General features: G+C 36.8%; 1 pseudogene; it reads left to right on the plus strand.

Moving 5' to 3' along the window:
• The first annotated feature begins 2195 nt into the window (after positions 1-2195).
• LOC149255183 (zinc finger protein STOP1 homolog) lies at positions 2196-51113 on the plus strand (annotated as a pseudogene).
• The last annotated feature ends 20976 nt before the right edge of the window (positions 51114-72089 follow it).

Below are 72089 nucleotides of genomic sequence, written 5' to 3' on the forward strand. Positions count from 1 at the left end.
CAAATTATTTTCTACTACATATGTGGACTTAACACACTAAAAACTTGAAGAGTTCACATCCTAAACCTGTGATTCCAACAAATTCCCATAAGATTATGTAAACTTAACCCAAAAATATACCAGAAGAAATCTCCAAAACATATCAAAAATAAACATGGATGAAAGTCAATACATCCCAATATCTTCAAACCGTGAACATGTAAGTTGTAAAATAGAAACATAAAATACAAATAGAAATAGGGATCATAATCTTAATGGAATTATAACATTGGTTATAGTCCATGAGCCATGAGATTTTGGTCCACCTTATATTGGTGCTCCATTTTTGGTTATGATCCTTTAGACATGAGAGTTTGGTCCAATTTAATTTGTGCTCCATTCTGTTTTAACTATGGATATATTATCAAATAAATTTATATCTCAATATACTTTTATCTATTAGAGTAAATTTTATCTTAAAGAAGTTTAAATAAGAAACGTTAAAAGCAATGATTTCATAAACTCTAAGTGTCTTTTGTGATTCCAACAAAATTAGGAAAAAAATAGCATTTAATATAATAATGATATATTTTGTAAAATAAATCAGAGTCTCATTCTAGATCTAAGAATTTTGTGATCCATAATGTAAAAGTATGTTTTTGTTATCATTCACCATTAGTTACTTTTTAACTGATAGGCTATGATGCATCTTTACTATTTATTTATTTTGATTCATGGATTTTTCACCTTGTCTTGAGGATGAACCACATTAGTTAGTTAGAAACTTCTACCAAATCCTAACTATATGATTAATCGTAAAGACTTAGTTCTATATAGCCTAATTATTATATTTATTTTATTTTTTGCAAACCAATTTTTAGATAATTTTTTAAAAAATCTATGAAAAGCTAATTAAAATAAATTTCATATTTTAAATATGAAATCTCTCACAAATTTGAAGAGTTGAATCTATTTATATAATAAAACATTTCATTTAATTAATTAGAAAATATTATGTCATTAAAATTTAGCGAAAAAAAATATAAAACAATTAATATATTAATAATCCTATTTATTTTATATTTTTACATATATTTATGTGAGCCGACGTAAGCTGCGACCTCTATTGACAACGTTTAACAATGAATCCTACTCCACTCCTAACATTTCATTCCATGTGGTTGTTGGAAATTCTACTCATAACAAAAAGATATAAATTAATGGAGGTTAACCTATTTTCGTTGTTTTAAGCAACAATTATCTATTAATTCGGACTGAAGTCGGCATGAAGCTCCACGCATTCGACGTTATGAATTGAAATTGGTTTTTGATAATACACCTATACTTTTTTAAAGTTTAGGATTTCAAGCGGTGAAATTAATAAATGCGTATAAGAGTGTTCGAGTCCAACCAGATAAGTCTGGATATGGTATAACTCCCGAGGGTACAATCATCAAACCTACAAAGCGTGATTAATTGTGCCCGTATGAAAAAATGAGCTCTTTTAATGTCTTTCTCAGACTTTCACTGGCCACTGGGCACGTAATCTGAGACAAAATCGACATTATTAACTGTACTTTGGAAATATAATATGCGTGAAAGGGCACTAAGCATCTCTCCGGAAAAATGAGATATTCGTTTGCCAAGCACCTGAGTGGGAAAATGAGCTGGGAAAATTAGTCCATTCAGATAGGTTTTTATTTAATAGGTGAAATTGTATTTTAAATGAAAAAATCGACTTAAGAGTGCAAATTTAAGAATTTTAAAGTATATTTTTTCAAATCTTTAATAAAATAAAGAATTTATAGAAAAAATTGAGATACAATTATGTTAAATATTAAGATATATAACATCGAATGCTTTTTATAATCAATAATATAATATACGTGGTTGGGTGCAAATTTCTTTAATATACTATAATGGATGTATCAAAATGATTTGATGCATTGTAACCAGTAATGAAACATCACTATCATAAATTATGACTACATATCATGTTGATAAAGTTATGACAAATTTATTGTGTAGGTGTAGGTTGACACATACACAACGTAATGTGATGGTCCAATAAAACCATACAATAATGAGTGACCTGACTCCACACTTGTCAATGGGGAAAACGCTGGTCAATTTCTTGGTATGCTCTCATTTTTTACCACGATCCGACAACAACGCAGGAATCTCTCAGATCTGATATAAAACGGAGCCGTTTATGAATGAAGGAAAATACGTTCGACGACTGTGTTCGTCTTTTGGAAATTGAAACAATGGACGCTGAGAGAGCTGGTCACCAGGGCTTCAAGACGGCCGGTTTCCTGTTCCATCCCGATTGCGTCTGCGAAGGGGGTTTCTTCGTCCAGGGTTCCAATCCCATTCGCTCCGCTGAATACCATCCCGGCGAAGGGTATCGACGGGGACAACTGCAAACATTGTCCGACCTTCATCAAGAACGGGCAGCCAGTAATGGGAGCGGCAGCCCTACGTATTTTGATTGGTCAGTAGCAGCCTCGGCTTCGGAGGGGAGCCACAAAACAGTAGTAATAATCTGGGTAGCTGGCCTAAAATGGAGGCTGGTCTATCCAGTGGGGCTCGGGCTGAAACTGTTTCTAATGTTCTCTTGTCGAATCTTTCAGTTCTTCAGCAGAAAGCTCAACAGCTAGAGGCATTCGTTCAGGAAGGTCGCCATGATCACCAAGGCTCGGTTTCAGGATTTATTTTGTCAATCTTGTATGAACTTATCGTTACCGCTGCATCTCTGTTGCTCTCGGTCCAGATATGAGAAAGTGCGAATCTGGCACCGGCAGATTTTCCACCACAGTCAGACCCCGGCGGCTCTCTTGTGATTCAAGCCGACAACGGGGCGCAGCCGCTAGGGTTAGGGTTTTGGAAACAAACACACCATAATGGAGCGAGCGTTGTAGCGTTTCGTGGTTTCCAGAAACCCTAACCCTAGCGGCGGCGCCCCGTTGTCGGACATCAGAGCGGCGGGAGAGGAAGAAGAAGCTATCACTGGTAACAGGAATCCCAAAATCATAGAGGTAAACGAGACTGATATTCTGACAGAGCACGCGCATTTCTGTGAGATGTGTGGGAAGTGTTTCAGGCGTGAGGCCAATGTTCGAATGCACATGCGAGCCCACGGAGACGAATATAAGACGAACCAGGTGCTGATGTCCAAGCCTCTCGCGGCTGCTTCTTCTTGTTCCCCGGCGGCAAGCAGGTATTCGTGTCCATCCGAGAGATGCAGGAAGAACAAGAATCACCGCAATTTCAAGCTCCTCAAATCGATAACTTCACTGAGGAACCATTACAAGCGTAGCCACTGCCCGAAGATATATACATGCCAGAAATGTGACAAGCAGTTCTCTATTGTGGGAGACCTCAAAACGTATGGAAAGCACTGCGGGCACAGCCTGTGGCATTGCTCCTGTGGCACTACGTTCACACGGAAAGACAAGCTCTTGAGCCACGTTGCATTGTGCCAAGGCCACAAGCCCCTCCTTCTTGACCATGAATTGGTCCTTCCTCCTGCGCCCAAACGAGACAAAGCGCCAGCAACGGCCGCCCAACGACGGCATGGTCTTCTGGCTACGGCAACAATACAAATCACACCGAATTCGCAGCAGCAGATTTAGCAGGTCTTTCTAACGATAAAATTCAGGGCTATGAGGATGTGATTCAGAAGAGCCATGGCCAAAACGAAGTGACTCTGGAGAGTCGATTAACGGACTCCGTCTTTTGGGTGAATTCTTAAGGGAAGTTTGTCGATTGTTGTAAATCATGTAGATGCAATTTTCTTCTGTTTTTGACTGTTTGTTTCTTATCATCTGAATGCAATTTTTTTTGGTTTTCAACTGTCTCTCATTTAAATATGCTCAAATGTATGTGGGGAAGACAGCTTCTCATTTGCCATAGAATGCGATCATGAGAAAGCAATCTGTTATTAGGAAATTAAACAATTGTGTCGTGGTCCTTTTTGATGCAATCAGTGAGCTCCCTGCCCATTCTTCACTGTGGAGCTACTCCATCCGTTTGTATTAGTCTTGTGGGACTTTTAATGGAGGAATTCATTGGCATATAGCCCATAAACTGTCGTCCCATTTGTGGATCGTCTCTTTTGAGATTGTAGCATATATGTACAGGCAAATAGATTAATCTGGTTACAGATACTGTATACATTCAATTTTCGGTAGATTAATCCATGTTTTAAACATATATGATATAGCCTATTTTTATGGTGGAATATAGTAATGATGTTAAGTCCCAAGATACGATTTATATTGACTTTATATTAGATTAAGCTGTTTTTAAAGCAAATTTACATATATGGATCAAAAGTAACCAGCACAATTTTGCTTTGTATGGATTTTTCCAAGAGCTAGAGTGGCATCAATAAATTTTTTTACAAAATCGAATTTAACAGGTATATGTTTTTTGTTATTATAATAAGAGAGGTTCCTTATCAAATGAATACCATTTTGACTATCAGAAAATACTTTCACCTTGTTGTGCATCCTTCCAAACTCACATAGTAAACCTTTTAACCAAATTGCCTCTTTGCAACCATGTGAGACTCCTATGTATTTTGCGTCAGTAGTGGATAAAGTAACTATGTTCTGAACATTTCACTTCCAACTAACACTTTGCTTGGAAGAGTAAAAACATATCCAGAAGTGGATCTCCTCTCATCCATGTCACGGAAAAATATGAATCAACATAACCACGGATTGAATCACCTACCTTTATAAGTCATACAGTAATAACTTGTGCCCTTAAGATACCGAAGCACCCATTTCACTGCTCCCTAATGCTCTTTACATAGATTTGCCATGTATGTACTCACAACACCAATTGCATGTGAAATATGTGGCCTTGTACTAACCATCACATACATTAGGCATCCTACTACATTAGCCTATGGTACACTAGACATATACTCCTTTTCTTCATCACTACTAGGAAACAAACATTAAGAAAGCTTGAAAAGGGAAGCTAAAAGGATTTGAACACGTTTCACATTATTCATGCTGAATCTCAGAGGTATTTTCTCCACATACTTTCGTTTTGATGACCATAACTTACCATTTTTCTTATCTCTGTGTATCTCCATTCCCAAGATTTATTTTTCTCCTCCAAGATTCTTCATTTCAAAAGTCCTAGTCAACTGAGCCTTTAACTTGTTTAACTCAACCATGCTTTTTCTTGCTACAGTCATATCATCAACATATAACACCAAAATGATGAATATGCTATTTTCTGAGGTTTGAAAGTAAAGACAATGATCATGCACACTTATCGTAAAATTGTAGTTCATCATGAGGGAATCAAACTTCTTGTACCATTGCATGGCAGACTACTTCAAGCCACACAATCACTTCTTGAGTTTTCAAACAAAAGTGTTGTTGTGATTTTGAATAAACCCTTCTCGTTGTTCCATATATATATCGTCATGTAAATCACCATGTAAGAATGTTGTTTTAACATCTAGCTTCTCTAACTCTAGATCAAGTAATGCAACTAATGCTAACACAACTCTAATTGAATCAAGTGTAAAAACTGGTGAAAAAATTTCATGGAAATCAATACCTTTCTTTTGAAAATATCCTTTTGCAACGAGTATTTCTTTGTACTTCTCAAGAATATCATCAACCGCTTTTTTCAATTTGTAAACCCACTTGCAACCAACAATTTTCCTATCCTTAGGAAGTTTCACCACATCCCATGTGTTATTTCTTTGTAAGGCATACACTTCCTCTTTCATTGATACTTTCAATTTATCACTGTCAAATACTTCCATTGATTCTTGATAACAACTAGGTTCTCCATCATTAGCAATAAAAGAAACAAGTGTAGTAAAACCATCATACCTTTTAGGAAAAGATCTCATTCATGTAGACCTTCGTAAAATTTGTTGTGGTATTTCCTTAGTTTCCTCAGAAATTTTTATATCCTAATCTACTTCAGTAAGAGTTTGTTCATGAACATCTTCATGATCCTACTCCCTTAAAAATGATTGAGTTTCCAATTGAACTTGATCAATCTCTCATACTTTTTCATGTTTCATTTCGCCATCTCCATCTGAATTCATGAGCGATGTTTCACCAAATAAGACATCTCTGTTAATCATGATTTTGTGGGTAGTAGGATCCCACAATCTATATCCCTTAACTCCATCACCATATCCAACAAAGGATAGTATTTTTTTTTTTTTGATCTAACTTAATACACTGATTCTTTGGAATAAGAGCATAGACATCGCAACCAAAAACTTTAAGATTTGAATAATCACAAGGTTGAACTATCCATACCGGTTCTAAGATCTTACAGTTAATTGCAGTTGATGGTGAAAAATTTACCAGATAGCACACTATAAGAACTGCTTCTTCCTACAATTCCTACTGCAACTTGGCATTATTATGCATACTCCTTGCTCTCTCCAGAATATTCCTATTCATGCTTTCAACAACACCATTTTATTGAGGAGTATAAATTGTGGTTTTATGTCTTTCAATCCAAGCTTCCATGCAATAATTTTCAAATTCCTTTGAAGTAAAATGAGTTAGATTGTGAGTTCTCAAACACTTAATTTATTTTCTAATGCTCTTTCCAACCAAATCTCTATACTTCTTAAAAGAATCAAATACATCATCTTTTCTTTTCAGTAACTAGATCCACACCTTTCTAGAGTAATCATCTATACATGTTACAAAATATGAAGATCCTCCAAAAGATACTTTAATAGATGGTCACAAAATATTTGAATGGATGTATTCAAGGATACCTTTACTAAAATGTTTCCCTACTTTGAATTTATATCAAGATTTCTTTCCATAATTGCAATGCTCACAAAAATTCAAATTCAGAGATTTCAACCATGGAAGTAACTTATGATCAACCAATACCTTCAACCCCTTTTCACTCATATGACCTAAACATTGATGCCATAAACTAGTAGAGTCACTTGCACCTTCACAAAACATAGCATATCTCTCGAGCTATGTGTTTAGGATAATATTTTTCTCCCATTTTGCTAATATATTTAGCATATTTATCATTGGGAGTTTTAGGAGAAACATTAGGCCTAGGTCTACCTTGTGGACTTATCCACTAATAACTCTTTATAATTTGGAAACAATTCTCTAATACTGAAGTGAACTTTCCCAAATATTCCTCATGTAATCCTTTATTACATTAATAAAAGAAAATTTAATTAAAAACTATGATAGTTCAAATCTTGGCTTCACTAGACAATACGTTCAACATTAGTTCAATAGTATAAAAGTAGTCATGTGATGAAAAGAGAAACAAAGGGGTGTCACAACAACCGTGGTACATTTTCCCTTGATTTTTGGTAATGTGAAAATATTGTGTATTATAAATGAGTATTTTTTTATGTAATGGCATGAAGAGTGGAACCACATAGTCATGAAATAAGAGGGAATAGAAAAGATAAACCAAGGTGGGGTTAGCCAACACCTTTCATTAATTTTATGGTGCAAATAATAAGAAAAGGAAGAGGAAGATTCCAAGAGGAACTAAATAGGAAACCTTGAGAAATTATAAACATATTTATATAGTAATGATGGGGTTGGATTTTCCTCTTGAGAAAGCACATGAAAGGTGTTGGAAAGACCTACAAAATGGAGGGAATGAAATTCATTAGGAAGATAATTTATGGCCATTTTTTCGGTGCGACACACACCCTAAACATATTTGCTAACTCTTGAATTTTGGAGCCTACTGTGGATCTTGTGATCACTCACTCCATAGTGACTTTTTTCTTAGTTAATGCTTTGCTAAGTCTTTGAGCTTGCTTCTTGATCATATGTTTCAAAGTCACCTCCTCGAACATGCTCAGTTTTCAACAAGTTCATGAGAACACTCTTTCACGCAAGCTTGTATAGGCATAGCACAATTGTGCATGATGATAAACCCATGTCGATATTTAGTGTGTTCTTTCATTCATAGTCTCGCACTTTTGGTTTTCAATGAGTTGTTGTTTCGGTGAGTTCTCTGAACTGTCGCTTTTGCGCACCTTCACTTTCACAAGTGTCACTTTCATGTTTTTGACTATTCCATTTACTTTATGTCATTCTAATTTTTGTCATTTTCATGTTATCTTGGCTTTAGCATGTGTTGTTTTCACATTCATTTTCATATCATAAGTATTGTTCGCACTTTTCTCTCTATATAGAAAATGTTGTCTTTTGGCATGGGAAGTGTCGCTTATCCTAAAAAGTGGATTTTTGGCTTGTTTCAAAGGATATATTTGGTGTCTATGAGGCCTTCTGGTCATTTAAATATGTTTGACACTCATTCCCAATGTTTTATGCAATGTCACACAAGTGTCATCAATGTTGTCACAAGTGTACCTTTAGTGTCATACTTGGGGAAAACCATCACAATGTCATCGCATTGAGGGATGTATGTTGTTCATGTTTTCTCAATAGTGATCAATGTTGTATCTTTATTTTTCTGTGTGTGACCATGCTTAAGTGAAATTTTCTAGACTTAGCCTCATCCAGAAAATTTCACTCCTGCACAACTTGACCTCACTCAACCTTCTTCAATTGCACATTACATGTTATTGATTATCAATCCCTAACCTTTCCTCTTGGAATTTTTCATTTCATAATCATAGAGGCCATATTTGACCCTTGAACTCCAGAACTACATAATTTTTTCCTCTGAGTAAGCCTTAACTGCACACTGCATAGTGTCAAGCCTCAACCTTCTAGTCTAGCACCTTGAATTGCACGACTCTACAATACTTGAGACTGTTCTCCCCCTCGAAATTTCTATTAGAAAAATTAAAGCCTCAAGACTCAACCTTGAGCCCTTAAACTCCTTAATTGTGCAATCTCTGAGCCTATTCTCTTGTCTGAGCTACGCATTGGACAACTTCAAGCCTCATGCTTGACCTCCTAAGTTACCCAACTGTACAATAACCTACCCAGGCCCTCAAAAATGCACACTGTGTAGTATCAAGCCTCAAGCCTCCATCTTGACCCATTGAGTGCCTTGACTGGGCATTCCCTCTCGTCAGGCCTTTAGAACCATGCATTGTGTAGTCTGAAGGCTCAAGCCTCCATCTTGAGTCCTTGCGTTCCTCAACTATGAAATCCCTTTACCATGGCCATCCTGAACTTTGCATTGCACAATATCGAGCCTCAGTCTTGGACCTTGACCTCTGAAATTGCACAGCCTCCGAGTAATTCACTCAATATTTCATGAGTTTCATCCCTACTAAGTGATTTCATGAATAATCTTAGGCTGGGGGTTTATCAAAATAATGTCATCTTGTCATGAATGGTTTTCAGTCACAAGTATTCTATTATGTCATCATAGGATGGTGATAAATTAGATGTACAAGGTGACCATGCTATAAGATTCTATGGTCACTGTAAAGACAAGTTGCTCCATCAACAAAAGAGAAAGGGACATCATTTTGCAATAACATCTGAAGACCAAGACCAGATTGGAGACTGCTTATCTTCAATTCATGAGGAGGAGGAAGAAGAAGAGCATGTTTGACCTTTCAAGGAGACAGAAAGGAAGAAACAACAAAGAGTGACCTGACACTTCCATGTCGTCATGCATTATATGTCACCAGTGTCATGTCATGTCATGTCATTAGTCATCATCTACAACATAATTTTATGGAATATGTAATTCAACATTGGAAAATGTATAATTGTAAAATTCGAAGTCCAAGAGTCATCCATGTAATATGAAAAGTCATGTAGGAAGTCAAAGTGTCATGGAGAAGCCCAACAGTCATGTGGGTATACCAAGAGTCACAAAGGAGGTGAATGGTCACCTCATTTGTTATATATATGCCCTCATTTTACAAGGAAATGAATTTCACATTGGTTTCTCCCATAAGACATGAAAGAGACAAAGTTAATACTTTTGAGGAGAAATTCATGGCTTCATTTCTCTATTATTGGAGCTAGTGCTGCTCATTGTATTCATGTATATTGGGACTTTTACTTAGAGATGTTTTCATGTCTATATTGTGAATATTTGTAAGATTGTTCTGTGAGTATTTATGGTTCATGCTTTCTTTCACCTATATTAAAGTATTTTAACTAAAGTATTATTAATTATCTAACTAAAAATGTGTTGTAAAGGTTGTAATAATCGCCACATCTATGTGGACTATTCTTCTTAATGTTAGGATGTTATATTTTCACTTTTGTGCACCTCTAATAGGGTGGTACTATTAAATTTCTCTTATAGGCTTACCTTTCCTCCCTCTAGAACATAAGAAGCTTGATACACATGCAACCGAATATTCACCAGGTACACTTAATTTATTTTTACAAAGGAACATACATGGTTCTCTCTCTTTCCAATAGCTAAACGCAAGCAAAATCTATAAGAATAGATGGAAATTGGGTCGATATTGTAGATGGGGCTCTAATTTCAAATGGTGTGAGGTCTAGTGGATGTATTTCCAACACTGTCGATTAATGGTGCTAGAAGGAGGGCCGAGATTACAAGCTGTGCTTTCTGAATTTATTTTGAATCTCTTATCATAAATGGCTCATCCTCAAATCATACTCTTGGGTTGTTTTTCCAACCTACCCCCTGGTAAAATTTTAATCCCTGATGAGCCTCTTTATCACTAGTCTCAATTCAAGTTTGATGGTGAGGATTGAACATCCATAAGTGAGAACATTTCTAATTTTCTTGAATTTTGTGAATATTATGAAATTAATGATGAAGCTTTTGTTTGTGTGGCTTTCTTCCTCACCCTTGAAAGTCTTGTCAATCGATGGTTTCATACCTTACCATCTGATTCCATCAATTCTTTTGATCATTTTGTGAATGAGCTTTATCAATACATTGATAGGTATGATTAGCAAGATGTTCTTAAAAGAATTAATTAGCTAAGAATGAAGCCTAATGAATTTGTTGAGGATTTCTCTCATCGATTATTCCATCTTTGTTATGAATTTCCCGAAGAAGACATTGATTAGGATTGATTTAGGAAAAAGTTTGTGCATTTATTTCACATCTCTTTTCATAGTAAATTTGAACCTCATGTTATTCATACTTCCCCAAATCTCGTAAATCATTAGACACCACTAATTTCAGAGAAAGAATATATGATTCCTTTTGTTCATTTTCCTCCACTCTTTTAGTTCTGATGTGTGTGTCTCCTTGCAATGATGTCAAAGTTGGTAAGTCTGAAAATTGAATTCCTAATCCATCTCTTCATCCTCCTCCCGCTTTTCATGATTCATATCTAATAAGAGAAACCACGGAATGGCTCATGGAGCCTAGGGTGAAGGCTAATCCTTCCATTCCTCAAGATGATATTGGCACTCTTAACATCAATATTAAATTTGTTCCATTGAATGTGTTACTTCTTCAAGGAACACCTGTAATCCCCTATCATCTACATGTCATAATTCTGTGTATCATGATCTGCTTGATCAATCTGCTCCACCAAGTAGTCCTTCATGCTCTCCTAATTTTTGAGTTGCTGGTTCAAATTGCGATCAGATACAAGGAAGTCACTGATTTTGTGAACATACTTTTGATATATATTCCTTTTTGAAATACCCCCATGTTAAGATGATGCACTTCCATTCTTGGATGATGTTCAATCTGCTAATATCGGTAGTGAATCAAATTCAATCAAATATTCAAATCAATCTGTAGCCCCAAGAAATATTCATTCTGATGAGGATGACTCCGACAATATGTATGATGATGGATGCCCATGTGCACCATTTAATCTTCTATTTCTCAAGAAGATTTCAATTTAGAACATTTTAATGTAAATAAAGAATATGATTCGATCAAAGGATATGTTCTTATCAAAACTTCCTCTTCATCTCACTATCCCTAGTGCTCAACTGTTTACAATTCATCTATTTGCAATGGAGATGTTTCAAGCTTTTGAATTTCTTCATCCAATGAGTTAACATCTAAATTGGCACAAAGTGGTTAGGATATCCATGATGAAAGAGAAAACAATAAAATCATCGAGTATCCTTTCAATCCCTCATCATCTCTTATTTTACATAAAGGAAATTCTTCAAATTTGCTTGCTCAACAAATTTCCTTGATTCATTCATCTTCAAATTTGCGATCAAAAGAATATTTCACCTTGAATAATATGGTTGTTGAAGTTGTAAAATCTGATGAAATGAGTGACATATATGGCTTCTATCCGGTTAGTAGTTGTCTTATTGAAATCAGAGGTAGTGGTTATCCTCGCATTGCACACAATCTGCTTCAATATTCAAAATGTGATTTTACAATCCTTGAAAGTTTCAGAAATTGTGAGGGAGTCAAGGCACTTTAATATCCGTTGATGGTTATGTCAGGATATCATGAGTCTCATAAGGCCCCCAAACTAAGTCATATCCTCTTTCGCTCAGGAAATATTTCTCTTTGCATGACTTCATTGAATGTAAATTGATTCTTTAAATATGTTCAGTATTATCGATGTAGTTTTCTAAGCCTTAAATATTTTATTTCTGATTGGATTTGTGAATGTTCCTTAGTTGATTCACCTTCATGAATATCTCTTATTTCACACTCAATTTTGGAATGTTTATTCTCTCATATAATCATGGAATGATGAAGTTGATCATTTGAAAAATCATCTTTGTTTGAAGCAATCGTGCCTATCAGATTCATTTTTTAATACTCATCTCTTGGTTTTATTACAAAGTTATATTGTGAGTATCTCCCTTCATCACACCTGAAATCCTCCTGAGTGATAAAGAATACACGAGTTATCTGCAAAATCAAATTCTTCTTCACTCATCATATCTTGATTGGTTTCATGTGTTTTCTATACTAGAATTCATTTTCACTTCTTTCGATTATTATGATGGTAGTGCAATATGTTGCTGGTTACGAGGAAATGAGTTTTCATATCTATCCTGTGAGGAAGATGATTGATTTTTTTAAGGAACTTGTAAATATTTTCAAACTGATGCATATTTGATATGGGAATATCATGCCATAAACTGCCCATTTGATCATAATATTAATTGTCAATCATTTTATCAGTTTCTCACCAGTGTACCCAATGACAGATATTTTAAATCCTTTGATATTCATGGTTTAACATTTCATCCTTCAAGTACTTGTCAAATAGTTGAGGCACTTCATCCTTCATTGATGGTCATGTCAGATCCTCATTGCCTTGACAAGTCATTTGAATATGACTAGATCAATTGTCTCTCACAATATTCACATCCTCACCCCGTGTTGCTAATTAAAAATTTATCTTTCCAAATATTTCAAGGCCTCGAGATGACTATTTTGTAGTTTATCATCCAATCGGTGAATGGTTGGAGAAATCCTACTTGGTAAGTGTTGAGTCTTGAAAATTTCATTCATTTCCATTACACTTTCACTATTATGTCCATTATATCACCTCCATTTCACTACTCTGTCACCACATTCATCCCACTTTCATTATCATTGGGCCACCTTTATGTTTTTCCAATATTTATTATTTCTAAGCCCTTTAAGTGAATTTGTGGTTAAACATTAGAAAATAATGTGCATATTCTTATACCTAACAAATGGGTTGAGGTTGTTGACATGTGTAGGTTGAAAGGAGGCTTCTAGAAGACACTTATGTGGCACTCTAAGGCCAAATTCGAATTTGAGTGGAAAGAATCATGGGATCATGAGGATATGTGTCACATCTCCTAATTGTATTGTAACTCTAAGAAGACATGTGTCTTATCAGTTCCTATTTTGATTAGGACTCTAGAGGTAGAGGGAGAGATTCATGGATTCTCATTAATGAGATGGCTCTCATATTTTTGTATAAATAGGAGATCTCTCTCCTTCATTTGTTAGTCCTCTTTAGCTTAGAGTTTGGAGTTCTTAAGTCTTTTTAGCTTTTGATGGCTTTTGAAAGCTTTGGAGAGCTTTGTTGTACTTTGTAATTTTGAAGAATTTGAATAAAGCTTTGATGTTCTCAACATGGAAGGAGATGTGAAGTAGATGTCATGGAGCACATTAGAATGTAAGGTAGAGTAGATTTCATTTTGTAAGTTTTCTTTGATTTCATTATGTCATTTGATTTCTTTCAAGTTCATAGATTAGATTTTTCATTCATGCAATTTTAATTCATGCAAGTGTGTTCAACCGGTTGATTGTAGGTTAGTAATGCACATAGCTTTTTAATGACTAATGACATGACGAAATCATCTTGTCCTTCTGCTGATTTATTTTTTTGAGTTCTAATTCCATCATTGTTATTTCAATCAGTTTTGTTTTGCTCATTTACTTTCCTGCAATTTAGATATCATATCGCTTAACTTGTTCATGATTGCTTCCCATAAGGTAGATTGAGCTGAAGGGTAAAGGATCAGAAGAGTTGAAGTAGTGTGATTAGTTTCCTTTATGCAATTTAATTTCTTGCAATTTAGATATCATATTGCTTAACTTGCTCATGATTGCTTCCCATAAGGTAGATTGAGCTGAAGGGTAAAGGATCAGAAGAGTTGAAGTAGTGTGATTAGTTTCCTTTATGCAATTTAATTTCTTACAATTTAGATATCATATTGCTTAACTTGTTCATGATTGCTTCCCATAAGGTAGATGGAGCTGAAGGGTAAAGGATCAGAAGAGTTGAAGTAGTGTGATGAATTAGTTGCTTTGCTTTCAGTCTTTGAGTTGCTTTAAGTTCAGTTTTTACTTTCTTTTTCATACAGCAACAATGATACTAGGTTTCATAGTCACTAGCTCATTGATTGGTTTTTGCATTCCATTTTGATTGAAGTAGCTGCATATTTACTCAAGTACTAATTCCACCAATAACATGTTTTGAGATCTTTTGAAGTGCTAAAGTTTTGAGAGTTACCATTAGTGACTTAGGCCTTATGCCTTGTCTTGAAATCTCTATCCATACTTGTCCTTTAAAAGTATTCTTAAGACCTTAGAATAGGATTTCCATTTGCATTAGACACTTTAGGAAACCAACAAAAACAAAACCCCAAAACAAAATAAAATCTATAAAACAACGAAGTAAGAAAAAGGTTAACTAAGCACATATGGTGCACCACACTTCATCAGTTTACGATACCCAGATTGATAATTTATGTAGAGCAATTTAAGACATTAAATTGACTAGACACTTTGGCGCCATTGCCGGGGAAGTGTAATTAGGAGACCTTATTTCTTACATCTAAAAGAAAAATTAACAATTCTTGAGTATTCTCTCCTCCTGCACTTTGTGTTATTTAAAGGATCAGAAAAAAGATTGTTATATATATATATATATATATATATATAATAATAATAATAATAATAACAATAATAATAATAATAATTCTTGAGTATGCTCTCCTCTTGCACTTTGTGTGATCTGGAGGATCAGAAAAAGAATTGTTATGTAAAAAAAAAAAAAGAGGAGACAAAATAAACTTCATCATTTCAATTGATTCAATAAAAAAAAATGAAAAAATGAAACTCAACTGCTTTGATAGGTTCAAATTGTCCAAAATTTTCTGGTTATGGTTTGTAGTGGTCTTCAAAACACTGTATCCTGTTTTAATAAGGTTTTGCAACTTAGTTGCGGAAACTGCCCTGATTCCGCAGCTGTTTCAAGGTTTAGCAGGTTACAGGCATCCAATGAAAAAACTGACCACATGGGCATCTCCAGAATTGTCTCGACATGGATCCTATCCTAGTCACACAGCTCAGATCGATGAAAAAACCAGCCTAAGACCTCAGTCAAAGTCATGTTTTTAGCATGTTTTTCTTTGAAGACTTTGTTGCCTGAAATTGAAAATCATTAATTCTTCTTATAAAAATTTACAATTTCAGAGAAAAAATAGAGAAGAAAAACAATCTATGGCTATCCTCAATCCTATCTTTCATTGTGGCCTCAATAAATAAATAAATAAACGAACAAAAAAAAAACAAAAAAATCTGCAAAATCCTTCTCTAGTTGTCTGCCTGGAGTATCATTAGCATTGTTACAGCTACTATTTGTTATCTCAATCATTCCTTCCATCCCTTAGTCCAGTTGGAGCATCCCTAGTGAGACCATACCTATATGAATATGCCTGCCAAACATTTGTGAGAAAATCAGTGGCCTTCCTTGCATACCAGTTAGTTTGTAGGTATTTATGGTGTAAGACTTTTGCAACAAAATTGTGAACGAAAGAAGACTCTAAAAGCCAAGCTACTTTTCATTTCCATGGTATTATTGATATACATCCAGAGACATGGAAGATCTTACAGCTACTACGTTAGAGGCAAATCTTCAATGACGTCTTCCTGAAAGTGAACAAAACAACTGTGAATATGTTGCAAAAGGAGTGAAACATATGTGACTTATGACTATCCCAATTTGAAGAATATTAGAGCGCTGATGGCAGGTCTTCAGGTTGCACTGAAGGAAGAGCAAGAAGGCGTATTTTTGCTGAAGAAATCAAAGAAGATACTAAATAATGGTTAAATTTGTTTGTGCTGTGATCGCATATAAAAAAAAATTCAAAATCAAATTCTACAGGCCGAATGCAGAACAGTAAAAAAAATGTTAAGTCAGGAAAAACACAAAACAACAGAAAAACGTCAAATTTCAAACGCTCGATTTGCCCAAACAGAGACGAATTTGGAAAAACTAAAACATGGATTTTTTTTCCAGGTGGGTCAATTAGATAACCTAGAAACCATTTGAAGAAATTTGTTGCGGTCTGGGAGAAATCCTTGGTTCTTTGGAGCCTCTTTTTTGCCGCCGCGTGAAGAAAAACGGAATTTGAGTTAATTAACTGATAGTTTGATGTGTGATTGAATTTGGTGTGCCTGAAGAAGGGGAATTCCAATTTGGTTCTGTGCTGGCACCTACTCCACCTCTACCACGTCTTCCACCCTTTGCCACCACGTCCTCTGCCCATATGCCACCTATTGCAATTCATTAAAACCCGTTAAACAACAGTTCCAATCCAAGACGGCTCTCCATTACGTGATCTGGTTGGGTACGACTCTTCACAGCATCACTCTATTTTTAATTAATGATTATGGTATTCAGAATCTTGTCTAGGATTACTGCCAGTTTTCTAATAACTAAGGACAAAATGGACAGTTGTTTTATAAACGTGTTTGCGTCCATTCTACAGCCACCCAATTTTAAAACTTTGTCAGATGCACTTTCTTCCCCTACCATTCTATTCACCTCACGACTTCATTTCCACCATTCTCACATAAACCTTCACCCCATTTTGTTCTCTATTCCGCCTCATTCCATGTACCTGTTCTCTGATATCCACTTATAGTTGCTGGTCTTCTTCATAAACCCTGACCATTTCTGCTAATCCAAATGAGTTTTAAAGAACAGAAGGAAGGATGAGAGGAGTGTTGAGAGCAAAAACTTGAGTTAAATTCAGTTACATCCTCCATATTTTTTTTTCCCTTTTCCATGCATACAACCACTCCATTTCACAGTATTTTCTACACTCTGTTTTCATTAGCTGCGGAATCCAACAACTTTCTGCAGCTGATTCAACTTTCCGCAGCTAGCTTAACTTTCTGCAGCTGGCTCAACTTTCCACAGCTGGTTCAACTTTCCACAGTTGGCTTAACTTTCCGTAGCTGTTTTGTTAAACTCTAGGTTGCAAGTGTCATCAAGCAAAACAAGCCACATGGGTAGCTGGGGGAATGTCAGTACATGGATGGTGTCCTATTCATTTGGTCAAATTTGATGAAAAAGACCCCGGTCAAAAGGATGTCAAACTGTGTGTTATCACTAAGTCGCCACACTGAGTCGCCACACTAAGTCGCTGCATGTCAAGAAAAAATAATAATTTTGAATCAATGAAATGAACAAGTTATTTTCTCACTTTTCTGAAGGTATTGATTAATTTTGGATTGATGATGAAAAATGAATGACTAACTTTTTGTTCAAGATTTTTAGCTACAGAAACTGTGCACATTCCGCAGCTAAAGTCCAATTCCGCAGCTATTCTCTAATTCCGCAGCCAGAAAAACCTCATTGTTCAAATCAGCCTATCTTTCTCATACAAAATCAGATTTTGATGATTTAAGTATCGTTGGAAAGATCTCAACAAGATCTACACAATGAGAAATCCATCATTAGAGTTTGAAATGGAAAATAATGAAATAAATTGCTGAAAAGAGGCAACATTCAACTTGGGCACCAATTCCAAAGTAGGTATAAATTCTTTTGATTTTTCCTTTGAGAACTTGTTTCATTAATACAAATTCTTTGTTTTTGTGTAAATATCATAACTAGAGAGATTGATGACCTCTCTCTTTTGATAATCTTACATTCCATTGTAGAAGAAATATTAGTTTTTCTTGCAGGTTCCAGGAGGAAGGACAAATGACTACAAGAGAATGGTGTCTCTCTAAGAGACCAATTTGTTTCATAAAAATATGATCAGTAACAAAGAGGAAATATGATGATGCAAAATCAGATCCAAACACTTGAAAAACTTTCAGATACTATTGTCTCCATCACATCCATACTTCATAATAAGCCATTCATCTCATTTTCCTCCATATTTTCCATTTACATTCACATACAATTTCCATCTCTTTTTGTCCATTCATAACCCACAAATAAAAGCAAGAGGCTCATTCATATGCTTTTTGCCCATTACCATTTATACTCTCCATTGCCATCTTCCATTTTCACCTTCCATTCCTTGTCATTTTCATTCCGCAAATAAGCCCTGCTTCAATGCAAATTATTGAGTCCATAGTCCTTTGAGTCTAAGTTCTTTGTAAAAAAACCTTGAGGCTTGCATGCCTTAATGGCAAGTCCTCATGCTGACAAACAATGGGAATACATTAATGTCCCTTGTTCGTCAGATCTTCTAGGTGACTCGACTTTGGAAAATTCATTCGTACCTAGCAAGATGTGTTTGGGCATCTTGACTCTCATTGTCATCAATGGTGAGAGTTCTCGTTTTGACTAGTGGCATCCATTAATGGCCACTAAGCCAACAATTTCCTACTATGTTCGACATAGAACATCTTTTCAAATAGTAGGAATTGTGCCAATGAGTTTTGAAGACATGAAGACTATTATTTTCACCATTTTGGAGCAGATTCAGCAAGTTTTAGTAGAAGCAATAAAAAGTCATCTTATCTCTCTATCCATGACTCCTCCTGTTCAGCCACTTGAAGAAGAATATGATCAGAAATTTTCAGCCACTACACATACAACTCATCCATTCCAAAGGGTAAGTGAAGGTATGACATTTTCTAACTTTTGACCATAAAATTCCATAAAAATCTACAATGATAATTGTTGGAAAAACATTTCTCTTCTTCATTTCATAAAATTGCCAATACCATCAGTTGGGGGGGGGGGAATACATTCATATTCATATCTTGCTATGTCCATATCATATTCAGGAGCTCACATACTTCCAACATATATTAATTATTACATTGCTATTATGAGCATACAATGGCTCTTGAAAAAGTGATTAAAGGATAAATTGGATACAAACAAAATCATGGTTGTCACACAAGAACCAACCATCATGCAATCCAATAAAGATATACTTTGCAACAATAATCAAAATATCATTATGCAAAGTTCAAAGATCAAAATAGAAGGCAACAAAAAAAAATGGTTGTAACACAAGAACCAACCATGTTGCAATTCAAGTGAAACACTTTGCAGAAATATGAAGTTATCAAATGATATCATGCAAAGTTAAGCCAAAGCTCAAGAATCAAAAGAGTTAATGTAATATATATTGCATGAGGACATGCAATAGTTTCAGTTGGGGGGTATGTTGAGTCTTGAAAATTTCATTCATTTCCATTACACTTTCACTATTATGTCCATTATATCACCTCCATTTCACTACTATGTCACCACATTCATCCCACTTTCATTATCATTGGACCACCTTTATGTTTTTCCAATATTTATTATTTCTAAACCTTTTAAGTGAATTTGTGGTTAAACATTAGAAAATAATGTGCATATGCTTATACCTAACAAATGGGTTGAGGTTGTTGACATGTGTAGGTTGAAAGGAGGCTTCTAGAAGACTCTTATGTGGAACTCTAAGGCCAAATTCGAATTTGAGTGGAAAGAATCATGGGATCATGAGGATATGTGTCACATCTCCTAATTGTATTGTAACTCTAAGAAGACATGTGTCTTATCAGTTCCTATTTTGATTAGGACTCTAGAGGTAGAGGGAGAGATTCATGGATTCTCATTAATGAGATGACTCTCATCTTTTTGTATAAATAGGAGATCTCTCTCCTTCATTTGTTAGTCCTCTTTAGCTTAGAGTTTGGAGTTCTTAAGTCTTTTTAGCTTGTGAGTTTGCAGTTCTTCCTTGATGGCTTTTGAAAGCTTTGGAGAGCTTTGTTGTACTTTGTAATTTTGAAGAATTTGAATAAAGCTTTGATGTTCTCAACATGGAAGGAGATGTGAAGTAGATGTCATGGAGCACATTAGAATGTAAGGTAGAGTAGATTTCATTTTGTAATTTTTCTTTGATTTCATTATGTCATTTGATTTCTTTCAAGTTGATAGATTAGATTTTTCATTCATGCAATTTTAATTCATGAAAGTGTGTTCAACCAGTTGATTGTAGGTTAGTAATGCACATAGCTTTTTAATGACTAATGACATGACGAAATCATCTTGTCCTTCTGTTGATTTAAAATTTTTGAGTTCTAATTCCATCATTGTTATTTCAATCAGTTTTGTTTTGCTCATTTACTTTCCTGCAATTTAGATATCATATTTCTTAACTTGTTCATGATTGCTTCCCATAAGGTAGATTGAGCTGAAGGGTAAAGGATCAGAAGAGTTGAAGTAGTGTGATTAGTTTCCTTTATGCAATTTAATTTCTTGCAATTTAGATATCATATTGCTTAACTCGTTCATGATTGCTTCCCATAAGGTAGATTGAGCTGAAGGGTAAAGGATCAGAAGAGTTGAAGTAGTGTGATTAGTTTCCTTTATGAAATTTAATTTCTTACAATTTAGATATCATATTGCTTAACTTGTTCATGATTGCTTCCCATAAGGTAGATTGAGCTGAAGGGTAAAGGATCAGAAGAGTTGAAGTAGTGTGATGAATTAGTTGCTTTGATTTTAGTCTTTGAGTTGCTTTAAGTTCAGTTTTTACTTTCTTTTTCATACATCAGCAAGGATACTGGGTTTCATAGTCACTAGCTCATTCATTGTTTGTTGCATTCCATTTTGATTGAAGTAGCTGCATATTTACTCAAGTACTAATTCCACCAATAACATGTTTTGAGATCTTTTGAAGTGCTAAAGTTTTGGAAATTACCATTAGGGACTTAGGCCTTAGGCCTTGTCTTGAAATCTCTATCCATACTTGTCCTTTAAAAGTATTCTTAAGACCTTAGAATAGGATTTCCATTTTCATTAGACACTTTAGGAAACCAACAAAAACAAAACCCCAAAACAAAATAAAATCTATAAAACAACGAAGTAAGAAAAAGGTTAACTAAGCACATATGGTGCACCACACTTCATCAGTTTATGATACCCGGATTGATAATTTATGTAGAGCAATTTAAGACGTTAAATTGACTAGACAGTAAGCTCCATCACAGATAACAAGTTTTGATCTTTCCTCACAATTTCCAAGAAGTACCATGCACATGGAGATGCATTTCTTAAGAAGTTTCAAAGGTTTGTTGAATCATTGTTTTCATCTAAAAGGTAAGAATGTGAACTGGTTATAAGTATTGGCTATGTCGTATCTTTCTTCTAACAGTAACAACCTTCTATTTTTTGTGAAATTTATTCAAGTTCTAATCTTTTCTATTGCAAATTGTTTTATCTTATTTTTAATCGATCATATATTTTTGATCTCAACCTTCTAGATGGTTAGGTTAGGAGTTGTTCTAGTTGCATATTAGTTTACCTACACATTCATCGTGCATTCATTCTCTCTAGTTTACCTTTTGTTATCTAATTTGGTTTCACATCATGTTTTAGTTTAGCGTCCTTCTATTCTTTTTTCTAGTTTTGTTTCCTTATTGTGTGTTTTCTTTTCTTTATTTCGTAAGATCTTGCATAAAGATGATCTATCATCTCTAAAGGAAATGTGGAAAAATAGAAAAGGAATTTTTGACACTACAACATTTGACTAACTCTTTATCCTTCTTCCTTGCCTTGGTTACAAATTTTGGTTGATGATGTTCAGATGGAAAATGTGATCAATCTGTAAGAAGAGTTTTGTGTCAATCCATGACACCTATGTCTATTCTAGAAACCTTATGCCCACACTCAGTTCCTTGTGTTTCAATTTTGTCTTGCTTATCTGTTTAGAAGAGAAGGAAATGGGGAAAACCGAAATGATCAAATCCAAATAATAGGTCTCTATATGCCTCTCTTAAGGAAAAAACTCTCAGACTATCAATAAATTGGGATCCCTCTTCCATCCATAAAATTAATAAGTGCATATGCATATTCCTATATAGATATATAAATAAGTGAGAAAAAAGAGAGAGGCTTCCTGCATAGAGAGGTGAAGTGAGCAACTGCATCGGGGTACTAACTAGGCCTGCTAGCAATAGAGAAATGTTTGTGTTCCTATAGTGACTCTGTCAGGGTAATGTTGAGGCTTGCTGGTAATGGAGTAACACCAGAGATGAAAAGATATACTTTGAAAATGTAAATCTCATGAGATATACTACCCTTTCTTATTCGAAACATTGCAATATTGTTGATCTTACGTTTATGTTTAATCGATCTAGAACAGAGGGGACCATGTTTTATCATGGGGTAAGTGGGGAAGCCAAGGTGATCTGAATGATCAATCAATACTCCTTGAAGAAATAGACCCTACATGGAAGCATTCACCAAGGAAAATAGGCTAGATTTCTACGAGTGTGTTGCCAAGAGTTGTCACTATGACAAAAAACCTCCAAAATTTTATTTACACTTGAATCCTGGAGCCTACTATGGATCTTGCAATTGGTCATTCTAGAGTCAGTTCTTGGTATGTCGATTCTTTGTTAATTATTTGTTATTGCGTCTGGATCATAAGTGTCGAAGTCACCTCCTCGCACATGCCGGGTTTTCAACAAATTCATGAGAACACTCTTTTATCCAAGCTTGTACATGCATAGCACAATCTATCAAGGTTGTTCTTGTGCGATGATCAACCCATGTCGACTGTCAATGTACTCTTTCATTGACAATCTCTCACTTTTGGTTGTGGTTGTGTTGTTGTTTTAGTGAGTTCTTTAAACTGTCACTTTTGCATGTCTTCACTTTTGTGAGTGTCAGTTTCATGTTTTCAACTATCACATTTTATTTATTTCATCCTAGTTGGTGTTGCTTTAATGTTATTTTGGCACTGGCATGTGTTTTTTTCACTATAGTTTCAAATCGCAAGTGTCGTTCACACTTTTCTCTTTATATAAAAAATGTTGTCTTCTTTCATGGGAAGTGTCACTTATCCTGCAAAATGAAGTTTGGGCTTCTTTCAAAGGGTAAGTTTGGTGTTGTTGAGTTCCTCTAGTAATGTAGGTATGTTTTAGACTCATTCCAAAAATTTTATGCATTGTCACACAAGTGTCGTCACTATCGTCGCAAAGTGGACCTTTAGTGTCGCACTTGAGGAAAGCTACCACAATTTCATCGCATTAAGGGAAGTATGTTTTTCATGTTTTATGAGTTCTCAATGTGATTTCCCTAATTTTTCTAAATGCACAATCATGCCCAGGTTTTTTCTTTTGCTCACTTTGGCTCACTGATTCCACACTTAGTGTCATCAAGAAAATTCTACTCATAGGAAACTTGACCTCACTCAGACTTCCTAAACAGTGCATTACGTAGAATTAACCCACAATCCATAACCTTCCCTGTTAGAAATACACATCGTGTAGTCATAGTGCAAAACATTGACCACATAACTTTACAACTACACAATTCCTACATCCCAGTCAGTGCTAACTTGACAATGTCAAGCCCCATGCTTCCATCCTGAAACTTTGAGTTACACAACTGCGCAATCCTTGAGACTGTTCTCCCTCTATAACTGCACATTAGGAACCTTCAAGCCTAAACCGTCAACCTTGAGACCTTTAACCCCTCAATTTCGTAATATCCCAACTTGTTCTACTGTCTAAACTACACATTGGGCAACATAAAGCCTCAAACGTGACCTCTTGAGTTCCCCAACTGTGCAATCACTTAGCTAAGGCCCTCATAACAACACACTCTATAGTATCAAGTCTCAAGCCTCCATCCTGAGTCCTTCAGTCCCTCAACTATGTAATCCATTTACCATATCCATCCTAAAATATGAATTGTGCAGTATCAAGCACTAGTCCTACACCTTGGCCTCTGGAACTACAAAATACCTGAGTGAGACACTCAATCAGCCATGAGTTCCATACCTACCAAGTGATTTCATTAAGCATCTTAAGCAAGGGGTTTATTGAACTAATGTCATCTCATCATGACTGGTTTGCAATCATAGGTATTCTACGATGTCATGATAGGATTGTGATCAAGGAGAAGGAGACCACACTAGAAGGTACTTTGTTTGCTCCGAAGACAAGTTGACCCATCAAGAGAAGACAAATGGACATAGTTTTGCAATGATATTTTAAGACCAAAACCACATTGGAGACTCCTTATCTTCAATTCATGAGGTGGAGGATGAAGAAGAGCATGTTCCACCTTTCAATAAGACATAAAGGAGGCAAAAACAAAGAGTGAATTGATACTGACATGTCATCATACAATAAGCGTCACTAGTGTCATGTCATATCATGCCAATAAAAATTGGAAAATGTATTGTAAAAGTGGAAGTCCAAGAGTACCCCATGTTATATGAAAATTCATGGTGGAAGTCAAAGAGTCATTGAGAAGTCGAACAGTCATGAGGGTAGTCAAAGAATCACAAGGGAGGAGAATGGTCATCTCGTTTTTTATATATACACCCTTGTTTTACATGGAAAGGACTTTCGCCTTGGTTTCTCCTATACGGCATCAGAGATACAGAGTTAGGACTTTTGGGGAGCAAGTTGTGGCTCCAATTCTCCACTATTGAAGCTAGTGATGCTCGTTATATTCATCTAAATTGGGACTTTTACTTAATAATTAAAGCTTGATGGCTGACACATTTTCATGCATGGATTGTGAATATTTATAATACTGTTATGTAAATATTTATGATTCATGTTTGCTTTCACATTTACTAAACTAGTTGAAATATTTCAGTTACTTTAGTGCTTATCTAATTGAAAATGTGTTGTAATGGTTGTAACAATCACCACATATATCTGGACAATTATGCTTGATGTTAGGCTCTTATATTTTCACTTTTGTGCATCTATAATAGGGTGGTAATATTACCTTTCTCTTATAGGCTCACCATTCCTCCCTCGATAATAAAAGAACGTTGATACACCTACAACTGAAAATTGACTAGGCACACTTACCTTCTCTTCAATAAGGCACATACACGCTTATCTCTCTTTCCAACAATTAAAGCCAATGAAAATATATAATAATACATGGAAACCAAGCTCACAGTTTGGATGGGGCTCCTATTGTAAATGATGTGAGTCATAATTGGGACTTCACATAGGGTACACTCCCTAGGTTGATGAATTTCCAACTCTATCCACAAATGGCACTAAAAGGAGGGCCTAGATGACAAGCTATTCATGGTGACTTTGTTGTGAATCTCTTCTCATAAATGGCTTATCCTTGAACCATAATCTCAGGGTTCTTTTCCAACCTATCCTCTGGTAAAATTTTAATCCCTGACGAGCCTCTTTATCACTAGTCTTAATTGAAGTTTGATGTCGAGGATGGAACATCCATAACTAAGCACATTTTTTTGTTCTTAAATTTACGAATATTACGAAATCAATGATGAATATTTTTCTTTTGTGTCCATCTTCCTCATCCTTGAAGTTTGTGTTAATCGATTGTGTCATACCTAATATCTTCTTCCATCCATTATTTTCATCATTTCCTATAGGATATTTATCAAGTCTTTGATACGTATGATTACCGAGATGTTATTAAAAGAATCAATCAACTAATAATTGAGCCTAATCAAACAATTGAGGGTTTATCTAATCGATTCCTTCACCTTTGTTATTAATTTCCTTAAGAAGGCATGGATTGGGATTTCTTTAACATAAAATTAGAGTTTTTGGCTCACATCTCTTTGCACGGTGAATTTGAATGTCGCAATGTTTCTACTCTCCTAACTCTTGTAAATCATGAGGCACCTTTAATTTCACAAGAGAAGTCTACGATTCCTTTTGTTCATTGTCCTCCTTCATTTTTAGTTCCAATGTGGGTGCCTCCTTGTAATGATGCAAAAGTTGGGAATTCTAAAAATTAAATTCCTAATCCATATCTTCATCCTCCTCCTTTTCATGATTCATTTATAACAGAAGAAACCCAAGAATGGCTCCTGGAGCTCTAATCCTTTCATTCCTCAAGATGATATTGGCACTCTTAACATAAATCTTGTACCTGGTTCCACTGGAAGTGTTATTTCTTCAAGGGACAATATGTAATCCTCTATCATCTACATCTCATGGGTTTTTGTATCATGATCTTCTTGATCAATCTTCTCCACCATATAGCTCTTCATGCTCTCCTAATTTTTGAGTTTCTATTTCAAATTGTAATCAGATACAACATAGTCACCTTACACTAGTAGAGGACAAGAAAAGTGAAGACAATTTTTATATCTCTTCCCTTGTTCAAATTCCTCCATGACAAGGTGATGCACTTCCATTCTTGGATGATTTGCAATCTGTTAATCTCGGTAGTGAATGAAATGAAATCAATTCTTCCAATCAATCAGTAGCCTTGGGAAACAATCATTCAGATGAGCATGAATCTATCTATATATATGATGATGGATGCCCAAATGTACCAAATAATCTCCGGGTTCCTCAAGAAGATTTTAATTTAGAATATTTCAACATAAATCTAGAATCAGATTCGGTCAAACAAGATGTTCTCATTGAAACTTTCTCTTGATCTCACGATCCCTTGTGCTCTCATGTTTGCAATGCATCTATTTGCAATGGAGATGCTTCATGCTTTTCAAGTTATTCATCTGATGAGTTAGCTTCACAATTGGCACGTAGTGCTAAGGATATACATGATAAAAGAGAAAACAATCAAATCATCGAGTATTATTTCAATACATCATCATCTCTTGTTTTTCATAAAGATAATTCTTAAAATAAGCTTTCTCATGATATTTTCCTGATTAATTCATCTTCGGATTTGTGATCAAAAGAATCATTCAAATTAAGTAATCTAGTTGTTGAAGTTGTAAAAATGATCAAAGCAATGATATAGATGGCTTTCATCTAGTTAGTAATGATCTTATTAAAATTAGTTGTAGTAGTTATCCTCAAATCGTGCACACTCTGGTTCAATCTAGAAAATGTTATTTTACAATCCTTGAAACTTGCAGGACTTGTCAAGGAGTCGAGGCACTTCAACTTCCGTTGATAGTTATGTCAAGATCTCATGACTCTAGTAAGGTCCCTAAACTAAGTTAGATCTAGTTTCTCCTCATGAAATCTTCTCTTTTCATGTTTTCACTAGACGTAAATTCCTTCTTGAAAGATGTTCGATATTGCGGATGTAGTCTTTTGAGCTTTCAAAATTTATTTCTGATCGGATTTGTGAATCTTACTGAGTTGATTCACCTTCATGTAAATCTATTGTTTGACACTCAGGTTTGGCATGTGTGTCTCTCATAGAATCATGGATTGTGAAGTTGATCATTTCAAAAATAATATTTGGTTGAAGGAATCATGCCTATCACATTCATTTCTTAATAGTGAGCTCTTGGTTTTTTTTGAAAATGTTATATTGCAAAAATTTCCCATCATCACATCTAAAATCATTTTGAGTGGTAATGAATGTATGAGTTATCTGCTGAGTCAAATTATTCTACAGTCATTGTATCCTGACTGGTTTCATGTGTTTACTATACTAGCGTTCTATCTCACCTTTTTCGATGATTATGATGTTAGTGCAGTATGTTATCAGTTACAAGGAAATGGTTTGTCATATATATTTTGCAAGGATGATGATTCATTTGTTCAAGCTATTCACAAATATGCTCAAATTTATCCATATTTGAAACAAGAATCTCATGCCATAAACTGTCCATTTGATCATAATATTATTGTCATTTGTTTTATCATTTTCCCACTAGTATATCCGATGATAGTTGTTTTACATCCTTCGATTTTGGTGGTTTAATATTTCATCCTTCGAGTACTTGTCAAACGATTGAGGCACTTTATTCTTCACTTATGGTCATGTCAGGTCCTCACTTTCTTAACAAGATGGATGAATATGATTAGATTAATGATCTCTCACAAGATTTTCATCCTTATCCTCCACTTCTAATTGAAAATTCATCTTTTCAAATATTTCAAGGTACTCAAGAGGACTATTTTGAATTTTGTCATCCATTCATTGAATGGTTAGAAAAATCCTTCTTTCCAAGCTCCATCATAAATAACAAGTTTTGATCTTTCCTCACACTTGCCAAGAAGTATAATGTGCATGAAGATGCATTCAAAATAAGTTTCCAAGATTTGTTGAATGATGGTTTTAATCCAAAAGTTAAGAATGTGATTTGGTTAGAAGTAGTGGCTATGACCTATCTTTCTGCTGACAGGAAAGACATTAAAATGTTTGTGCAAGTTATTCAAGCTCTTATCTTTTCTGTTGCACATTTTTTAATCTCAGTTTTAATAGATTATATCTTTGTGATTGCAGGTTAGGAACAATTACAGTGGCTACATTGGGAATTTCATTATAAGTGACCCCGACCTTCTAGTTGGTTAGGTTCAGAGTATGTCTAGTTGCATATTATTTTATGTGCATATTCACCCTACATTGATTCTCTCTAGTTTGTATTTTGTTATCTGATTTTGGTTTCGCATCATGTTTTGGTTTAGCCTCCTTTTGTTTTTTCTTCTAGTTTTGTTTCCTTGTTGTGTTGTGTATTTTATTTGATTTTGTAAGATCTTGCATGAATATTTTTTATTGGCTCAAAAGGAAATGTGGCAAAATATAAATGGAATTTGTAACAATGCAACAATTGGCTATCTCTTTGTCCTTCTTCCTTGTATTGATTACACCATTTGGTTGAATATGTTATGATCATAAGTATGATCTGTCCATAAGGATATTTTTTTGTCGAACCATGATACCTGTGTCTATTCTAGAAACCTTATGCCTACACTTGGTTCCCTATGTTTCAGTTTTTTCACTGTTATCCAATCAGTATAAAAGGAAAAGGCAAAAACCTAAATGGGAAAACCTAAATTGGAGGTATCTATATGTTTCTCAAAAGAAACAACCTCTGCTAAACTCAATAATTTAGGATCTCTCATCCACCCATAAAATGAATAACTTCTTATGCAGAGTCTTATATAAATATATAACTAAAGGTGAAGGAAGAGAAAGGAATGCTACATAGAGAGGTGAAGCAAGAAACTCTAACGGGGTACTGACCAGGCCCGCTGGAAGCAGAACAATGTTTGTGTTCTTGTGGTGACTCCATTGGGGTACTATATTGGCCTACCCATAGTAGATCAACAACAAAGATGAAAAAAGATACTTTGAAGATATAAACCTTTCGAACTATACTACCCTTTTTGATTCGAAACATTGTCATATGGTCGATCTTATATTTGTGTTTAACTGAGATGGCACAGAGGTGACCATGTTTATTCATGAGGTAAGTGGGGAATCAAAAGTCATATGCACGACGAATCAATAATCCCTTGAGAGATTGACCCTGAAAAAAATAATGGACCAATGCATAGAAGCTGGAGTTCTAGAAGTGTGTGGCCAAGTGTTTCCGCTGTGACAAACATTGTTAATTTTTTTTCTTGATCTTGAATTTTGGAGCATACTATGGGTCTTGCGATCAGTCATTCGATAGTCACTTCTTGTTCAGTCTATGCTTTGTTAATGTTAATTTTCATAGAGCTACATTCTTCTTTGTTTTGATAATTTCATTTCATCATTAATATATTAAGTTCACCCCATATCATCATTACATTATTTAGATCTATACCATTATTCATTAGCATACGAAATTATATAAAAATAACAAAAAAATCATCATCATTATGGGGTTTATAGATTATATAGGCTGACCTAAGCAGTTACACATGTGGTTAGGTTTGACCCATTCCATAATACATGTACAAATAAAATAATTCAAAGCTCAACTTTTGTCTGTACAAATAAGGTGATCTTTAGGTCGATTTTTGTCCTTTCAAAAAGAGGAATCTAATGCAATCATCATCTCAATCATATTACTTGTTATATATTTGAGCTTACTTTTGGATTGTAAGTTTTGAAGTCACGTTCTTGCACATGTTCAATTTGCAACACGTTCATGAGCACACTCTTTTATGCAAGCTTGTATAGGAATATCATAGTCCATCAAGGCTATGCTTGTGTGATGATAAACCCATGTTTATAGCTACTGCATGCTTTGATTGTTAATCTCTCACTTTTATTTGTGTTTGTGTTGTTGTTTCTATGAGTTCTCTGAACTATCCCTTTTACGCGGCTTCACTTTCGTGAGTGTCGCTTTCATGTTTTTTGTTGTCAATTTTTTCTTTCTTTCATCCTAATTAGTGTCATTTTCATGTTATATGGGCTCTAGCATGTGTTTTTTTCACTATCATTCGCAAATCACAAGTGTCATTTGGACTTTTCTCTTTATATAGAAAATGTTGTCTTTTGGCATGGAAAGTGCTACTTGTTATGAAAAGTGTAATTTTGGCATCTTTCAAAGAGTAAATTCGGTGTTTATGAGTACCTCTAGTCATGTGTATATGTTTTGCACTTAGCCCCAAATTTTTATGCATTTTTGCACAAGTGCCATCATTGTCGTCACAAAGTGTACCTTTAGTGTTGCACTTAGCAAAGTCATAGCAATGTTGTCACATTGAGGGAAGTATGTTGTTCATGTTTTCTGCGTTATCAATGTTTTGTCTTAAATCTTTCTAAGTGTTTGATCATGCTCAAGTTTTTTTTCTTTTTAACTTTGGCTCAATGATTCTAGGCTTAGAATCATCTAGAAAATTTAACTCTTGGGAAACTTGACATCGCTCAACCTTCTTGGACTGTGAATTACATAGTATTAACCCTCAAGCCTTGACCTTGCCTCTTGGAATTGCACATCATGCAATCACAGTGCCCAATTTTGATCCTTGAGCTCTATAAATGTGAAATTTATGCCTCCCAATCAACTTTAACTACGCACTGCAGAGTGTCAAACCTCAAGTTTCCAAATTGACACATTAAGCTATGCAACTACATAATCTTAGAGACTATTCTCCCTCTGGAACTACACATGGGGAAACTTCAATCCTCAATCCTAATCATTAGCCCTTGAACCCCTCATCTGCGCAATCTCCTAGTCTTTTCTCTTGCATGAATTGTGCATTAGGCAACTTCAAGGCTCAAGCTTAACCTCTTGTGTTCCCCAAGTGGGAAATCACTTAGCCCGAGCCCTTAGAACTACACATTATTCAGTCTGAAGCCTTAAGCCTCTAGCTTGAGCCTTGAGTCTCTCAACAACATAGTCGCTCTTCCTAGGCCTACAAAACTGTGCATTATAGGGTCTTAAGGCTCCAGCCTCCAACTTGAGCCCTTGATTACTGTACAATCCCTTTACCATGGCCGTCCTGAAATGTGCATTTTGTAGTCTTAATCCTTAGTCACAAACCTTCGCCTCTGGAACTACACAATATCCAAGTCAGTCACTCAATTAATCACCATTTCCATACCTACCAAGTGATTTCATCAAGCATCTTAGGCTAGGGGTTTATCACACAAGTTCATCTTTTCATGACTGGTTTGCAATAATAGGTATTCTATTAGGCCATGACTAGATGGTGATGATGGATATGAGTAAGGACACCATGCTAGAAGATACCCTGGTTGCTGCAAAGATAAGTTCATCCATTAAGAGGAGACAAAGAGACATTGGTATGCAAGAACAACTGAAGACCAAGATCAAATTGGAGACTCCTTATCTCAAACTCATGAGAAGGAGGAAGAATAAGAGCATGTTCCACCTTTCAATAAGATAAAAGGAAGCACCAACAAATGATGACTTGACACTACCATGTCATCATGTAGTCCATGTCACAATTTTCATGTCATGTCATTAGTCATCATCTCCCACATCAATTTATGGAATATGTAATTCAACATTGGAAAATGTATTGTAAGAGTGGAAGTCTAGGATTCATCCATGTAATATGAAAATTCATGTAGGAATCCAAAGAGTCATGGAAAACTCCAAAAGTCACAAGGCAGGTGAATTTTCACCTCATTTGTTATATGTAAACCCTCATTATACACATAAAGGAATTTCACCTTGGTTTCTCCCATAAGGCACTAGAGAGTCAGATTTAGTACTTTTGGGGAGCAAGTTGTGGTTCCAATGCTCCACTATTGGAGCTAGTGATGCTCGTTGTACTTAAGTAGCTTGGGAATTTTACTTAATACTTGAAGCGTGATGGCCAACATGTTTCCATACATGGATTGTAAATATTTTTAAGATTGTTCTGTGAAATTTATGATTCATGTTTGCTTCCACTTATACTAAATTAGTTTAGATGTTTTGATTATTTCAGTGCTTATCTAATTGCAAATGTGTTCTAACGGTTTTAACAATATCCGCATATATGTCGGCTATTCTACTCGATGTTAGGTAGTTACCCTTTCTCTTGTGTGTGCCTCTATTAGGGAGATACTACTACCTTTCTCTTAGAGGCTCACCTTTCCTCCCTCTATAGTAGAATAACCTTAATACACCTGCAATCAAAAATTCACCAAGCACACTTACCTGCTTTCAAAACATCACATACACACTTCTCTCTCTTACCAACAACTAAAACCAAGGAAAATATATAATAATACATGGAAACTCAGTGGATTCTCTAGATGTGGCTCCTATTCCAAATGGTGTGAGGTCTAATTAGGATTTCAAATCAAGGAGACCTCCTTGGTTGACTGATTTCCAACACTCTCAAAAAGCCTAACGGAGCTCATGAAATTATGAGGAAGATGGGAATGAGTGCTTGTCAAGAATTGGCTGTGAAAGAACTCAACATACTCACTAAAGAGATGATAAACCACCTAATTTTATATGTAAGCATGTCCTCTTTGATATAAGTATGACTTTTTGTAGAAAAAATTGAATTAATTTCCCTTAGATCATGGATTTGGATCGAGGACGAGTGTTGTAATTGATTTTGGTTTTTGTAAGTCTAAGGTTTGGTGGAATACCGAAGTGCCACCTTCAGTTTGGCCATTTCCTTTATTGCATTTACATGTATTTAGTTGAAATCTATGAAGTTAAATATTTCTTTGTGAAATTTAATGTATGGGTTCAAAAAATATTGGATGGATGTAGAAATGTTGGTATATGAAACTATTGGATGAAATGCTTTAAGTTTCATGTTGTTTTATATGAAACATTTTCATTCATATGTAGATAAATTCTTGAATTCTTTCACTATATTTCATGTGGTTATCATGCCTAGGTTCACATTGTTGTAACATGCCTAAATTAATAGCAAGGTATTCCCTCTTTCCTGTGTGGAAATGAGAGGATGGTTATGAGAAATATTTGTGACTTAATATACATGTCGTATAATATGGAATTTGACTTCATGTATGATTGAATAATGTTTACTTCCTATAAGAGTCATGGTTAATTGAATGGGTTTTTGTGTGTATCCATGAGCTTGTCCTTTTGGATATCATTAGCCTAAGAGGCCTGTACATTTATGAACTGTTATGAGTGTAGTGGTTCTAGCTAGGGTACTAGACTAGACTCTATATTTAATATTGACCGAGGTGCGTAAGCTTAGAGGCGTGGTCTAAAATATATAGACATAAAGAATCTCTGGCCAAGTGAGTAGGATGTAGGATACAATGCTTCTTTACGGAAGACCAGAATATGTAGCCTATCATTCACACACCTAGATTACCCTACTGATATGCTTGATTACAGTGCTTTTTATGAGATGCATCTATCAAATCAAACCATGAACCTAAGTACTGTGTATGCATGTAACAATGATTTTAACCTCCTTACAGAGATATCACCCAGAAAACCCTTGTTTGGTAAACACACACAGCATGCAAAGATATTTACACTATCAAACTATATAAAGAGAACATAAATGAACTGTGAAACAAAACAGAGTTTATGATAATGTCTCTATAAGTCACACAGGGATCGAATCCCTTACAAGACTCCCTTCCAGATCCTAGTGTTGACCATTCAACATAACCATAAACCATTCATAAGCGCACACCATATACATGCAATGAAAATCAAAGGCTATGGAAATCGAAAGCTATGTAACTGCTATGCAAACCATAGGCTGTGTAAATCGAAAGCTATGTAATCGTAACTGTGATGCAAACCATATGCTATATAAATCGAATCCAATATAAATACTGTGCGAACATGTGATAACCGAAATGTAACAAAAAAAATGAACAGTATACCAATCGAAGAATGCAGGGCCCGTCCGCGCCTAAGGGTATACTGGTTACAACTGATCAGCTATCAAATCAACGCAAGAAGGATACACACGGTCGTGACTGTAAATAGGTCTGTGTATTAACTTAAAACTATGTTCTGAGAAACACGGTTCAACAATTCAACAACTAAACTCTAAACATAACCCTGACTGTATTTACATATGCATACGCACAGCCATGTCATCGATACAATGAATGTACATTCGGCTGTTGCCGCTTTTATCACATAAGCCTTTTCAAAATGTTTCCATGCCAAATGTTTCAAAAATAAAAAAGACTAAAATGAAAATGGAACGATGCTGTTTCTTCTTTTGTCTGTCAGAGTGCCTTGCTTTGACTTGAGTTGACCGCATACATAGGAGGCTCGATTTGGCTGGGAGAGAGGTGTCTGTCCATGCTTGGACATTCTGCTTTTCGCCCATGCCTTTCGTTCTAGCTCATTTGCTGCACCACATGTCAAACGATAAGCTCATTACAGGATGTGGGTACTTCCTGTAACCATGTCATCAAAAACTTCCAATTCTTGAACATAAAACCCCTAAATTAATTTCTATGCAATTTAATAACTATAAAATGATTAATAATCAATATTCAAGGATTTTGAGGGATATATGATGAAAATGTATGGATAAATGATATGTTTTTGGGAAGGAAAAAGGGTCTTGGGATGATACCAACATCTCTCCCCGACTTAAGGACTTAGCATGTCCTCATGCTACCCCAGAAGTACTCCCCTTGAACTCTGTCCCTGCATGGATCTCTGCTGCCTTGAGCAAGGTATCTACATTCTTCTTCACCTGGTGATCTTTCTGTCCCTTGAGCTCCTGCTTTAACTTTTTATATTTTTCTTTAAGAGCCTTCTTCTGATTGTACCACTTAGTGGCCCAGTTGGAAATCTCAGTTTGCTCAGTCTCCAACTCACTGATTCTTTCCTTTAGCTTTTCATTTGTTTTCTGTGTTTCTTTGCTTTGCGCCCTGAGCATTTCATTTTCCCTTTTAATAACTTTTTCCAACATGTTAGCTTCCATGAGCTCTTCCTTCAATTCTTCAATTTGTTTTTCTAATTTCTTCTGTCTTTTGGTGGGAGGTGGTGAACATTTTTCCTGTTTGTTACAGCTCTCTACCTCCATGTCAACTTCTGGTGCTGGTAGTGAATGGTCACCACCCTCAACATCCATTTGTGCAGGTGCATGAGATTCAAACTGGTCTTCTTGTAGCTGAGTTTTTGGTGTCCTCCTTGTTCTTCGTGAGTAGGTGGTAAAAATTTTGTCTTTCTCAGCCCTCTTGGCATCCTCTTTTTGCATGTTCCTAGTCCTTATGCTGCCCACAGGTAGAGGTGCTCTGCTGGCTTTGGACACTAGAAGTTCCTCATCAATGTCCTTCATAAACCCTGAATCTTCTTGCACTTCCTCTTTTTCCTCCTCATTTCTGATTTGATTGACAGCTAAGAATTCTTTCCATGGATTCCCTCGCTTTTGCAACTCATGTTCAATGAGGATTTTAATTAGGCCAAAATGGTACAGGCTTTTATCTTCATTCCCTTTTTGCTTCTGGATAGTTTTGGCCATCTTTGTTAAACTTTGCAGCAGAAAATATGGCACACTGATCACACATTGTTTCTTTAAATGGAGGAGTAGCTTGATGTGGTATAGATAAACAATACTATATCTACCTTCACAGGTTATGAACTTTTGGATAATGTAAACCATTTCATCCCAAGGATGAACTAACCAGCTTCTTGGAACACCCTTCTTCCAGTTTACTGAGGAAACTCTAGATCTGGACATGAACTGTGTCCATGATTTCTCCTTGAATTGTTTAGTTTTAAAGTACTTCTCTCCCTCAGGACTGAGTCCAATTGCCTGAGCTATAGTATCCTCTGAGATTCTGAAGGAGAAGGTGCCTATTAGGGCCTTTTCTCCATTAAAGGTGAAGGCAAATTGTTTGGTGATTTCCTCATTACTCCCATGGAATTTTTCCAGAAAAGGTAACCACTGTGCTTCTCTAAGAATCTCAATGCAATCTTTATGGTATTGTGAGCTGTCAAATGTACTGGGTTCGACCCTATTAGTCATGGTGATGGCAGAGGGTTGTGCCTCGAACCCTTCTCTGTCTATACTCTTTAAAATTTAAACACAGAAGTGTCAAGTCGGTTACCTGATATATATCGCTTCTTTCGGCCTTCAATATGGTGCTTGGCCGGTCGATATGACTGTGATGGGAGTTAGAAATAGAATGGTGATGCTGTCCCTTTCGGCGCTCACTGGTTTCACTGTGTAAACCAACCCCAAACGGTGATACTCTCCTCGGCGCTCCTTGCTTCAAATTTTCACTTTGTAACTCCACCAAATGATAATAATCTCCTCGCGTTCCTTGCTTTTGATTCTCACCTTGGAAGTTGTGGGAATCGAGGGTGGAAAGGGTGATGAAATAACCCTGTACTCACTTCACCATATAATCATTCATTTAAAAGCAGAGTGTTGTACGCTTGCATGCATGTTATCAGAAGAACACTGAGAGTGTAGCCATAGTGCTGGGCTATAATGCTGGGTGGCGAAGTTATGATTCGACTGTGTGTGGAGTCAAATATATATATAGGCCGCTTGGTATGATTTGACTGTATGGAATAAAAATATATATATAGGCCGCTTCCACATCTATCTCATCCTTTCTATTAAAAATACACAGCTCACCACGTGCCCTTTTCAATGAGTATTCGGTCACATAGAGAATGTTGGTATGCCTGCAGGGATATGACAAGGTGGATGTGTTGGTAATGGGTGTTTGGGGTATGGATAGGTTAATGTAGGGAAATGATGAGAATTGGTGGGATAAGGGTGATAGATTGATGCATATGGGTATCCTTGAAATCAATTACAACAGCTTATAGTCACCAAAGTTACATTAAAAACCAATCTAGGAAATTAAATGCTTAAGAACAGAAATACATTACTCCTTTGTTGATCATTTGACATGCTGAGTTGCTAATTCTTTTTGACTGTTCTTTTTGGCAGGTCCTCTGAGGGAGGTTGAATGCACAGGTCACAGGTCTTTTGAGAAATTTTTTTGAAGATATAACAGGTCCCTTTGAAAGATTTGAATGTACAGGTCCCTTAGAGAACTGAAGATGTAACAAGTCCTTTGTGAAAACTGAAGATGTTCATGCAGCTCTTTGTATTGTTACAGGTTCACTGAGCTTGCCATTTGCTGAAGTGTTGGTGCCCAAATCCTTGTAAAGGCTTGGTGGAAGTCTGTTGAAGTAGCCTTAGGTGTCAAAAACTTTGTTTTAACAGGTCCCAACTGAATGTTTTAAACAGGTCCCATGACTGCTAGTGTTGGACTACTGGTGTTGGTAGCATAGATGTCTGAACAGAACAGGTCCCCCTGCAAAATATTTATAACCAGGTCCCTCTGAAATAAAATCATGACAGAACAGCTTATTTGTTAAAGTCTGGAATTACTGCTGGTAACAAGCTGTTGTTGGAAAATTTATAGTGAAATATAGAATAAGAAATCTGAAGTATTTACAAGGGAGAGATAAAAGTAACAGAATAGGCATGCTGATGCCTCTCTCCCCGACTTAAGGTTTGACTTGTCCTCAAGTCATGATTCAACTGAGAAATGAAACAATAAACAAGAGAAAGAGAATTCATACCCGCCAAGAAATTGGTTTTCAGGTAGGAATTCGGGGTTAGATTGTGCCAGAGACTGGTTTTCACATCTAACCCATTATTATTATTATTTTTTTTTTTTTAGTTTTTGTTTTATTTATTTATTTATTTATTTTTTTATTATTTTTTCTTTTTGATTTTGAAATTGAAAGGAAATGAAATTAAGGCAGTGATACTACAGCTGAGGGCTGCAGTATCTCAACCTCTTCTTGCTGAGATAGTGTATGGAGAAAATCTTGCTTGCTAGTGGGCTTGTTGTACAGCTTCAGGCGATGACCGTTGACTGTGAAGGAATGACCTTCGCCATCAATAGTTTGGAGTTTTACTGAACCATTGTCATAAGCCTGAACAATTTCGTAGGGGCCCATCCAGTGGGTGGTGAACTTAGCCTTATGATCCTTGAATTTTGAATCAAAAAGCAGAGCCCAGTCACCTTCCTTGAAGTGCTTCTTCTTAATGTGTGAATCATGCCATTGCTCCCTGTGCTGTTGCATGAGGATGGTGGTTTGTTCTGCTTGCTGTCTCATCTCATCCAGCTGGTTCAATTGCTGGATTCTCTCTTTTTGTGCTTGATCCAAATCAATTAGTAAATCTGCAGCTAATTTAAAAGTGTGAATTTGGAATTCAATAGGAAGCATGACATCCTTACCATACACCAATTGGTATGGTGTAAATCTGGTGGTATATTTCCAAGTAATCTGGTAAGCCCAGAGTGCCTCTTTGAGCTTTTCTTCCCAGTTTTTCCGGTTCATTGCAACAGTTTTGGTAATGATCCCCTCTAAAGTCTTGTTGGTTGATTCCACCTGCCCATTGGCCTGTGGATGGTAGGGGGTACTTTTCCTATGCTTTATTTGGTACTTGTCTGTGATGTCCTTCATGAGCTTTGAGGTGAATTGAGTACCTTGATCAGTGACAATTTCTCTTGGCACTCCATACCTCACAAAGATCTCCTCAAAAAGGAAATTGACTACTGTGTGTTCGGTTGCTCTTACCAGTGCTTTTGCTTCAGCCCACTTTGTGACGTAATCAGTACATACTAGGATGTACTTCTTACCATTAGAGGCTGGGTTGATAGGTCCTATGAAGTCCAGAGCCCACTTATCAAATGGTTCTAAGTGAACTTGGGGCTGAAGGGGCATCTGATCGGTAGCTGTTGGTCTACCCATTCTTTGGCAGCTGTCACAACTCTTTACATACTTCTTGGCATCCTTGAAAATGGATGGCCAATAGTATCCAAGAGTAAGAACTTTGAAGGCTGTCCGCTTCGCTGCAAAATGCCCACCACAAGGTTCATCATGGCAAGATGTTAAAATGTCAATTACCTCATCATTTCGTACACATCTCCTAATGATCATATCAAAACCAGTGTAAAAGAGATCGCCATTAAGCCATGAATATCTAACACTTTGTTTGATTAGTCTTTTCCTCTCCTTTGCAGTGAAATGTGGAGGTGTTCTACCTGTAGACAAGTAATTAGCTAAATCAGCAAACCAAGGAGTTACTATGGAAATTGCAAATAAGTGCTCATCCGGAAAAGAATCCTCAACAGGAACAATCTCACCTGGATTTTGCAGTCTAGACAAGAAATCTGCCACCTAGTTTTCTTTGCCTGGTCTATCTAATACTGTGATGTTAAATTCCTGTAACAATAGTAACCATCTGGTAACTCTGCCACTAGTTATTGGTTTATTCATAAGATGTCAAATGGCAGAATGATCAGTATGTACAAAGACTTCATAACCAGTTATGTAATGGCGGAATTTATTCACAGCATAAATGATGGCAAGTGTTTCCTTTTCTGTAACTGTATAGTTTAGCTCGGCAGGTGTGAGAGTTTTACTAATGAAATAAATTGCATATGTACAAGATTCTTCTTTTTGGCCTAAGGATGCACCTATAGCAGTGTCAGATGCATCGGTAAAAATATGAAACGGTAAACTCCAATTAGGCCCTCTCAGGACTGGTGTGGTAGATAGTTTCTTTTTGAGTTGTTCAAATGCATGTTGGCAATTCGCAGTCCAATTGAAAAGTACATCTTTGGCTAAAAGTTTAAACAAAGGTAAGGCTATCTTGCTAAAATGCTCAATGAATCTTCAGTAATAACTAGCATAGCCAAGAAAACTTCTTACCTCTCTCTGATTCTGTGGAATAGGCAAATCGGCAATAATCTGGATCTTGGCTGGGTCAACCTGGATGCCTTGAAAAGAGATATAATGGCCCAACACTATCCCTTCATTTAACATCATGAAGCACTTTTCGTTGCTGAGGGACAGGTTAGCTTCAATACATCTTTTTAAAACTCTTTCTATATTTTCTAATGCATGTTCAAAAGAATTGCCATATACTGAAAAATCATCCATATACACTTCAACACAATCATGAATCAAATCAGCAAAAATAGCTAACACAGCTCGCTGAAATGTAGCTGGAGCGTTACAAAGTCCAAATGGAAAAACATTGTAGGCATAGGTGCCCCAAGGACAGGTGAAGGTGGTTTTGTCCTGGTCTTCAGAGGCAATCCGGATCTGGTTGTAGCCACTGAAACCGTCAAGAAAGGAAAATGATGATTTGCCGGCTAGGGTGTCTAACACTTGATCAATGAATGGTAGTGGGAAGTAGTCTTTGAGCGTTGCTTTGTTCAGCTGTCTGTAATCAACACAGATACGCCACTTGCCATTTTTCTTGGGCACAATAACCAATGGGGATACCCACTGACTGTCAGAAATAGGATATATAAAGTTGACTCTCAAAAGTTTTTGCAACTCTTCTCTGACAATGTCTTGGAGCATGGGGTTCATTCTTCGTTGTGGTTGCCTCACCGGTTTAATGGTGCTTTTTGTGTAGATGTGGTGAGTGCATGTGTCGGGGTGAATCCCATGCATGTCAGTGTAATCCCAAGCGAAAGCTTTTTGGTACTTCGTCAAGAGTCTAATCAATTTGTCTTGTTGAGATGAGTCTAGGTGGTTGCCGATGTTCAAAGTTTTCCCTGGACTGATCTCTATGACTTGACTCTGTGTATTGGTGATGGATTGAACTGGAAAGATGTCATGAAATGTAGATTGCAAGGAGTGGATAGTGCATGTTTCTTGAAAGTTTTGAGTGAGAAGTACATCTGCAGCATTATATTGTTCATTTCTCAAATTTTCAGATACATCAGGTTGAGAAAGAAATAGTTCTACCAAATCATTATTGTCTTCGTGGAAATCATAGATCTAGTCAATGCTAAAAACAGATTGTACTTCCTCTTTGTCATTAAATTTATCATCAAGCCACAAGTTATGTGTTACTGCAGGTGATTGTGCCGATGGATAGAGGGTGAGTTGTTTCCTTTCGGTCCCTCTAGAGATAATCATTTTACCTGATCGGCATCCAATAAATGCATCAGCAGTCGCTAACCATGGTCTGCCTAGAATGATAGGATGTCCTCCTAGATTGGATTTGGGTTGAAGGACTAGGAAATCCACTGGATACTCCCAAGAGTCCAGTGAGACAATGATATCTTCCAAAATCCCCTCAGAAATGACTTTGGACATATTAGCTAGTTCAAGAACAATCGTGGTATGTTGCAAATTCATAAGCTGGAGTGTTCTCATGGTTTCAAGGGTCATGACATTGATTGCGGCTCCTAGATCTATCAAAGTGTTTGGAATCCTTATGTTGTTAATGATGGTGGTCACTTTTGGAATGCCCGGATCAACATACTTCTCCATGGAGATGGTATTGGTCATAAGGCCTGCTAAATTTCCTAAAACATGAATGGTCTGAGGATCAATCCTCTTTCTAGCAGGTTTTTTGAGACACATGTCTTTGATGGCTTTGGTGTAGATAGGAATGTCCTTTATAGCTTGCAGCAAAGGGATTTTTATGTAGACATTTTTAAGTTCATCCAAGACATCAAATTGTGGTGGAGGCAGTGGTGGTTTTACTTGAACCAATCGGTCCGGAAAAGGTGGTTGCAGTGATTGCATCTATTTGTCCTTGGTTTCACTGCTGGGTTTTGTTTGAGTGGTCATTTCATTTTCTTTTTCTAAGTTTTCTTCTTGCTGATCTGTTATTAGAGAATCCTTCTGGAGCACCCTACCAGACCTCAGATTAATGTTTTGCAAAGGCAGTGTGGAGTAGGAGGTTCCTTCCTCTACATTATAAGCTGGCCTCTCTGCTCTATTGTTCGGATTTGGGACAGTTTGAGCAGGTATTTGTGTGGGTCTGGGAGGTTGTGGGTTAGTTGGAAATTGAAGTTGTGGTACATTTATTTGTGGAGGAGCAGGTAAGGTCTGTTGAGAGGGTTGGGGCTGATAAACAACTTGCTGAGGGTGCTGCTGATATGGCTGTGAGTGTGATGGATATGGCTGTTGGTACTGCTGATAAGGCTGTGAATAAGGTGGGTATGATTGCGGATATGGATGGTAGGATTGGGAATACTGTTGAGACGGTCTCCATTGATTTTGTTGTTGGTTTCCATGCTGCCATGGCATAGGTATATTCCATGAGTTTTGTGCATACATCTGATCATTCATAGGAAATTGCATATTTTGATTAGGAAACATACCTTGGGGTGCTTGCCTTGGCTGCCATGGTCGCTTTGCACCCATGTAGTACACGTTCTCCATCTCTGTGCTGGCTGCCATGTTACAGTTCTGCAAAATTTTAACTTTAGGACAGTTAAACATGTCATGATGCTCAGTACAGAAAGCACATACTTGGATATTCTCTAGAGGGCAGTCTTTTAATGCATGTTTCTTGCGACACTTGGGGCAGAAAATAGCCATGATATTGTCTTCTTCCTCCTGTTTCTTTTTGGCTTTTAAGGTATCAATTTGGTTTCCTAGAGTGCTCAACAAATCTGTTTTGAACTCTTCTAAAAGATTACCAATTTCAGCCCGGGTGACACTAGCAGAGGCAGTATTTGTGACCCTAGATGACAAGGTTCTCTTTCCCATTTTGGCTTTACTTCTTGAATATTTTTCACATAGTTCAGCTATTGCTTCAAAGGGTAAGGCAGAGATGTCACCTTTTCCCATTAAGTTGAGATCATCCATGTATTCTTCCCAGATACCTTTCAAGAATATTGTGCGGACTAGATCAGGAGGCATTGTTCGGTGTTTAGATTTTTGCAAGTTATAGACAAACCGTTCTAGATATTCTTCTAAGGTTTCATCCTCCTGCTGACTCATTCTAAAGATGTCATCTTTAGATTCCTTGGATCTGCAATAAGGCTGATATTTCCTCAGAAATATCCTCCTCATGCCATCCCAATCTACTATGGCATGCTCACCTAGCCCCATAAACCATTTCAAGGCTGCTGCCTTTAATGTGGCTGGAAACAATCTGAGTCTATGAGCATCATCTGTATAGCCATAAGTTCGACATACAATGTCAAACTCGAATAAGAACGAGTCCGGATCCTCTAAGGCCATACCATAGAAATTGGGTAGCACAGATGGGGGTATATTTTTCATTTTAATCTCCTCATCCTCCTGTGGTTCTTGTATAGGGAATTTAAAAGTTGATTCCTCCTCCTCTTGATGGGGAACTGATCCAGATCCCTCCTCAGCCATTCTAATTGGTCTCTTGGTGTCTCTTGGTGGAAAAGAGAGAAAGGAAGATTGCTTGGTTATGGTACTACTTTTCCCTTGTGTAGAAGATTTAGGAAAGTGTTGCTGCTGTGATTGATATGCAAATAGAGTTTCCCTCTCAGCAAGAGTAATGTGCTGTCCTGAATAAAATTTTTCTGCCAATGTTTGAATATCCTCCTCAGATGGTGTTGTATTCCCTGGAGAGTCTGCTCCTGATGATGATGGGTTAGTTTTGAGATGGTGGGGGGTTCTCACAAATCTCCCTTGATTGTCCCTAAGTCTAGGCATAAATGAACATGATTTCTAACTGTGTTTTTGTTTGCTTTTGTGTATTGAAATTTTTTTCTTTTTGTGTTTGAATCCTTTACGTACGCCTCCCCGGCAACGGTGCCAAAATGTAGTGGTTCTGGCTAGGGTACTAGACTAGACTCTATATTTAATATCGATCGAGGTGCGTAAGCTTAGAGGCGTGGTCTAAAATATATAGACATAAAGAATCTCTGGCCAAGTGAGTAGGATGTAGGATACAATGCTTCTTTACGGAAGACCGGAATATGTAGCCTATCATTCACACACCTAGATTACCCTACTGATATGCTTGATTACAGTGCTTGTTATGAGATGCATCTATCAAATCAAACCATGAACCTAAGTACTGTGTATGCATGTAACAATGATTTTAACCTCCTTACAGAGATATCACCCAGAAAACCCTTGTTTGGTAAACACACACAGCATGCAAAGATATTTACACTATCAAACTATATAAAGAGAACATAAATGAACTGTGAAACAAAATAGAGTTTATGATAATGTCTCTATAAGTCACATAGGGATTGAATCTCTTACAAGACTCCCTTCCAGATCCTAGTGCTGACCATTCATCATAACCATAAACCATTCATAAGCGCACACCATATACATGCAATGAAAATCAAAGGCTATGGAAATCAAAAGCTATGTAACTGCTATGCAAACCATAGGCTGTGTAAATTGAAAGCTATGTAATCGTAACTGTGATGCAAACCATATGCTATATAAATCGAATCCAATATAGATACTATGCGAACATGTGATAACCGAAATGTAACAAAACAAATGAACAGTATACCAATCGAAGAACGCAGGGCCCGTCCGCGCCTAAGGGTATACTGGTTACAACTGATCAGCTATCAAATCAACGCAAGAAGGATACACACGGTCGTGACTGTAAATAGGTCTGTGTATTAACTTAAAACTATGTTCTGAGAAACACGGTTCAACAATTCAACAACTAAACTCTAAACATAACCCTCACTGTATTTACATATGCGTACGCACAGCCATGTCATCGATACAATGAATGTACATTCGGCTGTTGCCGCTTTTATCACATAAGCCTTTTCAAAATGTTTCCATGCCAAATGTTTCAAAAATCAAAAAGACTAAAATGAAAATGGAACGATGCTGTTTCTGCTTTTGTCTGTCAGAGTGCCCTGCTTTGACTTGAGTTGACCGCATACATAGGAGGCTCGATTTGGCTGGGAGAGAGGTGTTTGTCCATGCTTGGACATTCTGCTTTTCGCCCATGCCTTTCGTTCTAGCTCATTTGCTGCGCCACATGTCAAACGATAAGCTCATTACAGGATGTGGGTACTTCCTGTAACCATGTCATCAAAAACTTCCAATTCTTGAACATAAAACCCCTAAATTAATTTCTATGCAATTTAATAACTATAAAACGATTAATAATCAATATTCAAGGATTTTGAGGGATATATGATGAAAATGTATGGATAAATGATATGTTTTTGGGAAGGAAAAAGGGTCTTGGGATGATACCAACAATGAGTATGAAATTTTTATAATGGGCCTTAGTATAAATGAATGGATATATCTATGTTGTAGTTTTATGAAACTAACAAATTTTCCTTTCAGACCTTATTTTGTCAATTCTAACCTGAGGAGAGATATCAATCTATGTATATTGTAAGGGCTAGGAAAAAAAATGTCAAAATGTCAATATATATATATATATATATATATATATATATATATATATATATATATATATATATATATATATATATATATATATATATATATATATCTATATGTATATGTATGTATGTATGTATGTATGTATGTATGTATGTTAGCAAGATAGGTTGAAACATGTGCAAGATATAGAGGGATAGCTCTAAGAAATTTACAAAAATATGTATATCTATGAGTGGTGGTTGATACTCGAGGAATGAAGGGCCCAAAACTCGAGTCAATGTCCCTTGTGTGTAGGCACCGTAACCATGTCTTAAGGGTAGGGGATCGATTTTATATGTTCATTCGTCATGGGATATTCAGTTTCCATATTAATAAAATGTAAGCCTCTTGTCTCATAATATGATGAGGTTTAATGATGAGGGGCACACAAGCTAGAGAACCTAGAGTTATTAGTTTCTGTAGAATAGTTAGTGTCGTCGACATAACTCTATAGGTTTTACCCAACAGGTTTCAATCGGAGGTAAGGAAAACCCCGTCAGTGTTTAATCATTAGGACAACATGGTGTGGTGGGGTCAATGGCTATGTAATTCAACGTATCACGATGGAATATCCCATATATCCTTTATAAGGTAAAATGAATTTTCCTTGCAGTAAAGGGTATGGTGTTACCCATGTCTAGGAGTGGCATCGCATGATAGGCCAAGAGGAGGTTGATTTTTCATGTGATGTGGTAACTTGGGGTAGGACACATCCCTCTAAAGTTTATTCCTTGGAAGTATCCAGTGGTGTTCAATATGAAATTCCCATGATTTTACTTTCGAGAGGACGTGGCAAGGTGAAATATTGTATATTTCATGTCGAATCAATGGAAATTCTCCTCACTTATCTATGCGACCTAGAAGATTTGTAATGAGGCTAGGTCACCCCAAAATTTTGAATGAACCACAAGGGGGGATATGTTACGATGACATGGTAAGGTGGAGCTAGAGTGCACAACCATAATGAAGGAAATGATGATAAATAAGAGGAGGGTTCCATGGACTGTTTCCATAACATCAGTGCCTCTACTGTAGTGATTTCTATTGGGATTGGGTGTAATATTGCCAAGGTTTTATTCTCAGGGTGACATGGCCATAAAGGGGCCCACGTCTGATTACCCCGTGTGTGCATATATATAAATATTGGTCCTTGGGAACCATGAAAAGGGGATGATATAATAACAGACATGAACGAGTTGGAAGCTAACATAATGTAACCTAGCATGATAGGGTCAATAACTGCTAGATGGACTATGACATCGATGCCCATGTCAACACTATGTGGGGTCAAAATAGGTGTCACATTGTAGGTCAGAGTGATGTGGTACTTTCTAATAGGATACTTTTTAATCAACCATATCTTTATATATAGGAGCATGATTGAGGAAAATTTATATCATTGGAAAGGCCCCAACGAGATGAACACAATAATGCCAGCCATTTTATGTTTTGAATATTTTGAAAATAATAAAATAAACCTAGACCCGACTTCCATAAATGGAACTTTAAAGGTTGGGTCATAATAGTAGAAACCTCTTTTTACCCTTAGTGGGGGCTAGGGATAGTAGTGGGTGTGTTACAAAGTGTTATTGAAGCTTTGAGGTTCAACACTTGGACTAGATGGGCTCTATCATAGACGAAATGAAGAACAATGGTTCAAATCTATGCATTTAGGAACAAAGTGGGTGCCCTGTTGGAGAATTAATAGAGCAGTGGATCTAATTCTTGGACCTTTGGAGATGAGTTGATCTATAGCTCTAAGTGTAATGATTGAATTTCAATATGATTTTGTGCTATTTGTGGCACATATTGTTGAATTGCATGATGACTACAGTAGTTCTTGTAACATGATTCCTTTTGGGATGCATAGAAAATGAATGCATTTACTATCTTGTATCTTGAAGGTGTTGACAACTTATTATTGTGAACTTATTTAACTATCACTTTCTTTAAATTTTTGCAGAAGTACTTACATGGTTTTTTTGCATGATTGATCACAATTCACCAACACCAATATTCAAGTGGTGTATTCCTACACGCTTCAAACAAGTGTGCATGGAAATTTTTATGTGATATGAGGGATTTTGTGGAAATCCTTCTGTTGCTTCTACTTTATAGTGTGTGTATATATATATATATATATATATATATATATATATATATATATATATATATATATATATATATATATATATATATATATATATATATATATATATATATATGTGTGTGTGTGTGTGTGTGTGTATAAAAGTATGTTATTTGAATACCCCATCATTGAATTTTATGTGGAAAGAGCCTCAATGGAGGATTGACCATTTCTATATGATGGTTTTGGTTAGTAATACCTTGGATTACTTCTCCAAGTGGGTGGTCATCGTAGCATTATGATTGATAACTATGAGTTGATTTCAAACTATGTCATGGCCACTAGTCTTGGTAAATGACCGATTCTTATTTTCATGATGTTATTCATGGGAAAAATGTTCATTCTTAATTGATGATGCTAACCTTGGTAGAAGTATAATTTCAAAAACTTATAGATGTGTTGCCTTTTCTTTTTGATATCTATATATATATATATATATATATATATATATATATATATATATATATATATATATATATATATATATATATATATATATATTGTTAAACACACATGGACAGCATGAGAGATATGAAAGATAAAACATGCAATACATTTTTTATTAACATGAGATATACATTTATAGTACAATATGTGACTCTTGGGTTTCAGATCCCAAGGTCTCTTGGACTGCTTTGGTCTATTCAGCTTCCACACTAACCCATTTAGGATTAGGTGTCCAACATTCCCCCCTTAATCCGAAGGGTTATGTATGAGTCCAAGAAGAGAGCTGTAATGCAAAATGTGCAAAAAATGCATGGCAGCACTAGGCTGAATGTGCTCTATGAAATGTTGGTATAAAGGGCAGTGGTTTAAGGATGACCACCAACACTGGAACGCGTAGTGCAGTTCCCGGAACTCTTCCAAAACTGGCAAGAAACTGAAGTTTTCTGCTAGAGGAAGTGATCCTATTGTTTTAAAGAGGGAAACCTTCAACCATAAAAGGGAGGTCTCACCCTGCATAAAAGGTAAAACTTCAACCTGAAAAGGGAATTCTCAACCTGTGATGGTTTAAGGATAACCAATAACTCTGGAATGCTTAATGCAATTCCTAGAACTCTTCCAAAACTGGCAAGAAGCTGGACTCTTCTGCTAGAGGAAGTGTTCTCAATTTTGTTCCTGGAATGCTTCCGAAACTGGCAAGAAGCTGAAGTCTTCTGCTAGAGGAAGTGTCCCAGATTGCCAACTGAAGGCATGTTCAGGCATCTTTGTCTCTGGCTACAACTCTGAAACTGGTGTGTCAAGTTGTGGCTCAAGCTCGCTTGATGTGACTTTGAAGCTTGTAGATGACCATCGTTTCCCCCCCTGTCAGATACAAGGTGAGATGATGGAGAAAACTCAACTGCAAGACTGTTCAATACTCTAGAACAAGTTCTGACATGTGATTGGAATATCTTCTTGGCTGTTGATGCCCATTGCCAAGAAGCGATCCATCCAAGATGAATCTTTTTTCTTGTAGGACGTTTGTTTCTGAAACATCTGTGTGAAGAATTGTTGGTTTTATGAAAATGCTTACATGGTTGAAGATCAAAACAGTGATCTTTCAGATGGCCAACTCGGTCACAGTGTTGGCATTTCACGATCTGTTGTTGTTGTTGTTTCTGTGGAAGAGGGGTAGAATCTGGAACAGCTGGAGGTGAACTGTCATGAATAAATCCAGCACTTTGAAACTGAATGGGCTTGGCATAGTCTGGAATATTAAAGGACAAGTCCTTGTCATATCCAAGACTAGTTCTGTGCTTGTTGTGGACAAGCTGTTCCCAAGGTCTGATGATGGGCTTGGGAAGTGCAGACTGAATTTCTGCATCTGCATGTAAATCTGTTGTTGTATTAGGCACATAATTTGCAACATTAGTGTCTTGCTGTTTATGGGAGTTTGTTTCAATTTTCTGAACATAAACAAGTTCAGAATGATGACTCCACTGCTGTAATTCTTCTTGCTGTAGCTTTGTTTGTAGCTGCAAAAACTCAATATTTTCCTGTGCATATTGTAAAGATTTTTGAATATCTCTGAGAGTGTTTTTGTTGACTTTAACTGTACTTCCATCAGTAGATAAGTTTAGAGTGCTTAATAACTCTAATAATCCATGATTTTTCTCCATTATTCAGACAATCAAATCAACAATGTATTTGTAAAAACAATCAAATGACCAAAAATGCACTCCCCCACCTTTTTGTTGTTGTTGTTTTAGCCTCCAATGCACGTTAAGTTTCAACTGTTTAAGATGAAGATTTCCACTTTGCACTACCCAGAAATTGTACCCAAGAGTGACAACAAGTTCTGAGCGGACTTCGATATCACAGTGACAGTGAGCATATACGTTGCTGAGCGGACTTTTGAGTCATGAACTTTCCATATTATTGGGCCACTTGCAGCAGTGTGGCAACCTAACCTGCGCGTCTCGTTTCTCCGTTGGCGTGTTCTATCATAAAAATGCAACAAAGCCCAATCTCATTCACCTGCACGTCTTGTTTCTCCGTTACTTTCTTCTTCGTCTAAATTAGGCAGCCGAATTGTGTTATTAGAATATCAGGATCTTGTCTGTCTAAATTAATGGGAGTTGCTTCAGAATGGGATCATGAAGCTTTGTTAGATCCATATTGGCTTCATGTCTTTTACTTTGTTGGAAGTTCTATATTTCTGTATTAGCAGCAACTGTCACAAGCTTGGGATCTGAATCTGAACCACAACCGAGGCAGATGTGGATGATGGCCGCTATGAGGCCCGAAGTACAAGATATAATAGATTCTTTGTACTATTCGTAGAGATTACAAATTTGACAACTTCGAATTTACAAAACAATGGAAAACACTGACGCGTTTTGGTGTTTTCTAACAAAATTTTCTGTTAAACACACATCGATTCACTGTAGTCTGTCAGACCCAATTCCAAAGCCGATGCCCGACAGCAACGTTACGAGGTGGCGGTCGATACAGTGGACGCCCGTCGCAAGTGGGAGGAAAAGTCTCCTTGTGCTGCTGGATATGATGAAGATTCCACTATTTTTGATGCAGATATTTCGCTGAGCATCTATCGCAGAGTCGCCTCACTTGTGGCTGATGAATGTCGGCGCTTGGGTAATGGAAATTGGGCACTCACAAACCTTCTTTCCAGGCACCTATGGAATCAGTGAAGAGCCAAAGATGCCTCCTCACAGAAATTCGCTGAGGCAAATGCTCAGACAAGTCGCCTCTGCCAGTCTCTGCACCAACTTAATCGCTCTTTCTGCCTATTACCATGTCTGCAGCCTTTGGGTTGTCCTTAATGACACCAGGACAAAAGAGCATCTCAACAACTTCCTTTACAATAGGCAGAAGACCTGCATGGTGTACATCGATTCCTCTACGTACTAAATCTTGTACTCGTACAACCTGAGGAAGCTGTTGATCAGATCCTTTCAAATGGGAAAATGCCTTGTCGCAGATAACACATATCTCACTCTTTTCCAATCGACTTGTAAGATTCAGGTTTCAAAACCTAAAGGAAGATCAAAAAACAATGAAACAGACTCTCCCTGCTGTGATAAGCCAACCCATATGCGGATTTCTTTTACTGCAATTTTAAAAAACTAGAAAAACAATGGAAGGTTGCCTGTTCGTTTCACATCAGGTTCAAGAAGCTTCCGTAATGATTCAACGTATTCAGAATTGGAGGAATGTAACGTTTCAACGTTAGAATGTAACGTCTGACGAATCTCAGCTACAACCAGAATTGAGGTAAGGATACGATGTCTTCAATTCATAACCGCCACAACATGGACCGCAACATTTAATCAAACAAAATCATGCTCCCATCGCAATGTTCAATTTAGGCAGCGTTTACCACGATTCTCAGTAGAGTTTCAGGAATTGTATCCTCCGTGCAATCTTCAAATATACTCATGATTTATTTTTTTTATGCAGAGAAAGCGCAGCCCAAGGGCCATTCATTTTCAATTTCCCTTGTGTGGCTGTGGAATTCTGACATGGTCTGTCATAACAAGTTTTTATTCATGACATCGAGTTGAACGCCAACTAACCCATCATACATTCAGCGCACACTTCTAAATTGTTCAATGCAGAGCCAATATACCAGCCTAAATGCACAAGATATTAAATGTCCAGGAAGGTCAAATCGACGTTCAAAGGGAGAGAGCAAGGACGATCGAAAAATCAAATGTGAGTGTTAGAGACAGAATCGACATAGCGTTCAGTGCACATTGCAAGGAATCAAAGACATGTTTCTGTCAAGGCAGAGAGGAGTTACAAGGAGCATTGGGAGGCGAAGGAATCAACAAAGGCGTTATAACACAGTAGCGCAACAGCGTTGAAATGCTTCTGACACAGATCAGAAATTTCAGAACGAATTATTTATGACATAATGCATGCCGGCCCAAATAAAGGAATATAAGCCTTCAAGTTTGCATTGTATACGGTTCCACTCTCAACACAATACGCCACTTAATGATTTTTATATACCATAAAAACTTCAAAACATATACGAGTTCAACGACTTCCAACTAATTTGCAGAGATGGACCATAAAAAACTCACCAAGTCATTTAACCAAACACGGTGATGTTTTAAGCATTTACTTTGAGCACCGTTCACCACAGTTCTTAGCTTTCTGTAACCTTGAACAATCGAAGAATTGAAACTTGCAACAAGATCCATGTATTCGTGCTTAGTTTCTTTAAACAACACCATGCATCCACTACGTACCTCCAGAAAATAAAACCCAGAACTCTCCAACCATTATACTACAACTACATTCAGGGTAATGTGCATTCCTCTAGTTCTAACTGACGAGATGGAATGCAACATTGATGGTAGAATTGACCTGCACAGAAATGCCATAAAACAAGTGGCTCATATAATATAAGCAGGGCAGGATATCGCCTGCTCTGATACCATGTTAAACACACATGGACAGAATGAGAGATATGAAAGATAAAACATGCAATACATTTTTTATTAACATGAGATATACATTTATAGTACAATATGTGACTCTTGGGTTTCAGATCCCAAGGTCTCTTGGACTGCTTTGGACTATTCGGCTTCCACACTAACCCATTTTATGTTTGATATATATATATATAGATATATATCTATATATATATGTATATATATATATATATATATATATATATATATATATATATATATCTATATATATATATATATATATATATATATATATATATGTATATGTATGTATGTATGTATGTATGTATGTATGTTAGCAAGATAGGTTGAAACATATGCAAGATATAGAGGGATAGCTCTAAGAAATTTACAAAAATATGTATATCTATGAGTGGTGGTTGAGACTCGAGGAATGAAGTGCCTGAAACTCGAGTCAACGTCCCTTCTATGTAGGTACCGTAGAAATTGTATTAAGGGTAGGGGATCGATTTTATATGTTCATTTGTTGTGGGATATTCAGTTTCCATATTAATAAAATGTAAGCCTCTTGTCTCACAATATGATGAGGTTTCATGATGAGGGGTGCACAAGCTGGAGAACCTAGAGTTGTTAGATTTTGTAGAACAATTAGTGTCATCGACATAACTCTACAGGTTTTACACAAAAGGTTTCAATCGGAGGTAAGGAAAACCCCGTCAGGATTTAATCATTAGGACAACATGGTGTGGTGGGGTCAATAGCTATGTAATTCAATGTATCAAGATGGAATATCCCATATATCCTTTATAAGGTAAAATGAATTTTCCTTGCAGTAAAGGATATGGTGTGACCCCATGGCTAGGAGTGGCATCGCATGATAGGCCAAGAGGAGGTTGATTTCGTGTAATGTGGTAACTTGGGGTAGGACACATCCCTGTAATGTTTATTCCTTGGAAGTATCTAGTGGTGTTTGATATGAAATTCCCATGATTTTACTTTCGAGAGGACGTGGCGAGGTGAAATATTGTATATTTCATGTCGAATCAATGGAAATTCTCCTCACTTATCTATGTGACCTAGAAGATTTGTAATGACGCTAGGTCACCCCAATATTTTGAATGAACCACAAGGGGGGATATGTTATGATGAGATGGTAAGGTGGAGCTAGAGTGCACAACCATAATGAAGGAAATGATGATAAATAAGAGGAGGGTTCCATGGAGGGTCGCCATAACATCAGTGCCTCTACTGTGGTGATTTATATTGGGGTTGGGTGTAATATTGCCAAGGTTTTATTCTCGGGGTGACATGGCCATAGAGGGGCCCATGTTTGATTACCCCGTGTCTGCATATATATAAATATTGGTCCTTGCAAACCATGAAAAGGGGATGATATAGTAGCAGACGTGAATGAGTTGGAAGCTAACATAATGTGACCTAGCATGATAGGGACAATAACTGCTAGATGGACTATGACATTGATGCCCATGTCAACAGTATGTGGTGTCAAAATAGGTGTCACATTGTAGGTCGAAGTGACATGGTACTTTCTAATAGGATACTTTTTAATCAACCATATCTTTATATATAGGAGCACGATTGAGGAAAATTTTATATCATTGGAAAGGCCCCAACGCGATGAACACAATGATGCTAACCATTTTATGTTTTGAATATTTTGAAAATGATAAAAAAAAAAACTAGATCCCACTTCCATAAATGAAACCTTAAAGGTTGGGTCATAATAGCAGAAACCTCTTTTTACCCTTAGTGGGGGCTAGGGATAGTAGGGGGTGTGTTACAAAGTGTTATTGAAGCTTTGAGGATCAACACTTGGACTAAATGGGCTCTATCATAGATGAAATGAAGAAAAAAGGTTCAAATCTATGCATTTAGGAAGAAAGTAGGCACCCTGTTGGAGAATTAATAGAGCAGTGGATCTAATGCTTGGACCTTTAGGGACGAGTGGATCTCTAGCTTTGAGTGTAATGATTGAATGTGAATATGAGTTTGTGCGATTTGTGGTACATATTCTTGTGACATGATTCCTTATCGGATGCATCGACAATGAATGCATTTACTATCTTGTACCTTGAAGGTGTCGACAACTTATTACTATGTACTTATTTAACTATCACTTTCTCTAAATTTTTGTAGAAGTACTTACATGGTTTTTCGCATGATTGATTACAATTCACCAACACCAATATTCAAGTGGAGTATTCCTACACGCTTCGAGCAAGTGTGCATGGAAATTTTTATGTGATATGAGGGATTTTGGGGAAATCCTTGTGTTGCTTGTACTTCATAGTATTTCTATCTATCTATCTATCTATATCTATATCTATATATCTATATATATATATATATATATATATATATATATATATATATATCTTTGTGTGTGTGTGTGTATAAATGTATGTTATTTGGTACATAAGTACCCCATCATTGAATGTTATGTGGAAAGAGCGTCAATGGAGGATTGACAATTTCTATATGATGGTTTTGGCTAGTAATGGCTTCGATTACTTTTGCAAGTCGGTGGTCATTGTAGCATTGTGATTGATAACTATGAGTTGATATTAAACTATGTCATGGCCACTAGTCTTGGTAAATGACCGATTCTTAATTTGATGATGTTATTCATGGTAAAAATGTTGATTCTTAATTGGTGATGTTAACCTTGGTAGAAGTATAATTTCAAAAACTTTTAGACGTGTTGCCTTTTTTGTTATCCTTAGAACATTGTGACTTACATGGATATGAGACGTGTAAATAGGGTTATAACTAGGGCTAAGAAACCACATGAATGACACTGTTTTCTAAAATAGGGTTGATAAACCATCTAGGGTGCTTTCTTTTTGTTGATAAATGAATCATAGAGTGCATCACATATTTGATAAGAAACCCATTACAGTGAGATTCTATTATGCTTCACTAGTTGATAAACCTCCCAACATTCTCATTATCAGGCCAATAAACTACTCTTGGACTAGATTCCACAATTGATAAACCACTTGTAATGAAAAGATTGTGTGGATTTGATATGGTCTACTTGCCAAGGAGGCTGATAAAACACCTAAGTTGCTTGTTGTCAGGTTGATAAACCACTCTTATAGTAAATGCCATAATTGATAAACCACCTCTACTCAAATTATATTGTTGAATTACCATAGGGTGCTTGCTAGGGAGGCTGATAAACCAGACAAGGTTCTTATTGTGGGTTGATAACAACACATAGAGTGGCTGACATAGCCAACAAAGCAATTGTCATGAATATATTTCACCGAATTTCCATGCAGTTCTTACCGAGGAGGATGATAGATCATGCAGGTTCTTTTTATGGTTTTATAAACCACTCACAAAGTGCTTGACATAGCTGATAAACCAGATATAATGAAATTGTTCTGTGGAATTACCCTGGGGTGCTTGTGAGGGAGACCGATAAGCCACTAAGGTTGCTTGTTATTGAGCTCATTAATCAATCTTAAATTGTCTTCCACGGTTGATAAAGCACCTGTAATAAAAATGGACTATGCGGAACTCAATAGGGCTATGTGACATGGTAGGCCCATGCATAAATAAAGAGCACAAACACAAATGAATTTTTTTTGGCTTTTGCAATGGGTTGGGAAAGACCAATTCCAGTTTCTAGTAGAGCATCACTCCTGCATATGATAGTATGAAAGAATACAACAAAAACTTCTTTCCAATTTATAAAAGGTTATTAATGTTTAAGTCCACATTGTGGACCTTCCCAAATTATCGTTCCAAAAATTCTCCCAAATGTCGAGGAGAAAGATTACCACAAGAGAAACAACATAACGGGAGAGAAAAGTTATTTTATGTGGAAATATTAGCTTAGTTGGAGAGAAATGATAAGTAAGGTAAATATATGAAAAAGTATGGTGGGAGAGAAAGTTATCTAGGAGAAATATTCACATAACTTTAGCTAGAGAGAAACACTAAGTTGTAAAAAGAAAAAAAGAAAAAATGTTGGGCGAAACGGTGGGCAAACCTTAAAGCAATACACTGATAAAAATATGAAACAAAGAGAAATAATAAATAATAATGAGTGGAATCACTTGGTGGGGTGGATTGTTAATTATTTATGTAAACACCCCACCCCACATTTATCAACTTTTAGAAGCTCTCTAGGGTAAACATAAGGTTAGAGTTACTATGATATGATCCAATAACCAAGTTCTAGTTATGGAAGTGGGCTCTAGCATCTTGAAACTTAATTGCAAACTCCCAAGGACACCAAATCACCCTGGTAAAAAGTTAGACAACATCCACTGATGATCTTACACTGAGCTAGAACTATTTTTTCACCTAGCCTCACATCCCAACTACATGCATATCAAGATATGCATGTGGCGAAAAAGCTCCACTTGCATTCAAAATCCTTCCTCTATGTGGCTACAACCAATATTTTTAAGTTAAGAGACTACCACCATAAGTCTTGTTCCATATTTTTAGGGCTAGCTACAAACCATATACCCAAAAAAAATAAGAACTTTCTAGAGTCCAGTCTATGATGTTAATAATGATGTATAATCTATACTAAGGCTAAGATCTTGCACAAACCTTCCCAGCGCATGATAAACATTTCCTCAAACACATGATAAACATAATAATGACAATTCATGAATGCATATATGTTTGATGTTTCCTTAGCTTCATTAGAGAATCATCAAGAAGGCTCAATGACTTCTTAAGCTAGTTACATCAAACACTAGTTTTCCCATACATTCATATAGTCATTCAAATGACTTAAGAAATCATGAACAAGATCTATAACAAGAGCACATCATTTAGCCATGCATATAATCAACATTTAACTAGAATGAATCCATCATAATCCAGCCATAAAATCAACACAATAACCAATACATGTGACCATTGATCTCAATACGAAATAACACTTAATAACATATACATAAAGCCATCCAAGTACAAGACTTCCATGTACACCCAACCATAGATTGGACTGAACCAAATATCTTTTTTGGCCAATCATCCCTGCGGCATATTCCACGCATGAATGTGGGATCTGATGGAATAAACCAAAACAAAACCAACCAGGGCATCATGATATGAAATGAGGGTTTAACATCTTGTTGTACTTACAAGAACCTCCCACTCCAAAGCTTAACAAATATATGATTTATCTTATGTTGACAATTACGGAATTAAGTACTTGAAATAGGTGTATGTCTTTGTTTTAACTGTTTAAGTGCTTATCTGTTCATGGTAATATTAAACACATATAACAGTAAATACAGCAAATAGAACAACCACACATAACAACAATATAATCTATGATTTCACACTAATATCATGGGCTATGTCTCCTTGATCTCTTGTCAACCTAACTTGGCTCTTTGGGATTATGGAAAAGCTTCTTTTACAAGTTCCACACTTCACTCCAAAGGTTACTGTTAGGTCCATATAATACTAGTGATTCCCCCATTACTATTATCATTGCATCCCTTATTGTTATTATTGTGCCCCATGGAATCCCACTATTGTTATTTTTGTGCCCTTATATTATTATTGTTAGGTCAGCTTGGTTATATTGTGACCCATTAAACTCCTATATATATAAAGGAGGTTTTTTCATTTGTATCATTGAAGAATTATTCGTTCGTGTAATGTAAAGGAGGTTTCCCCCTCGAAGAGGCTAAATTATAAGGCATTGATATATCTTTTCTATCCTTTTTTGGGCTGGTTTCATAACATTTGGTATCAAAGCTTTGGATTCTAGGATTTTGCTGCTCCAAACAGGTCATCATGGAATTTTCACTATAACTTTTTTATGTGATGTTTCAGAAGCGGAAAAAAAGTCCATTTGAGACGAAATCGTGTTGAAGCCTGGGTTTTAATTTCATATCTTGTCTCACTACATTTTCAGAGATATGATCTGAGGAAGTTAGGGTTTTTGCAAGCTCTAGAATTTCATCTAAAAATGGTCATCATGGAATGTTCACTATAATGCTTTCTCTACGAAGTTTCAGAAGCTAACAAAAATACCCATTTGAGAATAAAGTGGTCTGAACCTTGGCTCTGAATTTTAGATGTTGTATCACCATATTGTCGGAGATATAATATGAGGAAGTTAGGGTTGTTGTAGACCCCCGAATTACATTCCAAACAGGTCACCTTGGAGAAATCATCATAACTTTCTCTCTGAGCATCAGATTGAATTTTCATAAGAAGTCACAAAAAGAGGACGGATTATAGTTTATTTGGTACCATTTTCAAAACCTAAGGTTGAAATAGTGACTCGTGGCACATCCTAGAAGTTCTCTCTACTAAACAATTCCATACTCAGGTCATCGTGGGAGATTTGACATAACTCTTCATTAAAGAATCCAATCTTCATCAGACTTGCAGGGTTAGAAAGAATATTTAGAGGGTTACCACAAGAATTAATTTCAGACCTCGGAGATCCAAAATTATAGAGACATCAGGTTCAATATCAAGCTCCTACAAAGTGAGAAAAGGTGTGTATTTTTTTATTTTTTATTTTTGCATACGCTTGGTTTGAAAAATTAGTTTGAAGGAATTCAAAGGGCATAGTGAAGCATTATTATTGGTAATTGATGCCTCGAAGAAAGAAAATGGAAACACATAGTAAGCAACCTTAAAGCTCTAGCATGACTCATGAAAAAGAGGAAGAAATGCAACATGATGTATTAAAATTACAAGACCAAGTGCAACAAATTTCACTTGCACAAAAAGTAACAGAAAATAAGATGGATGGCTTAAAGAAAGACATGTAAGCTAGGATGGATGGTTTAAAGAAAGGTGTGGATGCTAAGATGGATGGTTTAAAGAAAGGCGTAGAAGCTAAGATGAATGACATGGAAGCTAATATGGATGGCGTGGAAGCTAAGATGGACGGCGTGGAAGCTAAGATGGACAGCGTGGAAGCTAAGATGGATGATTTGAAGACATTTTTGAAAACAGATTTGAAGACAAACATGGAAGATTTGAAGATAGATTTGACAAAGTTTCAACAAGAAATACTTAATAATGGCGAAAGGTTAGTGAAGGAAACTCATGATGATTTCAAAGACTCTAACATTGGATCGAAGAACAGCCATGCTCCAAAGATCGATATGAGGAAGTTTGATGGCAAGGATTCCGGAACATGGATACTATAGATGAAGCAATTTTTTGATCTCCATAATGTGCAAAACACACAAAAGGTACGCATTGCAACTTTATATTTGGAACAAAATCAGTTTGTATGGTATCGACGGATTTGCTCTCGTAAACAAATTGTCACTTGGGCTATTTTTATAGATGAAATGATAGCACATTATGAGGATACAAAAAGCAACACTTTTTTTAGCCAATTGATAAATCTCAAACAAAAGGGTTCAATGATGGAGCACATTGAGGACTTCCAAAAATTGAATATAAGGGTAAAATATATTCCAGAGGAGCATAGGATTGATGTGTTCATAGGGACTTTAAAAGGTAACATCCAACATGAGGTTCTCCTTTGGGAACTAGATTCACTGGAGAAGGCATTTAGGTTGGCAAGAAAAATGGAAAGAAAAATTATGGCAACAAGGAAGCCTACCACTCATAATCATAAAGATGGAAGTGTTGCTTCCCCTAGACATCCACAACCTACAAGGTTGACACCACAACAATTAGAAGGAAAAAGAGCAAAAGGGCTTTGTTACAGTTGTGATAGAAAATACACTAAAGGTGATAAGTGTGTCGTGAAGAAATTATTTTACATAGATTCTGAAGAGGAGGAAGAAAAGGAACAAGAAACGTCAAAAGAAGAGGATATACACCAAGAACAAACCCTAGAAAAAGAAGAAATGAATCCAACCATATCTTGTAGTGCATTGACTGGAATTACCACTCCTCAAACTATCAAGATAGAATGGCATATCAAGAAGAAAAGGGTAATAGTTTTGATTTATTCGGGAGGTACCCATAATTTTATTAGTTGTAAGATAGCCAAGGAATTGAATTGCTTCCAATATCCAGAACCAAAGTGTCAAGTGATGGTTGCAAGTAGAGGAACCATAAATTTCTCAGGAAAGTTTCATAATATCAAGCTATCCATGGGAGAATATGTAATGAATAGCCCAATGCTTTCTATTCCAATGGGTGGTGCTAATGTTGTACTAGAAGTCTAATGGCTACAATCCCTGAGTACAATAGCTTCTAATTTTCAAGAACTTTTCATGAAATTTTCTGTAGAAGGAAAGGAAGTGGAATTAAGGGGTATCACAGGGAAACTGGGAAAGATAATCAGCTCTAACGGAATGACAAAGATTCTAAGGAAATAACAATGGGGGATTATTGCAAAATTATCTTCACTAGAGGTTATAACATCGAAATCATCCATTTCTCCAGATCTCCAAAAAGTTTTGGACAATCATTCCAAGGTATTTGAGGCTCCCAAAGGCCTCCCACCTATTCGTAATCATGATCATGCTATCAATTTGATTCCAGGAAGTGTTCCTCCAAACATCAGGCCTTACAGAAATCCTTATGTCCAAAAGAGTGAAATTGAATGTATGGTTGCAGAAATGCTAGAGGCTAGTATAATTCAACATAGTCAAAGTTCTTTCTCTGCTCCAGTAGTATTGGTTCACAAGAAGGATGGATCATGGCGCATGTGTCCAGATTATAGGGAGATCAACAAGCTCACTATTAAAGATAAATTCCTCATTCATGTCATTGATGAATTATTGGATGAATTGCATGGATCAATTTACTTCACCAAGTTGGATCTTCATTCAGGATATCATCAAATCAGAATGAAAACTGAAGACATTCCAAAAACAACATTTAGAACTCACGAGGGTCATTATGAATTTTTGGTCATGCCTTTTGGCTTTACTAATGCACCTTCTACATTTAGAGGTTTGGTAAATTCCATTTTCAAACCCTTCCTAAGAAAATTTTTGTTAGTATTTTTTGATGATATACTAATCTACAGCAAGTCTTGGAAGGATCATGTCCAACATGTTGACATGGTGCTCAAACTATTGGAGGAGAAACATTATATGAAAAATCTCCAAATGTTTCTTTGGAGTACAAGAGGTGGAATATCTGGGTCATATTGTATCTCATGAAGGTGTTAAGGTAGACCCTATCAAAATTAAAACCATTAAGGAATGGAAAATACCCACATCGATAAAGCATCTAAGAGGATTTCTTGGGTTGACAGGGTATTATCGCAAGTTTGTTAAGAATTATGGGAGAATAGCAGCACCTTTAACAACATTATTGAATAAATATGCATTCTTAGGGAATCTAGAAGCAACAATGGCCTTTGAACATCTTAAAGAGGCAATGTGTCAAGAACCAGTCTTAGCTACACCGGACGTCACAAAAACCTTTATTGTGGAATGTGATGCCTCAGGAAATGGAGTTGGTGCTATTTTAATGCAAGAAGAAAGACCCATTACTTTCGAAAGTGATCCAATTAAAGGAAAGTATTTACACAAAGCAATCTATGAGAAGGAAATGTTGGCAATACTACATGCACTTAAGAAATGGCGACCCTACCTAATGGGAAGACACTTCAAGGTAAAACAGATCATGAAAGTCTTAAGACCTTTTAGGACAAAGATTATCTTTAGAAGAGCAGAAAAATGGGTTAGAAAGATGGTGTAGGTTTTAACCCCGTACAAAAATTTCTTGCATACGAATTCTAAAACACATAAAATAAACAATGCGAGAGCATAACACATAAAACACATATACACAGAGATTTTCCCCTGTATCCCAAAACTGGGACTATGAGCTTGATTTTTCATTATATTCCTTTCAATGTTACAATACATATTTATACATGCTGAAGCATCCAATACCATGGACCGAAAAACCATCACATCCAAAACCATGTGCGAAAATCATGCACAAAACCATAGGTGGGTCCACCCAACCTAACATACGGTCCAAAACCAAAATTTTCCAAGGCGCTGCCTCGAACCCCATACAGTGAGGTTATGGGTACCCCTCAAACCTCCTATGACCTCCCCCCCACTATGCAATCGACGCAATGAAGGGGGGGCTCCGACCCCTCTCTAACCCCCAGTTAACTACGTGGGCTAGTCGTGGAAAGAATATAACACAACCCAACATTCTCCCACTTCTTGTCTTCTTTCCATAGGGGGCCACAAGAGAGCTTAGTAATTTATCTAGCCCTGCAATGCCCATTGTTTCTCTACACCAAAAGAAATTCCCAGAGATAATAGATTTTATCAATGCATCCGCAGTATTCTTCAAAGTGTCCACCTTTACCAGCAACATCTTTTTGTTTTCTATCATATTCCTCACAAAGTGATACTTAACATCAATGTGCTTTGTCTTTGAATGATATGTAGTGTTATTTGCCAAGAAAATTGCACTTTGGCTATCACAATCTATCCTTATAGCTCCCTGTACTAACCCCATACTTGAACACAATCTATGTGACCAAATTGCTTTCTTTCTTGCATGAGTGGTTGCCATGTATTCTGCCTCTATAGTTGATAGTGCCACTATAAATTATTTCTTACTCATCCAACTGACTGCACCTCCAAATAGTTTAAACACATACCCACTTGTAGATATTTTCTGATCCAGAGCTCCAACCCAGTCTGCATCAACAAAGTGATGAATATCCAACACTCTGCCCAATCCTAGTCTTCCTTGGTAGCACAAACCATAATCACTAGTGCCACACAAATACTTGAAAACCCGCTTCACTGCTATCTAGTGCTCCTTCCTTGGTTTTGACATAAACCTACTCAATACTCCCACTGCATGTGCAATGTCTAGTCTAGTATAGACCATTACATACATCAGGCTACCGACTGCACTTGCATATGGAACACGAGACGTGTCCTCTTCCTCTTCTTGTGTCTTGGGACACTGTTCAACAGATAACTTCACACCTAAAGGAATAGGAACCATCACCTGTTTACTATCCTGCATATTAAACCTCTGTAGTATTGTCTCGACATACTTCCTCTAGTTTAACCAAAGCTTCCTCTTTGTACGATCTCTTTTAATTTCCATGCCCAAGATATAGTTTACAGCACCAAGATCTTTCATGTTTAATTTGGAGGACAATTGGATATTCAAATCCTGGATAATTTCTTTGTAATTTCCAACCAACAACATATAATCCACATACAAGAACACATAAATAACATGGTCACCAATTAATTTAAAATACACACAGTGATCTGCTTTGCTTCTAGTGAAGTCAAGTCCCCATATAAATGTATCAAATTTCTGGTACCACATTCTTGGTGATTGCTTTAACCCATATAGATGTAGTTTTTAATCCCGTACAGAAATTACCACCATACGAATTCAAAAACACATAAAAATAAACAATGCGAGAGCATAACACATAAAAAACATATACAAATATTTTTCCACTGGATCCCAAAACCGGGAATACCATCTTGATTTTTCATTATGTTCCTTTCAATGTTATAACACATACTTATACATGTCGAAGCATCCAATACCATGGACCAAAAACCATTGCGTCCAAAAAACATGTGCAAAAATCATGGACAAAACCATAGGTGGGTCCGCCCAACCTAACATAGGGTCCAAAACAAATATTTTCCAAGGCGCTACCTTGGACCCCATAAAGTGGGCTTACAGGTGCCCTTAAAACCTCTTGCTAACTACGTGAAAGAATATAACACAACCCAACATTCTCCCACTTGTTGTTTTCTTTCCACAGGGGGCCACAAGAGAGCTTAGTCATTTTTATAGCCCTGAAATGCCCATTGTCTCTCTACACCAAGAGAACTTCTCAGAGCTCATAGATTTTGTCAATGCCTCTACAGTATTCTTCAAAGTGTCCACCTTTACCAGGAACACCTTTTTGTCTTCTATCATATCCCTCACAAAGTGATACTGAATATCAATGTGCTTTGTCTTTGAATGATATGCGCAGTTCTTTGCTAAGAAAATTGCACTTTGGCTGTCAGAGTCTATCCTTATAACTTGTTGTACCAAACCTATACCTGAACACAATCTCTGCAACCAAACTGCTTCCTTACTTGCATGAGTGGCTTCCATGTATTCTACCTCTGTAGTTGACAGTGCCACTACAGATTGTTTCTTAATCATCCAATTGACTGCTCCTCCAAATAGGTTAAACACATACCCACTTGTAGATCTTCTCTGATCCAGATCTCTAGCCTTGTCTGCATGAACAAAGCCATGAATATCCAACACTCTGTCCAATCCTAGTCTTCTTTGGTAGCACAAACTATAATCACTAGTGCCACGCAAATACCTGAAAACCCGCTTCACTGCTGTCCAATGCTCCATCCCTGGTTTTGACATAAACTTACTCAATACTCCCACTGCATCTGCAATTTCTAGTCTAGTACAGACCATTACATACATCAGGCTACCGACTGCACTTGCATATGGAATACGGGACATGTCCTCTTCCTCTTCTTTTGTCTTGGGACAATGTTCAGCAGATAACCTCACACCTACAGGAATAGGAACCTTCACCGGTTTACTATCCTGCATATTAAACCTCTACAATATTGTCTCGACATACTTCCTCTAGTTTAACTAGAGCTTCCTCTTTGCCTGATCTCTTTTAACATCCATTCCCAAAATATAGTTTGCAGCACCAAGATCTTTCATGTCGAATTTTGATGACAATTGGGTCTTCAAATCCTGGATAACTTCTTTGTCATTTCCAACCAACAACATATCATCCACACAAAAGACCAAATAAATAACATGGTCACCAATTAATTTAAAATACACACAGTGATCTGCTTTGCTTCTAGTGAATCCAAGTCCTCGTATAAATGTATCAAATTTCTTATACCACATCTTTGGTGACTGTTTTAACCCATATAGAGACTTCTTTAACTTACACACCAGTTCTTTCTTACCCTTCACCACAAAGCCTTCATGTTTCTTCATGTATATCTCCTCTTCCAGATCCCCATGAAGAAATGTTGTCTTCACATCCATCTGTTCTACCTCAAAATCAGAAGCAGCAACAACAGATAAAAGTAATCTAATAGAAGTTACCTTGGCAACATGAGAAAAAATATCACCAAAATCAATTCCTAGCACCTGGGGATAACCTTTTACTACCAACTGAGCTTTGTATTTCTCCACTTTTCCTTCTGCATTTGTTTTCCTTTTGAACACCCATTTGTTGCCAATGGGTTTCCTTCCAGCCGGAAACTCCACCAGATCCCAAGCCTCATTTTTGTGCAAAGATGCCATTTCATCAACCATGGCCTCTTTCCAGAGTCTTCCATCCTCTGAATCCACTGCTTCCTTTAAAGTTTTGGGATCATCATTAGTAACAGACAAAGCAAAATTTGAATAGAAAACATATGGACTATACCTTTTTGGCTGCCTTATTTCTCGAACTGATCTTCTCACAACCGGAGTTTGTGGCTCTTCATCTTCTGATTCCTCCTTTGCTGTATAGTTTGATTCTTCCTCCTTTAGCTCAAACTCTATCTTCTCAGGTTCCTTTGGTTGGACTTCATGTTTAATAACATCTTTCACCTCTCTAAACACCACATCTTGGCTATACATAACCTTCCTTGTTACTGGGTTCCAAAACTTATAACCCTTTAATCCATCCTTATACCTAATAAACATGCACTTTTCATATTTTCCATCCAACTTTGTTCTTTTCTCCTTTGGAACATGTTCATATTCATCACATCCAAATACCCTCAGATGTGAAAGAAAGGGTTTCTTACCAATCCATACCTCTTGTGGAGTCTTATCCTCCAATGCTGATGAAGGTGACTTGTTGACCAGGTAACATGCACTATCCACTGCCTTTGCCCATAATTCCTGTCCTAACCCGGCACCACTGAGCATGCTTCTTGCCCTTTCCATCAATGTCTTGTTCATTCTTTCTGCAACTCCATTTTGCTGAGGTGTATATGGAGTAGTCTTCTGCCATGCTATACCACACTTCTTGCAGAATTCTTCAAATTCCTTACTGCAAAACTATCCACCATTATCAGTCCTCAGCACCTTTATCTTCTTCTCTGTCTGGTTTTCCACTAAAGCCTTAAATTCTTTAAACTCATCAAAGACTTCAGATTTCTTCTTAAGGAAATATATCGATGTATTCCTTGAGAAGTCATCTATAAATGATACATAGTACACAGACTTACCCAGTGATGGAACCTTCACAGGTCCAAACACATCATTATGCACAAGCTCTAATATACGTTTAGCCCTCTTACTACCAGAGGGGAAACTCACCCGATTCTGCTTCCCGTATACACAATTTTCACACAAATCAAAATCCAAAGAGCTATTACTCATACCTTCTACCATACCTTTACCCGGAAGTATTCTAAGGCCCTTCTCTCCAATATTTCCAAGAGTTTGATGCCACAGCATGGTGTTTTCTCGAGAGACCACTAGATTTTCTGCTCCACATTTAGGAACCATGGAACTGTTGCACCCATCAACAACAATGCTACCTTGCAGCTTGTACAGAGTTCCAATCCAAACTCCCCGCATCAATAACAATGCTCCTCAAACCATCTTGCAAGTATCCTTCTCGAACACTCTTTTTACACCTGCATCATCCAACTTACTAACAAAAATTAGATTTTTGACTAATGCAGGAATATGCAGAACACCTGGAAGTGTTCTATCCCTTCCACCTTGCAGCTTCAACTTTACTTTTCCATGACCAATGATTCTAGCCTTCCTGCCATCCCCCAAAAAGACATCACCACCATCATATCTCTCATAGTCACAGAACCACTCTCTATGGGGAGTGATGTGAAAGGATGCACCTAAGCCAATCAAACATGCCTCATTATCTACATGTGTAATTGAAGAAGCCAAGTACACATCTCCACCTTCATCTGCGGCAGTTTTTGCCTATGCAGAAGGAACCTCACTAGATCCCTTTCCTTTGTTAGGAGCTTTAGATTTACAGTCCCTTTTGAAGTGGCCTTCCTTTCTGCATTTCCAACACACCACCTTTACAAGTTTTCCTGGAGATTTAGATCTCCCTCTAGATTTAGATCTCCTACTTCATCACTTATTTTTCTTTCTGTTCTAGGACCATAATCGTACAGACAAGGCATCACCATTTTGCCTATCCATATTTTTCCATCTCATCGCCTCTGTCAGCAAGGCTGAGACTATTTCATCAAACTACAAGGCAGTTGCATTGCTACCTATTGCAATAACCAGACTATCCCACAAATGTGGTAGAGAACACAACAAACTGATGTACTTATCTTCATCTAAAATTTTAATATCAACAGATGCTAACTGACTTACCACAGTATTAAATGCATTCAGATGCTCTGTCACTGAGTCTCCATATTTCATCCTTAGGTTATACAGCTTTTTCTGCAGGAACAGTTTATTCACCAAAGACTTAGATTGGTACAAAGTCCCTAACTTGTCCCACAAAGCCTTTGCTGTAGCTTCCCCTGATACATTCGGCAATACTGAATCTGAGACACACAATCATATTGTGCTCTTTGCCTTCTGATCCAACTTCTTCCATTCTTCATCAGACACTCCCGTTGGTTTAGTACCCAGATCTATCGCAACCCACTAATCTTTATCCACCAATAGATCCACCATCTTGAGTTTCAACAACTCAAAACTCTGACCATTAAATTTCTCGATCTCTATCTTTCCACTGCTCGCCATCTTCTTTCACCAACATAATCGATCTTGCAGATCTCCCGCTAAACAGGGTCTACCACAGGCCCGAGCGAAACCCGTTAGCAACAAAGGCGTCCCCTTGAAGCCAAATCTGATTTGATACCAAATGTAGGTTTTAATCTCGTACAGAAATTACCTACATACGAATTCTAAAACACAAAAAAATAAACAATGCGAGAGTATAACACATAAAACACATATACAAAGATTTTCCCACTGGATCCCAAAACTAGGACTACCAGCTTGATTTTTCATTATATTCCTTTCAATGTTATAATACATATCTATACATGCCGAAGCATCCAATACCATGGACCAAAAACCATTGCGTCCAAAAAAACATGTGTGAAAATCAAGCACAAAACCATAGGTGGGTCCGCCCAACCTAACATAGTGTCCAAAACAAAAAAATTCATAAAGTGGTGTTACAGGTGCCCTTCAAACCCCTTGTTAACTATGTGAAAGAATATAACACAACCCAACAATAGAGACTTCTTTAACTTGCATACCCGTTCTTTCTTACCCTTCACCCCAAAACCTTCAGGTTGCTTCATGTAGATCTCCTCTTGAAGATCCCCGTGAAGAAACGTTGTCTTCACATCCATCTATTCTACCTCATAATCAAAACCAGCAACAACAGATAAAGGTAATCTAATAGAAGTTACTTTGGCAACGGTAGAAAAAAATATCACCAAAATCAATTCCCGACACTTTGGAATAACCTTTTGCTACCAACCAAGCTTTGTATTTCTCCACTTTTCCTTCTGCATTTGTTTTCTTCTTGAACACCCATTTGCTGCCAATGAGTTTCCTTCCAGCCTCATTTTGGTGCAAAGATGCCATTTCATCAACCATGGCCTCTTTTAAGTGTTTGCCATCCTCTAAATCTACTGCTTCGTTCACAGTTCTGGGATCATCATCAGTAATAGAAAAAGAAAAATTTGAATAGAAAGAATATGGACTATACCTTTTTGGCTACCTTCTTTCTCGAACTGATCTTCTCACTCCTGGAGTTTTTGGCTTTTCATCTTCTGATTCCTCCTCTACTGTAGAGTGTGATTCTTCCTCCTTTAGCTCAAACTTTATCTTCTCAGGTTCCTTTGGTTGGATTTCATGTTTAATAACATATTTTACCTCTTTGAACACCACATCCCGGCTGTACACAACCTTCCTTGTTACTGGGTTCCAAAGCTTATAACCCTTTAAACCATCCTTATACCCAATAAAGATGCACTTTTCAAATTTACTATCCAACTTGGTTCATTTCTCCTTTGGAACATGTACATATGCATCACATCCAAATACCCTCAAATGAGAGAGAGAGGGTTTCTTACCAGTCCATAACTCTTGTGGAGTTTTATCCTCCAACACTGATGAAGGTGACCTGTTGACTAGGTAACATGCTCTGCCTAGAATTCCTGTCCTAACCTGGCACCACTGAGCATGCTTCTTGCCCTTTCCATCAATGTCTTGTTCATTCTTTCTGCAACTCCATTTTTCTAAGGTTTATATGGAGTAGTCTTCTGTCGTGCTATACCACTTCTTATAGAATTCTTAAAATTCCTTGCTACAAAACTCTCCACCATTATCTATCCTCAACACCTTTATCTTCTTCTCTGTCTGATTTTCCACGAGAGCCTTAAATTCTTTAAACCTGTCAAAGACTTCAGATTTCTTCTTAAGGAAATATATCGATGTATTCCTTGAGAAGTCATCTATAAATTATACATAGTACACAAGCTTACCCAGTGATGGAACTTTCACAGGTCCAAACACATCACTGTGCACAAGCTCTAATGTATGTTTCACCCTCTTACTACCAGAGGGGAAATTCACCCGATTCTGCTTCCCATATACACAATTTTCAAAGAAATCAAAATCTAGAGAGCTATTACTCATACCTTCTACCATACCTTTACCATGAAGTATTCAAAGGCCCGTCTCCCCAATATGTCCAAGCCTTTGATGCCACAGCACAGTCTTCTCTCCATAGACCACTAGATATTCTGCTCCACTTTCAAGAACCACAGAACTATTGCACCCATCAATAATAGTGCTACCTTGTAGCTTGTACATAGTTCCAATCTCAACTCCTCGCATCAATACCAGTGCTCCCGAACCACCTTGCAGGTATCCTTCTCGAACACTGTTTTTACACCTGCATCATCCAGCTTGCTTACAGAAATCAGATTTCTGGCCAATGCAGGAATATGCAAAACACTTGGAAGTGTTCTAACTCTTCCACCTTGCAATATTAACTTTACCTTTCCGTGACCAATGATTTTATCCTTCCTATTATCCCCCAAGAAGACATCACCAACATCATATTTCCCATACTCGCAGAACCAATCTCTATGGGGAGTGAAGTGAAAGGATGCACCTAAGTCAATTAACGATGCCTCATGATCTACATGTGTACTTGAAGAAGCCAAGTACACATCCCCACCTTCATCTGAGGTGGTTTTTTCCTATGAAGAAGGAGCATCATCAGATCCATTTCCTTTATCAGGAGCTTTAGATTTATAGTCCCTTTTGTAGTGCCCTTCTTTTCTACATTTCCAGCACACCACCTTTATAGGTTTTCATGGATATTTAGATCTCCCCCTAGATTTAGATCTCCCACTCAATGACTTATTTTTGTTTATGTTCTGGGACTGTCCTTGTACAGACAAGGCATCACCATTCTGGCTCTACATATTTTTCTGTCTCATCTCCTCCATCAGCAAGGATGAGACTATTTCATCAAAATTCAAGGCAGTTGCATTACTACCTATTTCAATAACCAGACTATTCCATGAATTTGGTAGAGAACACAACAAACTAATGCACTTATCTTCATCTGAAATTTTAATATCAACAGATAATAATTGACTCACCACGGTATTAAATGCATTTAGATGTTCTGCCACTGAGTCTCCATCTTTCTTCCTCAGGTTATACAGCTTTTTCCACAGGAACAGTTTATTCACCAGAGACTTAGATTGGTACAAAGTCCATAACTTGTCCCACAAAGCCTTCGTCATAGCTTCCCCTGGTACATTCATCAATACTGAATCTGAGACACACAATCGTATTGTGCTCTTTGGCTTCCGATCCAACTTCTTCCATTCTTCATCAGACACTCCTGTTGGTTTAGTACCCAGATCTACCACGATCCCTTGATCTTTATCCACCAACATATCCTCCATCTTGAGTTTCCACAACTCAAAACTTTGACCATTAAATTTCTTGATCTCTATCTTTCCACTACTTGCCATCTTCTTTCACCAACAGAATCGATCTCGCAGATCTCCCACTGAACAGGGTCTAACACAAGCTTGACCAAAACCCATAAGCAACAAAGGCATCCCCTTGAAGCTAAAATAGCTCTGATACCGAATGTAGGTTTTAACCCCATACATAAATGACCTACATACGAATTCTAAAACACATAAAATAAAAAATGTGAGAGCATAACACATAAAACACATATACACAGAGATTTTCTGCTGGATCCCAAAACCGGGACTACCAGCT

Source organism: Pinus tabuliformis, chromosome 7 (assembly GCF_031772625.1).
Source record: "Pinus tabuliformis cultivar Carrire ecotype Pingquan chromosome 7, CPIR1, whole genome shotgun sequence".
NCBI lineage: Eukaryota > Viridiplantae > Streptophyta > Pinopsida > Pinales > Pinaceae > Pinus > Pinus tabuliformis.